At 37.2% G+C, this 72089-nt stretch overlaps 1 protein-coding gene and 1 non-coding gene across 2 annotated transcripts; both read right to left on the minus strand.

Moving 5' to 3' along the window:
• Positions 1–14281: 14281 nt before the first annotated feature.
• LOC141713475 (uncharacterized) lies at positions 14282–19870 on the minus strand. Its single transcript, XM_074516910.1, has 6 exons — positions 19677–19870; positions 19427–19588; positions 19031–19333; positions 18846–18923; positions 18482–18706; positions 14282–14610 (listed from the first exon to the last, which is right to left on the minus strand). Exons 1-5 carry the CDS (start codon positions 19815–19817, stop codon positions 18488–18490), a joined length of 903 nt encoding a protein of 300 aa, XP_074373011.1. The 5' UTR covers positions 19818–19870; the 3' UTR covers positions 14282–14610; positions 18482–18487.
• Positions 19871–33964: 14094 nt separating this feature from the next.
• LOC141716249 (small nucleolar RNA R71) lies at positions 33965–34071 on the minus strand. Its single transcript, XR_012572966.1, has one exon. It is a non-coding gene; the product is annotated as a small nucleolar RNA R71 (small nucleolar RNA).
• Between the last annotated feature and the right edge of the window lie 38018 nt (positions 34072–72089).

Below are 72089 nucleotides of genomic sequence, written 5' to 3' on the forward strand. Positions count from 1 at the left end.
TTCTCGAAAAGTTTCAAGCTTGATCCACGACCAGGATTTTGACCTGAATCCTGGTCTTTTTGATAGGTGCTTTTATGGCTTTTGTTCGAAAGAATTCGAACTGGATCCACGACTTCAACTTCGACCTCCATCCTGGTCTTTTTAACGCGCATTTTTCGGGCACCTACTCGAAAGAATTCGAACAGGATTCACGACCTCAAATTCGACCTCAATCTTGATATATGGTCTTTATTGGTCTTTTCCTAGTCCAACTTGGATTGGGCCTTTTATTGGGCTTATTTTTCCAAATCCTATTTGGACTTGGGCCTCGTTTGGGCCTTTTCTTTTTCCAAATCCTTTTTGGATTTGGGCCTCGTTTTGGCTTTCACTTTTCCAAATCCTTTTTGGATTTGGGCCTCGTTTTGGGCCTTCACTTTTCCAAATCTTTTTGGATTTGGGCCTCGTGTTGGGCCTTCACTTTTCTAAATCCTTTTTTGGATTTGGGCCTCGTTTTGGGCCTTTATTTCTCTAAGTCCTGTTTGGATTTGAGATGGGCCTTAAGAATTATTGAAGATACTCTGGAAGGTTCCAGAACCTAATAACTCCAAAGATATTCTGGAATATTCCAGAATTTGGGCTTTTCCTTTGGGCCTTCAGCTTAATGGGCTTTTTTGCCCTTTCATCTTCCCTTTTCTGCCTATATAAAGGAGTGACTAGGGTCACTCATTTCTCACTTTCTCAATTCTGAATTCTCTTTCTCTTTTCTTCTCTTAAAGATCTCAAAAAAAATTTTGAGCCCCAAAGCCTTCTTTTAGCAAGCCAGCCCCTTTTTGCAGCATTAATTCAGGTAAATACCTTTCCCTCTTCTTTTCTTTTGCTCGTTTTTGCATAGTTTGTGTTTAAAATTGTCTTCTTTTACACCATTTTTCAGATGGTTGATAAGAGAATGACCCGTTTGGCCAAGATGAACGTGGCTAAAAAGTATAATGAGTTCCCCATTCGATCAAGGTACACTTCCTTGATTGATATGATCAACACTCGAGGGGACGAGTACCCGTTTGACGCGCATCTGGACGCGCATGATCACATCAGTATCTTCCGGGATCCAAAGGAGCTGGATAAGTTGAGTACTTATTTCAAGATCAAGGAAACCTTTAAGCTGGTTCTTGCGGGTCCGGCCGACAGGGCCTGTCAATGGAAGAAAGACGCTCTATGCGTCTACAGGGACACTCTAAGGGCAGATATCAAACTCCCCTTTTATCCTTTTATCCCTATTTTGCTAGCTGATGTGGGCATCAGCCCTTGCCAACTCCCTCCAAACTCTTGGAGGCTAATTCTTTGTTACCTGTCGCAATGTGCCAAGCACAACATCCCTACCTCGGTTGCTGTGTTTAGAAAAATCTTTCAGTTCAAGAACAACCCCGACAAGAATCCGGGTTGGGTTTCTTTGAACCAACGCCCCACTGTTCCCCACATAGTGAATGGGAAGTCCATCCCCGACAATAACTTGGGGTGGAAGAAGGAGTTTCTGTACGTCCTTTGGGAGGGCGGCGATTGGGGCACCCTCTTTCGCTCATCATTTGGGCAAGCTGTGGATGGGAGCCCGAATGACATAGTTTTATCTAAGGAGGAGACCAGGGCCTTTAACCTCCTTACCCAAGATAATGGGGCATCCCACTCTTGGGATCTTATCAGGGAGACTATTCTTGTGGAATGTGGCCTTTCTCCCGTTCCTAAAAAATGTACATTTTCTTCCTTTCTCCAGTTGCCTAAGTTTTTTCTACTTTTCTATTTTCTCAATTCACTTATTTTATTCGTTGCAGTTGCTGAGAAGATCGAAGAGGCTACAAAGCCTAAAGACCTGGAAATGACAAGGATGAAACGCGCCGAGAAGGTCTTCAAGGACCCGCACCTTGGGGATCACGTCCCAGAGTTCATTCTCCAGGCGAAGGAAGGAGACGAGGAAGGCCCCAGCCAACCTTTACGTACAAAACAAAAACCAGGGGCTTTCTTCCAACCTGCCTGGGGAATCCGGGAAAGGATTCGATTGTTGGAAACACAGCGCTTGCCAAGGAATGGTCTATGCATTACATTTCTCCTGTAGATTATTATGATCTTGTCCTTCAACAGGTTTTGGAGGCTAATGAGCTTTTCGGAGCTTAGGCCTTGGCGATGGTACGTCTTTTTCTTTTCGTGTCCATGGTTTTCTGTGGAAATTTTCTCATTTCTTACTTTTTCTTTATCTCTTGTAGGCGAACGTCCACTTTCAAGGGGTGATTCACCAAGCCAAGGCTTGGAAAGTTGGTTTAGAGGACACAAACAAGAAGCTTGAGGAGGCTAACCAGCAGATAGAGGCTCTTAAAGCCCAACTTGCCTCCTCAACTTCCGATCTTGAAAGGGCCCAGGCTGAGATTGTTATTCTCAAGGCCCAGAAAGACAAGGCTTTTGACGGCTGGATGGATACTCAAGAATTCAAGGACTTAATGGTAGAGCAGGATGCCCTCATCCATCCAGTCAGTTATAAGGAAGGTTGGGATGCTGCTGTGGAGGCTATCCAGAACGAGTTTCCTGAGGTTCTTGAACAATCTCCCTTCCCTTGCCCTGTGCAAGTCCCAGCACTTGGAGGCGTTGCAGATAAGCTTGCTGATCTTATTAAGGAGGGCACTTCAGCATCCCCGATCAGAGCATCATCAGGAAGCCAGGGTCAAGGCCAAAAAAGGAGGGAGCCCGAATCCAGCTCTGAAGAGGATGAATCTTCTTCTGAGGAAGAGGTCGAGCCCCTTATTAAGAAGGCAAGGGTGGAGGAGCCTCTGAAACCAGCGTCCCCTAAACCATCTAAGTCATCTAAGGGTAGTTCTGAGGAGACCTCGGCGGAGACTTCTGAAGAGACTTCCGAGGGGCCAACTCAGGAGACGTCTGAGGAGACTACAGATAGCAGCTCCGAAGAATTCGAGCCTTCTAAGGCCTAACTCTTTATGTACTTTTCTTTTCTTCAGACGTTTTTGAATTTGTGTAATTGACTTTGATTATTTTCACTTGTATTGTCCAAATATTATCGTAGTTTTTCTGAGTTTTCAACCTCAAGTTTATAACTTGGTTTTATCCTTCACAATGTTCCAATCTAGTAGGCTAGATCAAGCTGAACACTTTTTATTATAACTCGGTATTCTTGATACCTTACACGAGATGGGTTCAACCCTGATAAAATCTAAACATATCTTCTATTACTAAATACATAAAAATCCTAAGCAAGCAAAGCTTCAAGGTGCTTTTAAACCTACTTATCATTCTGACAAGTGAGAATCGTGCTTTAACTATTTTACACATAGTAAACCTTCAGGTTTTGCGCATGCCAAGTTTTCGAAACTTCAAAACCATCCATAGTCTCAAGCTTGTAGGTTCCTCTACCCTGAACACTTTTGACCTTGTATGGCCATTCCCAATTCAGGGCAAGTTTCCCTTTCTGCCCTACACCAAAAGCTTCCACCTTCCATGGGACTAAGTCACCTTGTTTAAAAAACCTTTCCTTAACCCTTAGGTTATAATAGAATGAAGCCTTTTCTGATATTCCACTATCTTTGCATGTGCCTCATCTCATACTTCGTCAATTAGATCCAGGGCTAACCTTTGCCCTTCCTCATTTTCCTCAGTATTGAAGGCCTATATCCTGGGGGAGGAATGTGATATCTCTACAGGAACAACTGCTTCTTCCCCATATGCTAACATGAAGGGCGTTGCTCCAGTCGTGACTTTACAGGTAGTCCTATAGGCCCATAGTATTGGGAGTATCTCATCCACCCAATTATTCCTCGACTTCTCGATCCTCTACTTTAGTCCATCCAGGATTATCCGATTCACCACTTCCGCTTGCCCATTGGCTTGCGGATGAGCCACAGAGGTGAATCATAATTCAATTTCATTCTCCTCACAATACTTCTTGAATTCTTCATTATTGAACTGTATCCCATTGTCAGTAACTAGGATGCGGGGAATTCCATACCGGCACATGATATTTTCCCACAGGAATTGTGCAGCCTGCTTAGTTGTGATTTTGGCCAAGGGTTTTGCTTCAATCCACTTAGTAAAATAATCAATGGCTACAATCAAGAACTTCCTTTGAGTCGTGGCCATGGGGAAAGGCCCAAGTATATCCATTCCCCATATAGCAAAGGGGATAGGTGAGTTGATGGAGGTCAGTATCTCGGGGGGTTGTCTAACGACAGGTGCATGCTTCTGGCAGCGGTCACACTTCTTCACATATTTTTTGGCATCGGCCATCATTTCCGGCCAATAGAAGCCTAAACGGGTTATCTTATGAGCTAGCACTCTGCCCCCCAAGTGTTGCCCACATATGCCTTCATGTACTTCTTCAAGATCCAAGCGTGCCTCGTCGGGCCTGAGACACCTTAAGTAAGGAACCACAAAAGATCTTTTATACAAAATCCCATCTATCAAAGAGTATCTTAGTGCTCGAACAGCCAACTTCCGTGCTTCAGTAGCATCATTTGGAAACCATCCGGTTTGAATATGAGTCTAAATGGGATCTATCCATGACATCCCCAGACCTATAGAAGCTACAAGCTTAACATCAATGCTCCGTGTCTTCAGAACGCGAAAGTATACACTTCCTGAACTTTCCTCTATCTCAGATGAAGCAAACTTTGATAATGCATCTGCCTTAGCATTTTCCTCCCTTAGGATGTGCTCAACATGGCATTCATCGAATTGGATCATCACAGCCCTTACTAGGCGGACATACTTAGCCATCGTATCATCCCTTGCCTCAAACTCTCCCTTTACCTGGGATATGACCAGCTTCGAGTCTCCACAGACTTTTAAGTTCTTGACTCTAAGTGTCTCTGCTAAGCCAAGATCAGCTATCAGAGCTTCGTATTCTGCCTCATTATTTGTGGTCGGGAAGTCTAACTTCATGGCATACTCAATCAAGAACCCATCAGGGCTTTGTAAAACCAAACCTACTCCACTTGAATTTGTTTTTGATGCTCCATCAAAATAGAGCACCCAATATTCTTTCTCCTTATCATCCTGTTCTTTGTCCCCCTTATCAACTTCCTTGTCTTGAGGTATGGTATCTTCCTGCCCCCCGACTTTTTGGTTGGGTATGGTACATTCCACCACGAAGTCAGCTAATGACTGGGCTTTTATTGTTATGCGTGGTTTATACTTAATGTCGAATTCTCCCAGCTCTATTGCCCACTTGATCAACCTCCCGCTAGCCTTGGGACTGTGAATGATATTTCTCAGGGGTTGATTTGTTAGCACCTCAATTTTATGAGCTTGGAAGTAAGGACGCAACTTTCTCGAAGCCATTACCAAGGCTAAAGCAAACTTCTCAATAGTTGAATAATTCAACTAATCTCCATGCAGAATTTTACTGACATAGTATACAAGTTTCTGGATTTTCAGTTCCTCCTTAACCAATACAGCGCTCAAGGCACTCTCTGAGACGGCCAAATATAAGTATAAAACTTCATTCAAAGCCGCCTTGGCCAGCAAAAGGGCCTGAGCCATATATTTCTTTAACTCCTCGAATGCCTTCTAGCTTTCCTCACTCCATACAAAATCTTTAACCTTCTTTAAGGACTTGAAGAACGACAAGCACTTGTCCCCTGACTTGGAGATGAATCGTCCCAGCGCAGCAACCCTTCCTGTGAGCTTCTGAACAACTTTGATAGTTTTTGGTGGTTTCATGTCCAGGATTGCCTTTATTTTATCGGGATTGGCCTCGATCCCTCTCTTGGAGACCATTAATCCTAAAAACTTTCCAGACCCTACTCTGAAAGCACACTTCGTAGGATTTAACATCATCTTATGGTATCTCTGGACCTCAAAAGCTTCCCTCAAATGGGTTATATGGTCAGTCTTTACTAGATTCTTGACTAACATGTCATCAACATAGACTTCCATAGTCTTGCCAATAAGATCCTTAAAAATTTTATTTACCAACCTTTGATAGGTGGCTCCTGCATTCTTGAGACCAAATTACATAACAAGATAATAATAAACACCAAAGTCAGTGATGAATGATACCTTTGGAATGTCGTTCTTGTGCATCTTGATCTGATTGTATCCACTAAACCCATCCATAAAGCTCAACATCTCATGCCCAGCAGTGGCATTTATCAAAGTATCAATCCTTGATAATGGGAAACAGTCCTTAGAACAGGCATCATTCAGATCAGTGAAGTCCACACACATCCTCCATTTTCCATTGGCCTTCTTCACCATTACAGGGTTTGCTAACCATTCCGGAAATTGAATCTCCTCAATGAAACCAGCGTCTAAAAGCTTCTCTACTTCCTGTTTTATAGCTTCTTGCCTATCTGTGCAAAACTTCTTTTCTTTTGCTTCATTGTCTTCCGATTTGGATCCATATTCAGCTTGTGAGTAATCAGTTCCGGGCCTATTCCTGGCATATCAGCTGCTGACCATGCAAACACGTCACTATTTTCTTGCAAAAATTTCACCTCCAATGAAAGTCACCTTCTCAGGATCCTCGGGGGCTAAAGGAATCGAAACCAAGTCTTATGATGGCTTTCCTCTTTTCTCATCATTCTCTCGGATATCCAGATCTTCAATAGGAAGAACCTGCCCCCAACTCCATCTGCCCTCAAAGAGGCCACATAATAACTTCTAGCCATTTTTTGATCTCCTCTCTCTTCTCTGATCCCATCCCGGGTGGGAAACTTCATAACTGAATGGTAGGAAGAAGGGATTGCCTTGAAGGCGTGTATCCCTGTTCTTCCCATGATAGCATTGTAAGTCAAACTAGTCTTCACCACCACAAAGTCCAACATCTAAGTTGCTTGCCTTGGTTCATGTCCTATGGTTGTTGGCAACTTGATTATCCCTTCCACGGGGCACTCCACTGCCGTAAATCCATATATTGGCTTGTCAGTTGGGGTCAATTGGGAGTCATTATATCCCATCCTTAAAAAGGTGTCATGGAGCAAGATATCCACTGAAGCACCATTATCCACAAGGATCCTCCTCACCGGGCTGTTCCCTATTATCGGGGTTATGACCAGCGGGTCGTCATGGGGAAATTTCACACCCTCCAGATTAGAATCATCAAAAGACATTGTTAATCCTGTCCTGGCCCTCTTCAGGGCTTCCCCAACAATATGCATAACTTCTCGGGCATACGCTTTCCTGGAGTTCTTGGATAATCCAGCAGCAGTTGGTCCTCCAAAAATTGTGTTTATCACAGGCACTCGGGATCGCGGTCCTCCGAAGATTATATTTATCACCGGTCCCCTAGGTTGGGGATTTCGCCCCTGATCTTCTTGATCTCTTCTTCGATCGTCAAAGTTTTTTCTCACGTTGTTGCTCCTGTCTCCTCCATCTCCAGTGTACTTGTTCAATCTCCCTTTTCTAATAAGGAACTCAATTTCATCTTTCAGTTGCCTACACTCATCGGTGTCATGACCAACATCCTTGTGAAATCTACAATACTTGCTCTTATCTAGCTTGGCAGGATCGGCCTTCAAGGGCTTAGACCAACGAATATCTCGATCTTTCACGATAGAGTTTGGGGGCAAACGACTATATCATCTTTGAGCCATACCCGACAGGTTTTGAGAAAAGGCCTGACACTTAATAGCGTCATTAACGGTGTAACGCCTGGGAAATTTACGTCTGTATTATATCATATTATAATAAAATATGTGTACTAATGTGTTATTATGAGTAATTATCTGTCAAGCCCTAACTGTTACGTGTTACGTGCATTCCGTGTCATTTCTGTATTTTTAAGATATTTTTCATATATTTTACTTCGCATTCATCGCTTTCATTTCAAACGTTTTACGACCCAAACCATGATTTTAAAGCCAGTATTTCAAATAAAATAATGGGCCTTATTTTTCATCAAACGGCTTTTACCATCGCATTATTCTGAACATCTAGATATTTTATAAATATTCTCGTTTTGAGAAAAATGACTTTTCCGAGCTCCATTGGGTGTTAAAAACCCCACAAAAATCACATTTTTATTTTTATAAAATTATAGGAATTTTATTTATACCATTTCTTTGTATTTTTGCATTATTCACAATTTTTGGGAAATTTTGGCATATATATTGTATATATAAAATATTTATAAATTAAATTTTAATACCCAAAAATTATGAAAATTAGGGCCAAATATTTTTATTAAATATATAATTAGCCCCTTAATTTTATTTCGGAGTATTATTTTTCACACTATAAATAGCCTAATTATCAGTTAATTATAATTAATTAATTATTAAAAATTCTGCAAATTTCTGGAAATTCTCTGAAGAACAGTTCGGGTCGGAATTCGGGTCAGAAATCAATCGGTGATTTTGAACGTTTCTGAGCACCAAATCGATCGATGTGAGTATCCAAATCGATCCTCTCGAGTTGTTCTTTCGGTTTCTAGTATCAAAAACATGTTTTGATGTGTTAATTTTCAGTTTCGATTTCTAGGGTTTATACCCGATTTGGTACTTTTTGATTCTGAGGTTATTTGTTGAAATTGATGTTATGAATAGCTTTATTTGATGGTTTATGATCGATTCCTGCTAATTAATTGTACAGACGATTGCTTGAATTAATAGGACTAAATCTAGGGTTTATGTATTTCTTTGTTTAATCGTTTTTGATTTTAGAGATAACTGAGATATGTTAGAGTATGGGGGTTTGATTGTAGAAGTAATAAGCTTTATTTTGATATATTATTTGTAATTTTTCGTGTATGGAATCGTGATTTTGAGTTTTGGTCGGACTTTTGTTTGATTTGATCGGAAAATTAGTTGTAGGGGTTATTAGGATTAAATGTTGGTATGGTTGAATTGCTGGTGTGATTTTGAATGAAATAGAGGGTCGAATCGATCCAAACGATCCCGTTTTGGCTACGAATCGAGCTAACCGGATTCTCGCCGGTTTTTGTTCTGTTCCACCGGGAAAGATGACACAAGGGTGGATGGACGAGAAAGACGACAGGGATGTGCAGCTGGAGTTGTGACGAATTGATTAGCAGCAAAAACAGAATGAAAACGTGTTGTTTCGTGCAGGAATTAGCCTCGCCGGAATCGAGCTCCGGTGGCCGGAACCTCGCCGGTTTCTGGGTTGTGAAGAACACCGGCGGGTTGTTCTTGCCAACCCGGACCCGACCCGGTGGATCCTAATACTAACCCGGTTTTGATCTTAAAAAGCCCTAACTTGAATTTCAGTTTATGTTAAAATCAGAATTAGTTTTTATTAATTCTGAAAAGCAATTAAAAATTAATTTTAAATTCTGTAAAATATTATTAATAGTTTCTGAATTATTTTCTTAATTTATAAAATTCGAATTTAGTTATTTAATCAATTATTTAACTACTTATTTAATTATATACTTATTTGTTTATTATTTAATAGTTAAGTAAATAATTAATAATTACAGATTAAAATCTATCGAATATTACAAGAAAAGATTCGATAATTAGAGAATAAAACGAGTAACTCGTATTTATACGGGTAATTGAATAATAAGTTCGATTATTATTATTATTATTATTATTATTATTATTATTATTATTATTCGGACGATAGTTAATTAATCGTAGAATATTGTAATAATTATTCGTAACGAATAATTAAATACAGATAGTTAATTTAAATCGTATAATTGTAATAATAATCGTAATATTTCAATAATTATGCGAATAACTCGTAGAAATGCGAGAAGTTGATCAATGAATTGAATTCTGATTCGAATAATAACTTAATTGTTCGATAAATAACGTGTCAGTTAATGATATCGATTATTATTTGTAAATAATCGATCTAAACGAATAAATGAGAATAAGTTGTAAATATTTGTAATAAATTGTGATTAATCCTAATGATTAGGGATTAATTATTTTAGATTATTAAATAATCACTTATTAATTATTTATTAGTTATTAATTATTTATTAATTATTAAAAATGATTAATTATTTCGATAATTAATCAAATAACTTTCAATAAATTATAACTGATTCATTTTAACTCCAAAAATTATAGAAAAATTATTTTTGACTTTGATTTTCTTAAATAATTATTTAAAAATTATTTTAGGATTTAAAAATTTGTAATAATTATTTATAGTGAATAATAAAGTGAATTATCAGTGTTTAATTGATATTAATTAGACCGTTAGTCCGATTTGAGTGAAACGAAAGCCATTTGACTCAGAAAAATGAATTCTTTTCATTAAAAATAATACTAAAGCTTAATTTCTTCTAGAAATTAGTTGACTTTATTAATTGCTTGATTATCAGTCGAAGTGCGTGCCGAGACGAGTCCGAAAAATTCCGAAAAAATGGGAAATGCGGCAGATGGTGATCAGTGGAGCAATTAGCGAGTCGATTTTGATTCTAAAAATTATTTTAACTATAAAAATGATTATGTGCTTATGTGTATTATGTGGTTAATCGAGTTTTACTTGCTTATATATAATATACAAGTCAGTCATAAGCGTATGGGTAGATAATAGGACGAAATGAAGTCGATTCAAGATGCAATTGAAGTACAAAATGACTTAACCAGTCTATTTTGCTAACAGAAGCTAAGCCAGCAAGGCAGGTCGAGTAGGTGATAGACGAAAGTGATTTAATTGCAGTGAGTCGCGCAGAAGGCAAGTTTCTCCCCTATTCTATTTTTCATAATAGTAATATTCTCTTCAGATTCTTATTACATTTGCACTCTTTTAATTCTCTTGTTCATATTTCATTTCGATTCTTGATTTATTCTTTTCATTTGAATTCATTGTTCATATTCCAATTGTTACTCACAATTATAGATATATTCTGGTGATTAGAATATATCAAAGCATACCGATTGTTCCGGTTGCTATTCCAGAGACTGGATAATAATATTTTGGGGATTAAGTTTACTTAATCCTAAGAACCGGGACATAACCGGATCCTTGAAATGGGCCGTAGTGTCTGGGTGCCCGACGGGATCTATATAGTTAGATATAGATCTGCACTGTATCCTGGCTGATCAGCAGGGTATAGATGCAACCTTGAGTCCAGTTTAGTTCGTTTGTATTCGCCAGAAATGGCCTTCTTTCTATTCTTGCGGGGTTATATCTTTGCAGATATACCTGGGATACAGATTCATTTAAATTGCTTTAACACTGTTTATATTTTGCGGACTTGTTGAGCAATTTTTGGCTCACCTTTCTTTTGTTGTTATTCACCTTATTGTTTTCAGTTAAGAAGAAATATGAAATCCATCAGGACTCGAGTGGTAAAGAAGCGGGTCAAGCCTCGGGATCCTCTCATACCCAAGGTGTTGATCCCAATCCAGGAAGAAAGCTTTGAGTTGCCTGAGCAGGTGGAGTGTTACTAGATAGTGTGTGTGTGTGTGTTTTAATAAAAGCTGAACCTAGTTTAAAATGAATTAGACAATGGTTTGTAATAAAGAGAGTTTGTGAGATATTAATTTGGTTTGTAATAAAAGTAGTTGGTGGTTCTTGTTTTCATACTTCAACCTAAAAAGGTCCTGGTTAGTGTTAAAGGGGTTTAGTTTCATTTCTTTATTATTTGTTAATCAGATTATACATGTTTGGTGATTAGCTAGTAACCCCCAGACTTATACCCCGGGTCTGGAGGGCGTTACAAACGGGCTGTAGCAACAGTGCATTAGAGAATATCCTGACATGATTGGCGGGATCTCCAGTGCCATCATAAGCTTTAATAGTGGGCATCTTGAACTTCCTTGAGATATGGGCATTCATTATTTCTTCAGTGAATGATGGGGTAGGATCATCAGGATCTCCAAGGGGAAGAAGATTGTTTGGATCAGCCCTTGGGACAACAGTCCTTCTCTGTATTGGACCATCCAGGTCTATGATAGGGGGAGGATTCCTCCCCCTTGGAGGTATTGGGGGTCTGGTGTTCTGGTGCGCCTCCAAGTCGCGCTTCAGCCTTTGAATCTCAGCCTCATGAGCCCTGATCCTTTCCTGCACTTCTTGGGAATTCGTCCCTTGGGTGCTCCTAGGACGTTGGCGACCATCAGCCATCGGCTCTTTGCCAGCACGACTTCTTCTTGGGGCCACTTCATCATCTGAAGATTCGGAGTCTCTCTTAGTGTAAGGACCAGAAAATTACTGATCCTCAGGGATAGGAGCCAAACCTTGTATATAGGGGGGCGATCGCCCTCGTGCTTCACTCCGCCCAGCATGTCCGCTTCCTCCAACCTTGGGGTAAAGGGGCATCCCATATGGGGGTTAGTAGTCACAACAGTTGAATACTCATACCCAATGGGTCGAGAATTCACAGGTGCATGTAGTTGTTGAACTTGGGGATTCGTACCTTAAGTAGCCGAGGGAATCGTCCCTTGTGGCTGAGGTTCAGTTGCCCCTATCTAGGCTTCTCCTTGGGTGGTTGTATAAGTTGAATGAGGAGGTACCTCCACGGTTGACGAAATCACTTGGGTTGTCCCCGCTGGTGTTCTTCCTTCAAGGGCTCTAATTGTTCTCCGTGTTCTCGCCATGGTTGTTGTTGTGCTTTCCCACAGACGGCGTCAAATGTTATGGATTAAAAACTAAGGTATATAAATGATGTGTTTATTACTAAGGAACATGAGTTTCGTGGTTCGATTTGACTGCTCTTGTGCTTCGTGACTCGATCTGCCTTAACAAGATGCCTACGTACCTTGCTGATTACCAAGGATCAAGTCAAAAAACGTAGTTCTGATTTGTGGGGTGAGGCCACTTATATAGATGTGGGGAGTCCTTGAATTGGACTTGGTGTAGGAGACTTGGTAGTCAAGTCTCAGAATTAGAATGGACTTTGGAGTCCTAAGTGGTAGGAAACTGATTCCTTATCCTTCTAGGTCCCTTGGAGGCTAATCTACAAGGATTTATGTCCTTATTGGGACTCTTCTTAATAGCTGATTTTTCCCTTATTAATTAATTACGAAATTAATTAATATTCAGGGTTTTGGGCCTTCTTTGTTCTATCAGGCCTGATCTGGTCCATCAGGCCTGATCAATGTGTTGACATTTTTGGTCTGAATGTCATACATCTTTTTTTATTGGGTCTTGTAGCCCAAATCATGTGTAATTAATGCAATATTTAATTATATAATCAGGATTTATTTATTCCCTATCATTTTTAAATTAAACTAAAATTTAGAATTTCAAATTATAAAAATAATATTAATGTCAATTATTTTATTACTCGGTATAATTTTTAAAATTTTAAAATATAGATATATTTAGAAACTTTATGATTATATATATAAACATATAGTTTGCTTAATAAATATATTTTAAGTATTTATCATTATGATTAATTTAGAGTATTACTAATAGAAAGTAGCTATAATTTTTTTCATGTAAAAGGTGCATTAAAATAAATTTTTTAATTAATTTGAAATTTTAGTTATCAATATTAACATCTTAATTTCAATTTTATAACCGCAAGGGATGCATGTTGTAGTTGATATTGAAAGTTTAGGATTGCAAATTATAAAGTACGTATACTGTTTTGATTTTAAATGAAAGGTGGGGATTGCAAAGTACAATTAACTCTTTAATAATTTGTTATTATTGTTTTATAATGTATAATATGAAGGGAAATTATCCAAATATCAAATTTTAAAACTTATTTTCAAAAATACTATCATCTTCAAAAAAAAAATTTAAACAAACAAGTTTTTAAGTTTAATTTTCAAAAATATCGTTGCAATCTCTGCTATTATGCGACTTAATTACGTGTATCATAAATACACTTAGCAATCTTATGCAACTTAATTTCACATTTTTAAAAGGTCAATTTTAAGATTACATTAATTACATTTCAAGTTTGCAACTGAATCAATTTTAAAATCTAACTTTGATAAAAATAAAATAAAAGTTATGTAACAAGTTCCTTATAATTTTTGAAAATGAAGTGTAAAGAATTGTAATTTTTGAAAATAAGTTTAAAAACAATTGTATTTTCGAAATATTTTTTTAAAAGAAATCATGTATTTCAAAAAAAAACTAATGAATAAAACTTGTCAATTGACTATCAGCCGAAAAAAATTACCAAGCCTGGCCCGAATTGATTTCTTCCTAATCAGTACAAGCTTTTCTAAACACTTTTGAAGCAGCTTTTTGTTTATTGAACTCCAACAGCAATACCGAACTGACCATAAATTATCAAGTACACTGCAACTAACTTTTTTAAAAATATTGATAACCGTGTTGTACAAATAACTTTTTTAAAAATATTAATAACCGTGTTGTATAACTAACTTCAGTGGCCAACGAAAATCTTATAAAGCAACTTGACAAATAAAAGACACATTCGGAGTGTCAAAAAAAAAGATTAAAAATATTTTAGCAGAAGATTAAAAATGAGTGCATTTAGATGCATACCAAAAACACCATCTGATACAAAGTAACCTAAACACAGGACACAGTATAAAGCTTCCAGCTTAAATTTGTTAACACCATCCAAACCAAACTTTAAACAGGACTCGGCCTGTCGAACAGTTCGTTAAGCTTCTAAACAAGAGAAACCGAGAATTACAAAAGAAGCATTCTACATGTCATATTCCTCCAATAGGTCCAGTGGCTTCACTTCCAACACATCCATATTAGGCTTCACAAAAAAATCCATATCTGGAAGAAAATAAACAGATACATTGGACATGCGTAGCAAGAGAGATAAAACCAACTTGGAAATCATTAAAATAGACAAGCATATAGATAACGTCTGTATGTGCTATACAGGCAAACGAAGAAAATACGTAACCAGTTTTGCATTGACTAGTAATATAGGGCATGCCAAGTCCATGAATTACACAACTTAACAAGGAAGCAATAAGAAAAAGACCAGCTAATCGGAAAATTCTGAGTTTGCAAATGCAAGATGTGCAGGCAACACTCAAAGTAATTTTAAAAAAACTTAGTGTACCGCTTAATCCTCTACTTCCACCTGTAAGGCCTCCCCGTCCCCTCCTCAACATCGACCTAGAGGTGAAAGGCTATTAAAACTTAAAGTTGCTGAATTTCATGGAGAAAATGTTTCAAGAGAGCCTATTAGACAACACCTAGATGGTAAAGCAAATATTGCCCTGTTTTGATTGATGAAGACAATTCAGTTGGCAAAGTTTACAAATTTTTGTGTGATAACATTTCAAAAAGAAATGGTAGAGGAGGATATTGAAACATACTGATTTTCTAGGCATTGACAACATATTGAAAACTGCTACCACATCAAAAAATCTTATGTTGCACGAGTTGTCTCTGAAGATCTATCTTGCTTCTGGAGTTGGGATTTGATATTTTTAAGTGCTATGACAAATCATCTCTTTGTACGTTGATTCTAAAATATTCTAAAACTCATGGCCGAATTTTTTTTCAAAGGCGGGGAGAATGATGTGAAACTGTGCTGTGCGGGGATACAGTGATTCGGCAAATTCAAATGGGGATTCTGGTGCGGGGGATACGGCAATTTAAAATATATATATATAAATCATATTATATATGTAATTAATTAAAAAATTCATTACCATCAATTTTCACTATTAGATCTGTTAATTTTTTAAAAACATTATATTTTATTCTTACAGATAAGAATTGACCATTTAAAATTGAAAAAATAAAGTTAAAATTCAAATCCAAAATATAAAGTCAAAGTACAGGTTCACACTCCACACATATACAAAAAGACATCGTTTAGATCTATTGGACAGTTGAACACCTCTATCAATAACAGACATAGACATGCAATACATACATACATGCACCTATCATATATATGCACAGATATATCGATTACCAAACAAGTTGCCTAACAACAAATCGATTGAATAATAACCAATCTTCCATGTATGTCTCTCTCTCTCATGTAAGTCTATGTACGTCTATGTAAGTACGTCTATGTAAGTCGTGGTTTGAATCAGAGTTGGATTTCATTGTTTTACCATGACCGAAAAATGAGCAAAGTTACCCCCCCCCCCGCCCCGCACCCCCTCTCCATCACTACCCCGAATCCCGGGCATGTAATACGCGTATACGCCGGGTGGCGCCCCCGGGCGTATGACGCCACACCCCGGCGCACCGCCGCACCCGGTGCGCAGTGCAGTACGTAAGTGCTGCACCCCTGCTTGATGTGAAATGAAGAATAAAAATATTAGTAGTTTGTATATATTTTATATTGATCAGTCAGATACATATATATATACACACACAGATATATATATATATATATAAATATATATATACACACATATATACAAACATATATATACACATATATAAATATATTCTAGATCATAAATATACAGGATTCTGGAACATGGTTGAGAATAAGAAAAGATTTGTTTTCTTCCAATTATTTATGGTAGTAAATGTATCTAGTTTTCTAGGAAATTACAAGGGTTCCAAGTAATAGTTATCTTTATAAACTCTCGCATTCTTATATGTTCTTATTATATTATGAAATAGAATTGAAGTATTTGAATTAATACAAAGATTTTTGTGTTTTTGCTGATTCTCTGTGGATTATCCCCCTGTTTTAACCATTTCCTTTACCCCTATTTGTATGTTCTAACCAATTTGTTAGTATAAAATTATCTTTATATTTGTTGGGTACATGTGTAATTTTTTCTAGCTAAAAATATTGGTTTCACCAATCTTCACAACCCAGTATATGTACATACTATGTGGGAAGACAAATTACATAAATATATGAATTGCACTATCTAGAAGATTATTAGGTTTACGCAACACCGCAACACCTCTTGGGTGTAGTGGTATCTCCCTCCCTACATTTACAACATGTCAGGATTCGAGCCTTGTCAAAGACAAGGCAGGGTGTGAGTGTGTTCAACTAGCACAAAAAAGGATTATTATGTTTAAGTAAATTATATAACATAAAATAATATAATAGCTGTGAGTCAACTGAAGTGTGTATTACTTGTTAATATATCTAGGGGGAATGATAAAGTATCCAGAGATTTTTTTTTATAGTCTGACTAGCACAAAAATGGATTATTATGTTTAATTAAATTGTATAAAATAAATTAATTGCTATGTGAGTCAACTGAAGTGTGTGTTGCTTGTTAATATAGCTAGAGGGAATGATCAAGTATCCAGATTTTTTTATAGTCTAGTACTATGCATGGATGAGCAAAAAGGACAAACGAGCCTCTAATTCTCTGACATCAAATAACTGAACTTGGTGCCAGAAATGTAGTTATTTGTCCCCAAAGAATTCGAATAGTTTAACAATCAAGGTCTATTTCGACTTTCCAATTGAGCAGATAACTAGTAAGAATGCAAATCTTACTAAGGACTTGGACTCTTGCGAGTCAAGTATCCAATTTACATTGATATGTGCCACTTCAATATTATTAGATAGTCATTTCCCTGTAAATCAAATCATTTAACCTCTATCAAATAACTCTATGGCACTCCAAACTTTGAAGTTCTTTACAACCTAGGAAGCAAGGATACAGGTGTGGGATCATAGTACAGAGATTATGGGCGCGGGAGTTTACCACAATATTTAAAAATAATAAAATTGTAAATATTATATTAACATCAAAGTAAACTATCAAGAAAAACCGTTACAACCAAAAAAATTGTAGCATTCAGCCCTGCAATCTGCATTACATTGACATATTAACAGCATACATCTACAATGAATCATATCCCAGAATCAATTACCATCAATAAAACACATAGAATTTCATATAAGGGTATATGTTATACATATAAAAGATATATAAGCCTTTGATTTGATCTCCCAAGGTTTTTTAGTTCAATGACCAGATTCATTTTACCAAATTGAGTGATGAAACTTTCTTTTAACCCTTTATAAGTGTGAGAAACTTGGATATAGTAAAATTCTAACAGAAAGTCAATAAAATGTATAGTTATAAATAAATAAATTTTTATCAGTATCTTATACTATCATGATAAAGCAATATAAGGACCTCTATTAAATACTCATAGGTGCTCAGTCTGCGAAGAGGTAATAATTTTATTATTAGTAGAAAAACTTTAATTGATTCTGTAAAATTTGACTATTGTTCTCTTCATCATAACAAACTTTTTACTTGTACCGAGTATTAAGAAGAGCGGTTACGAATCAACTTAAAGTCTAATCCACATTTTTCTATATTTCAATTGTTTTCCATGGTTTCAATCTTTAAAATTATAACTAAAACAAAAGGAAAAATCATCCTTAAGTTAGCCACAAACACAATAACATTGTTATGTATAAAAGGGTGGGGCAGCAAGACATTTTTTTTAACCAAAGGTTAACCGAAACCAACAAATATTTAGATCTCACATGGACCCCCAGATCCTTGATCCATAACATATTCTAATTTATTCATCGACAGAAAAATAAATGAGAGGTATTTAACATATACAGATGTAAAATCTCCAAGTCTATAGAAAACTCAAGTTACAAAAACATGAACTAAAAGAAAACCGTGATACATTGAAAAATTAGAGATGGATTGCGGGATGGAATTACCTGTTATCACCTCCGCTTCTGAAACTTTTTAAACTTTATATTTGTAGTTGGGAAGAGGGAAGGCAGGCATATTTCAGCCATGAAAGTTTCAACATTCTTCATCTTAGTCTTAGCACGCAAGGGGGCTTGAAAAGTGATACGGTAAGTTGGAACCTCCGCAACAGGTTTCATTAGCTCAACAACTTTGAGCGAGTCAATGTCATGCTTTGCAACAGATAATGACAACTGTGTGTGTAGTTTAAAATGATAGTCAGATAATAATAATTGATGGGTTGGTTTTTTTCTTTTTCTTTTTTTTGAGGGGGGGGGGGGGGGGGAGCATAACTACAAAGTGAATAATTTAAATGAAGAATTAGAGACAGACCTTGCTGAGGTTATAGTCGTGAAGAGCATACTGGGAGAGGTAAAGGGCTAAACTGTATCGAGATTCCAATTCAGAATCCTACAATGATCAGACATTAAATATATGTATATATATATATATATCATATATACACACACGCGCGTACAATAAAGAAGCGCTGGCTAAGAGAAATAGAGTAAACATACAATGGTGTATGTTTCGATGACCTGAGAGAGGCGCTGCTGAACAATTTCACAGGGCTGACCTTGTTGAGAGTTATTAGAATTGTTTTGATGAGCATCAGAGGGTTTAATCCTAACAAACATAATCTCAAACCCTGGAATAGGGTGACTACTAACAAATTGAACAACTATATGTGTTTGAAAGGTAACAGCAATCCTTCTCCTTGTCCTTGTAGAGAGAAAGGCTTGAAAAGTGATATAGTGATTCTCATTCTTAACACCAGAATTCGTTGCCATGACGACTTTGACATTGCCAAAATATGTATCCTGTATGTACGCAAGTATAGTGTAAATTCGTAAAAGGAGAGTACTATCATGTAAATAGAACGGACGATAATAATGTCGATTAAGAGGACAAACCTCCCTAATGTTAAAAAAGCAAATAGCCAACTTGGAAAGATAAAGTAAGAAGTCATCTTCAAGGTTGTTTTCATCTGTGTCGGATGAATCGTAAATTTTGCGTACCATCAGAGTATAGCTATAAACAGGATCGAGATTTGGATAGTATCCAACCTCAAAACACTGAAATTACATGTAAATGATTAAAAATAAATATATAATATACAAAACACACAAACTAGTACAGATAAAAATTGAGAAATTGACATACTTCACTTTTTTTAACATCTTCGAAGTAACGAGCCAGATCTTTTCTGGATGCTGCTTCTTTATTTACAGATTCTGCGTTCTTTAATTTCTGCTTCTTGCGAGAGATGTCATCTGCTGGATTGTAATTGCGATTCGTTTTCATCGTCGAACCCTAATTGTTCTAATCGTTTTTTTCTTCTTTCGTTTTTTGATTGTATAAATAATAAATTAAAGAAATCGGGTCGAAAGCGGCCCAGGACCTCTATACGGTACTGGACTCTTGACTTTTCTTTCCTTTTTCTTTGTCAAATGGGAAATCCAATTGATAATTAGTTTTATATAAATATATAAATATGATTTGTAATCTTACAAATTAGTATCTTCTTGTAAATTCTCGGCACAAGCGAGGATCGAATCCCTGAAATGACAAAATATAAATTCTTAAAAAGTTGAGTTATCCAACTGATAGAGAGTGAAATAAATCCTGATTGCGTAATTAATATCGCATTAATTATACCCCTGATTGCGTAATTAATATCGCATTAATTATACCCGGATTTGGCTGACAATAAAAGTCCATTTTAAAGGAGCCCAAAATCCTGAATATTAATTAATTTCGTAATTAATTAATATGGGTAAAAGACAGTTGATAAGTGTTAGGTAATGAATTACACACAGAGGGGGGTGAATGTGTTTTTGGTGTTTTGTGCTTTTCTTGAAGTATTTATGGTTTGAACAAAGTAAATGTAAATCTTGTAGTGATATGTGTTAATACTGAAATTTAAACAAATAATAACAGTGAACACAGATCTCTCAAAACTCACTTAATTTTATATTAAAATTAAGAATATTTTGCTACAAAAATTTTAGGCTCTTTGTTGATAAAGAGTTTAGCTTCTTCTTGAGAGGAATACAAGATCTTCTTTTCTAAATTGTTACTACTAACAAAGGACCAGTGTTAACTTTATATCTCAGTTAACTACTGGTTTATACAGTGTATAATAAGACATGTTATTCACTCTAGTAAGCTGTCACTAATCATTTCCATTTGGGGAAAAGTATATCTTTCATTTCTGGCTTAGGATATCTTTGCACATTGTGTTAACTTTGATCTTCTTTTGTCAATTAATCTTCATCATTGATCTTACACATCCTTCAAGCAACTTTTTGTAGACTTGTCAATCCAGCTGGTTGGATTGTTTGTTGATTGTTAATCTTGGATATTGAACTGGTCTGCAATTTGTACTTTGAGATTTTACCTCGAGATCTCCAGTTAGGCATATAGAGATCTTGACATCTCGATAAGTATATTGACATATCGAGATCTCTAATTCTCCATAGTAGATTTGACTTGTAGAGGTCTCTGAGTTCTCTATAAGAGAATTTAGCTTGTCGAGATCTCTCCACTTCATGTCTTCACTTTGGCTTGTTGACATCTCTGAGTTCTCTAGTGACTAATTGACTTGTCGACAACTCAGAGTTCTTTAGTGATAATTGGCTTGTCGATAACTCAGAGTTCTCTAGTGATATTTGACTTGTCGATAACTCTGAGTTCTCTAGTGAAGAAATGACTTGTCGATATCTCCAATCTTCATATCTTCAATTGGCTTGTCGATATTTCTGAGTTCTCTAGTAGCTTTCCTGACTTCTCGATAAGTCATTTGGAGTTCTCGAATGACTTCTCTATAACACTAAATATGTGATTTGTAGAGATCTTGACTTAGAATATTTTTATCAAAACAGATTTATTCAACTCCAAGCTTCTTCATAATTCTTCTGAGGCATGATTTTCTTGATCTTCTTCCAGATAGAATTCTTAGGCTTGATACTCTTTAAACAAAAAGACTCAAGTCTGCTCTTTGACATTTTTACAAACTTTAAATGTTATAATACAAAATACAAACTAAGATTACAATACAACTTACTTAGGGTTGTCAATTTGACATAGTCTTGTTAAAGTACAGACATGTCTTGCACAACAATCTCCCCCAATTTGTGAGAAGATAGCTTAACACAAATTCATGCTTGTTAACAAGACTAACCCCAAGTTATGATGGAGAATAAAGTAATTACATAAAAATTGACACAAGTACAACTTTTATACATTAGAAAATTTACAAAGTTTAAGTAGTTACAAGCATCAGGTAAAGACTATTTTTTATTTTATTTATTCTCTAAGGAGATCCTTTAAGTGAACAAGAATTTTAAGTTCTTCTACAATAGGTGTCCCACTTAGAGCTTCTACAAGTTTGATTCTGTTTGCTTTTGGATAACCACTATTTAGTAAATCAATTCTAAATTTAGAGAATTGGCCAGCTTTGACATTTAGAAACTTCCCATCCTTAGATATTCTGCTCATTCCTTTTGCTTTCAGTTCTTCTGACCTTTTTATGAACATTTCAATTTCCTTGTCATACTTTCTCTTTCTTTCCTCATACTCAGCTTCATTTCTTTTTCTTCTTCCTCTCTTACAATCAGCCACTCAGCCAAAATTGATCTTTATGCTCTTGTAGCAGTATCTGTATCCTTTAGCAAGCTTATCACTCTCTTGATTTCTGTGGGAGAGAGAGAATTCATTAAGGTGCAGCCAAGGAAGGTGAAGGACCCATCTTCATAGTAAATTCTAACTTCCCTTAGAGATACAACTTAGACTCTAACTATTCCCTCAGCAAGTTGTTGAAAATAATCTTCATCTGAGATGCACCAATTCAAAGGTTGAAAGTCATTTTGCTTGAAACAATTCCAGATGGCCCTTTCAGTGACTTCGACTTTTTCTGTAGGCTTGGCTTTCTTAGGTTTCCTCCCAATAGACTTGTAATTGATTTTTAGTGAAGGCTTGGCTAAAGGTAAGTTTGTGATTTTCTTTAGAGATGTTTGATTTGAGGTGATTGGTGTTTTTAGGAATTTGTTTGTTGTTTGTTTGTATAGAAATTTTGGCTTAGAGGTTAGAGGTGGTTTGATAATTTGAGGTTTTTGGCATGGAAGATTGAGCTAGAGGTTGAGCTAGAGTTTTTTGGATTTTTAGGGTTTGTTGTGGTTCTGAGCCATCATGTTTCTTCTTGCTTTTTCTCTCACTTGCTCTCTTCTTTTCATCATTCTTCTTTTCATCCTCCTTCTTCTCTCACCCTTCTTCCAGCTGCCTTAGTGGATTGACTTAGATTTGAGCCATAAGGTTTTTGATCATCTTTCTTCTGCTCATCATCATCCAAATTATCCTTGTTGATTTGAGTTTTGGGCAAGTTGGCTTCAGCATCACTTAGATATCTCCCCAACTGCTTAATCATATCTACATCTTCAAAATTCTTATTCTTCTTTGCTTTTAAACCAGTTTCCAGAATCATGATGAGCTTCTTGTTGGCCATTGTTAGTCCCTAATAATACAACAAGAATTACAGAAGGGGGGTTAGAATGTAATTCTTGGAACTTTTTAAGATTTATAAAATTGTTCTATCTCAATATATAAATAAGTGTTTTGATTTGCAGAATGTGGAATAAGGAATTAAGTAAATCAAACACAAAGTAATAAAAACACAAGTCTTTAAAACTTTCTGGTGAATTTGAAAGTATCCACCAGATATATATATATGGGAGCTGTTCCCCAGCCATCGTTGGATAGGATACAGCTGCCGCAATGTTTCATTGCGGTAGTACTCACCTGCGCAATGAAACATTGCGGAAGCCCGCAATGAAACATTGCGGATGGTTTATCCCAACCAAGTTGGTTGGGGATAATTTGCCTATATATATATATATATCAATTCACAGCTACTTTACAAGTGAACAAACAAACTACAGAGAAATTCTTAACAGTTACAGCTTTTTCTATTTCTCTTCTAAAAGTGTTTGCTTAGTTATTTGTTCTACTAGCTACACTTGATTTATATATCACCAAGTTTACATGTGAATAAGACAAGATAATAAAATAAAATATATCTAGTCTAACTCCATGCTGCTTCACTACTCTTTTCCAGCATCTTTGAATATCTTTTCAATTGCATGGAAATGGTAATGCTTCTTGTTCTTGAATTCCTGCTAAACAGGCTGCAACATTCCTTTTGCAAACACCCGACGCATGTGACTGTGTTGTCACTGTCAATAGGATATTTGAATTGATCATCCGTCGGGTACATGCTTGTCATCCGTCGGGTAGCTTTGTTGATCATCCGTCGGGTAGCTTTGTTGATCATCCGTCGGGTAGCTATTTGACATTTGACTCCATTTCACTTATGCAGAATTACAAGACATCTTATATTTACAATTAATCAACCTATTCTGCATATCTAATAGTAGTCAACATGACTCATATGCTACTACAGAATCTACACAAATTTGTTTGCCGAAATGTGCTACAAGACTTATTATTACATAAGCTACTCACTCGATGGATGTTAAATCATCATCCGTCGGGACTATATTGAATCATCAGTCGGGACTATATTTGTTCATCCGTCGAGTGCTACATAAATCACTAAGTTAAATCTACTAAGGTGTTTTGTTACTCTAATCATCAAGTTCACAAAATATTCCCAACAATCTCCCCCAATTTCTGCCTACTAGAATTGTAGCCATAAATTAAGAGAAACTTGATGATAACAAAACACCCTAAAAATACAGATTTAAAAGGTAGTAGATAAAACTGAAAAGTGCTGCATTATTTACTAAAAATTGGACAAGACAAAGTGTACAAAGATTTGCTCACAATCATTTTCAAGGTGCTACTCTAGTCTGAGAAGATCATTCTATTTCCTTGATGGTCTGGATTTCTTTCCAAGCTTCTTGTTGTTCTCTTCTATCTGATTTTGGAGCTGTCTTTGGAATTCAAGTTCATCAGCTTCTGAGAGATCAAGCATTTCTTGCATTTCCAGAAGAGTCTCATTGCTAGAGATGCTCAACTGGTCCTCTAGTCTGAAGAATCTCCTTACTCCCTTTTCATCCATGAACTACATCAGCCAATAGGGCCGTAGATGCACTCTACTTCCTGTGTAAGGGATAGTTAAGGTTCTTGGGAGTGCATCTTTAGCTCTAATACTCCTCAGTTCTTCAATCTTCTTTAAAACAAGTCTTTTGGCAATCACATTGAATCCAAAGTTCTTCTTGAAGGATGAATAGACCTTTATCAGTACATATTGGCTTTCTTGAAGAACCCTGTGAAGTGGCCATGTGATCTCTTTTCCTTGTTTGTACTTGAACACTAGCCTTTCAGGAAGATGTCTGTAAGCATCAATCCCCCTTACTTCTTCCAGTTCATCCAGATAGAGATTTAGATTAGAAAATTCCTTGATATCACAGATATACAAGAGATCTCCCTTGTTGACTTTGGGTGGAACTTTGGCTAGTGTTTTAGATCTGAGAGTTGAGGGTTTCACTTTCTTGATTGCTCTGGACTTTGTTTTCTTTGGCTTCATGAATTGAGGTAGATTGAGTTCAGGAATTGGTAGACTATCCCAGTCTATTGGCTCATCCTTTAGAATGATAGGTTCACCATGAAAATTCTTGGATGGATCTATCTTGAATTCTTCATGTGCCATAGAGGGCATGGATGTTTGAGCTGTAGTAGAGGTAGACTTTTTGGGAAAGTAGTCTTCCATCTCGTCATCACTGAAATCCAATTTCTTCTTTATTATTTGCTTGTACCTTGGTTTCTTTGTCTGTTGAGGTGCATCTTGCACTTTATTATCTTTAGATTCAGCATTTTTAGATGGTTGTGCAGAAATCTCTTTTGTAGTTTTCACAACTTGTAGCTTGGCCAAGATAGCAGCTTGCTCCTTCTTTTGTTTGAGCTTTTTAACATCTAGAGCAGCTTGCTTCTTTTCTTGCTTTAATCTTCCTTTTTCTTCCCTTTTTGCTTCAACAAACTGAGGGTGTCCAGCCACCACACAGATTTCTTTACCATTTCTGAAAACATTGGAAATTCTTCTTTTTAATGTTGAATCAGCTGGATTTTTATAAAATGCTATTGACCTGGCCAACAGTTTCTTCTCATTAGGCTTAGGTGTCTCATACACTGTATCCGAAGGGTTCTTTTCTAAAAACTTTGAGTAGTTCACTTTTGGCTTCATGATGAGATTTGCCTTTAGAGATTTGATGCAGGATGTTTGGCCTTTTTCCAGATTATTCATACTCATTTCATTCACAGAAATATTCTTTACTTGAGAGTGATGAATGACTGTTTTGTCTGGCTTCTGAATTGGACCAAATTTCTTTTGAATATTTTCATCAATTTTCTTCCAGTCTATTGGACTCAATTGCTTCTTCTCAGCTTCTTTCAAGTTGGATGTTGCTTCATTGATTAGATCAATGCTATCTTTAATAGGTGGCTTTGTGAAAGCAATTGTTGGAACAATTGCTTTATTTACTTGAATATTGAGCACTTTTTGCTCCCCCCCACTCCTTGAACTCTCTTGGCTGACTGAGACAACATAACTTTCTTTCTCCCCCTTTTTGTTATCAGCAAGTTGAGTAGAAGAGGGGGTTTGTGCAGCCACTAGCTTCTGTAGCAAGTCTGTTTGTTGTGCTTGATGTAGATGAATTGCTGTTAGAGAAGCTTCCATAGCAATCATCCTTTTATCCAGGGAATCCACCTTTGTAGCAAGATCAGAGTTTTTCCTTAGCTGTCTTTTGATGTCCATCATTGTTGTGTCTGGAAGTCTAGCTTCCAATTTGTCAGAATTGTCCAACCTGAGTTGATCAACCTCATTTTTGATTGAAGTGACATTTTGACTTTGTTGATAGCCATGGATTTATTGTAATTGCAGAGAAGCAAGATGTGCTTGCAGGAGCTTCTTGGTGCTAGCATTATTGGATGATTGAAGAGCAGACTGTGTCTGACTGATGAGTTGGATGAGGGTGGTCTTGAAATGATGTTCATCGCATTTCTTGGAGAAGGCCCATGATGGCATGCCTGATCTGGAACTAGGGCCTATTTCTCCCCCAATGTCCAATGGCTCTTCTTCACTATCTCCATCCTCACCACCAAAGAAATCTTCCGAACCACCAGTCTCATAGTCAATATCACCAGCTGTAGAGGGCATAGTTGTAATTGCATCCTTTGCTCTTTGCATAGACTGTGTGGTGTGCACCAAATTCAGCATCCTTTCTGCATTGTCATTGCCCTGTCCAGCTAGAAGTTGATATGCTGGAATAGGATGAGTAATGTGTCAGCATCCAAGGAGGTAGAATCTATAACAGCTTGACTTTGCTGAGATAGTCCCTCCCTGTCTGCATCCTGGATATTCGTTAACTCACTTGCAATGACCCCACCCTTATTTTTCATGTACCTGTAATTCTCTCATGTTCTCTCTTTTCTTGTATCAAGGTCACACCTTGGCTCCCCACCCTCACACCCTCACCTTCACCATTTAAGGTGGGACTCCTCTCACTCTCTTTTGCCAGTCCCAAAGAAATGGACTGCATAAATTCACTCTTTTTCTCTCCTTTTTCCTAGGAGTAACCCAGACTCTCACTCATATCACTACCTTCCCTCAATCCTAATAGTGATTGTACAATTATTAAGTCATCTGCACTTGTGACTATTGTTGAGCTTTGAAGTTGTCCAGAGACTCCCGACGAATGAGAAATATCCATCGGGGTAGTAATTTGACTATCCGACGGATGACTGCTGTTAGGTACATCCGTCGGGATACAATCACCACTCGACGGATGAACAATATCCATCGAGTGAGTAGAAATGAATGAGTTTAGAGTGGAGACTATTGTAGACTCTGTGCAGATTGAAGAAAACTTTGGCACAGATGTCTCAATAGTTTCAGAAAGAAATGGCAAGTGAGCCAACAAATCATCTAGAAGATGATGCTCACTTGCATGGATTTTTTGCTTCTCCAACAGAGTTAAAGATGAAGAATTTGGTTGAGATGTATGAATCATATCTACATCCAATGAGTGTGTGGGAGAATTTGGTGTTCGAGGTGTTTCATTTTGTACAGATTTTGGCTGTGACTCCACATTTGTTGGAGCCACATCAATTTGACTTTGAAATGGTGCAGTGACTGGGTCTTTTTGCTCCAGTTCGCACTGAGTGTGTGCCCTGTGCATCCCCAAGGGTTTTAGATTTCTTCTTTCTAGTGTAAGTTTGTGGTGAACTTGTGTCCCTACCCCTTTTGTTCTGTGCTCTTGGCTGGGAGTTTGTTTCAATAGTTACATCCTTTTGGGAGGATGAAACTAGAATTGAGCTTTTATCCTTGTTAACAACCACATTTTGTTAGGAAATTGGGGTGTGGCTTGGTTTGCGTACACTCTTCTCACCTTCCTTATTCTTAGGGCTTCTTTGATTTTCACCCCGTCCCTCACCTTTCTTACCCACCTTCACACTCCTCTCTTTTTATTTAGTAGATTTTACAACTGGCATCTTTTGAGAGACACCAGAGGGGGCTTTCTTTGTTTTTGTTTTTGAAACTTTTGTTTTGGTAGCTTGGGTAGGCATCTATCTGGTCAATAACACTCTGGTCAATAACACAGATGCAATTACTACACTAGAAGGCAAAAAAATGTGTGAGGTTGGAAGAGTGAAGACATTAGAAATTACCTCACTTACCTGAGGTCCCTCCATTATTGGAAAATAGAAGAGGGGCACCTTTTTGTGGTGGTTTGCTCTATTAAGATCTGCAATAATTCTTCTTTCTTGAACCCAACAATTCAGCTTGTTGATTGGGTTCTCAATCACAATATCCTCAGAGAGGTGGTTAGCAAGCATCATGAAAAATCTAGCATAATATACACTCTTACCCTCTTATTAAGATCCCCTAACTTATACCTTAACTCAAACAACACTAAATCACTGAAATTGAAATACTTATCATTAACTAGCATATAGAGCATATTAAGCATAGAGATGTTAATAGAATCAAAGTTACTAATCTTACCAGAAAACACTTTAGTTACCACATCACACAGATAACTCCATTCTTTCCTAAGACCCAACCTTCTAATTTCACTTAATTTAGAGGTAGTGAGTGCATAGCCCATGGAATTCAGCATGTTAACTATGTCAGTATCTGTGTGTGGAGTGGTAACATTATTATCAGGAATCCTAAAGCATGCTTTAACAATATCACTATTAACACAAAACTGCTTACCTTTAAGAGTGAAAGTGATGGTTTTGTCAGTTGAGTTTAGGGCTGTCAAACGGATAATTCGGATACGGATATGTCTATATCCGTATCCGCAATCATCGGATTCGAATACGGATAATATCCGCTTTATTTCGGATACGGATAATATCCATTTTTTCTTGGATACGAATGCGGATATTTCATATTAATATCGGATTTTTTGAATTTTTTTTGTTTCCCCTACCGTTTTGACGATGATTTTTCTACGATTAAATACAAATAATATATTTATATATGTATAAAGTATGTGTAAAATTTTATAAAATTTGTATAAACGTATTATTTAATATATTTACACATACTATAAACTAAAAAATAAATTTTAAATTATATATAAATATATATTTATATAATTTAAATATTATATATGTATTTACTTTCGGATTCGAATATCCCGAATTCGGATACGGATAATATTTGCTTTTTTCGAATACGGATAATATCCGCTTTTTCTCGGATACGAATACGGATTTTTCGGACGAATATCGGATTTTTCGAATTTTTTTGACAGCCCTAGTTGAGTTGTATATTGCTGTTGTCCACATCTCCTTTACAACCTCACAGAAGATAGTGGGAGATTCCAGCATAGCATAGTTGAGTTTACAACCATTCACAAAATCCATCATTTTGTGGTAATTCCCAGACTGTTGAATCTCCTTGTTCACTAGAGCTGTGAAGTTGTTCTTCTCATAGATGAATCCAGTTTGAGACATGAATTTGACGACTGCTGCCATTGTTAGAGATTGAAATTTGCAGAGAGAGAGAGATAGAGTGATTGCTTTTGAGGAAGAAAGAAGTTAGAGCAGATGAATTGAGAGAGATAAAAGTAAAGAAATGAAAATGAATTTTGCTTTTATACTCTCTTAAAAAATAAACTGACAAAAGTAATAAAGAACCAATCAAAATAGACCAAAATAGCCGTTTAAATTAAAATAAACTGTCAAAATTCTATCAATCATCCGTCGAAATATATACTTACAGACTATAAGTAACTCGATGGATGATGCCTTAGAAAATTAACAGCTAGGATTTGGACAACTCGACGGATGAGGATAAATCTATTTATCCGTCGGGTTATTAAAATATTCCAGAAAGGTAATTGAATTTTAGATATTCTATTCCGATGGATGATCAGACTCGATGGATAATGATCATCCGGTGGGATGTAAATTTTGACTTAGCCAAAATTTCATTCAAAGCAGAAAAATCAATTAAATTTCTGGCTGCATTACAACTTGCAAAAATATCTGAAATAATTCAAGAATAATTAAGCATACCTAACTCACTTACCAACCCTGAAAAGGTGGATTCATCCAGTGGCTTGGTAAATATATCTGCAAGCTGCTTTTCACTTGGAACAAAATAAAGTTCCACAGTACCATTCATTACATGTTCCCTAATGAAATGGTACTTGATGTCTATGTGCTTTGTCCTTCAATGCTGTACTGGATTTTCAGTAATGGCAATTGCACTTGTGTTATCACAGAAAATAGGAATTCTTTCCACTTACAAATCATAGTCTAGCAATTGGTTTTTCATCCACAAAATCTGTGCACAGCAACTGCTAGCAGCAATATATTCACCTTCTAGTGTAGAAGTATAAACTGAATTTTGCTTTTTACTGAACCAGGACACTAGCTTATTTCCTAGAAATTGACAGGTTCTTGTTGTACTTTTTCTATCAATTCTACAACATGCATAATCTGCATCCGAATAACCAGTTAGATCAAAACTAGATTCTCTAGGGTACCAAATGCCAAGTTTTGGTATACCTTTGAGATATCTGAAAATTCTCTTAATAGCAATTAAGTGAGATTCTCTAGGATCAGCTTGAAATCTAGCACAGAGACATATAACAAACATTATATCTGGCCTACTAGCTGTTAAGTATAGAAGTGAGCCAACCATGCCTCTATAACTTGAAATATCCACAGACTTTTCAGTAGTGTTTAATTCAAGTTTAGTTGCACTGGTCATGGGAGTTTTTGCAGATGTGCAATCCATTAGTTCAAACTTTTTTAAAAGATCATAAATAAATTTAGTTTGACTAATGAATATTCCATCACTAACTTGCTTAACTTGTAAACCAAGAAAGTAAGTTAGTTCTCCCATCATGCTCATTTCATACTTACTTTGCATCAATTTGTCAAACTTTTTACAAAGTTTTTCATCTGTAGACCCAAATATAATATCATCTATATAAATATGAACAAGTATGCTAGAGCTATTAACATTTCTAAAGAATAAAGTTTTGTCTATAGTACCTCTAGTGAAGTGATTTTTTAAAAGAAACTTTGACAATGTGTCATACCAGGCTCTAGGTGTTTGCTTCAATCCATAGAGTGCTTTCAAAAGATAATATACTTGATCAGGTAGATTTCGATCTTCAAAACCAGAGGCTGACTGACATAGACTTCATCTTCCAGATCCCCATTTAGAAAGGCACTTTTGACATCCATTTGATAGACTTTGAAACTGGCATGAGCTGCACAGGCTAGGAAAATTCTGATGGCTTATAGTCTTGCAACAGGAGCAAAGGTCTCATCAAAATCAATTCCTTCTTGTTGACAGTAGCCTTTGGCAACCAATCTAGCTTTGTTTCTTATAACTATGCCATTTTCATCCCTCTTGTTTCTAAATACCCATTTGGTTTCAATTGAATTCTTTCCTTTAGGCTTGGGTACCAGCTTCCATACATTGTTCCTTTCAAATTGGTTTAGCTCTTCCTGCATAGCTAAAATCTAATCAGGATCCAACAGAACTTCTTCTACCTTCTTTGGTTCTTCCTTTGATAGAAAGCTGTTATACAGACATTCTTCTTGAGTTGTTTTCCTTGTTTGAACTCTAGAAGATGCATCACCAATAATTAGCTCATAGGGGTGATCTCTTGTCCATTTTCTCTGTTGAGGTAGATTTGCTCTAGATGAAGAGGCCTCATTGTTGTCTTGATGTGTGACTGAGTTTTGATTATGAGAAACTCCCCCTGAGTTTGTGAATCTATGATTTGAGAAAGGGGAACTTTCCGTGAGTGATCTATATTGACTTTCAGCTTCTCTTAATGACCCGACGGATGATGCACTTTGAGTTCCAACGGATGAGGCTGATTGTCTCCCGATGGATGATGCAGATTGTCTCCCGACGGATGAAGCATTTTTAACTCGACAGATGTTAAATTATGAGCTTCATCAGTAGTAGATTTTTCTGTATTATCCTTAGTTGTAGTTTCTTGATCACTTTCATCATCATTATCATCTGTTAAGTGGTGTTTAGACACTTTTTTATGCTCTAATAAGCTTTGAATTGGTGTATTTGTACTCAAGTTATTTGTGTTTTAATGCTCTAATGTAGCGCGCGGCCGCGCCATGTAGCAGAGAGCCGGCGCGCCCGCGCTGTTGAAGCGCGCGGCCGCGCCGTGTCGGGAGATAAAAATCCTGATTCTATTCTAATTTGATTTTCTGGACTCCTGGGATGTATGGACTGCTATATAAGCTTATATTAGGTCATTTTTAAGAAGAAGAAGTCAGAGACGAACCTGAGCGCAAGGAGAAGAAGGCAAGAGACCTCTTTGCACAATTCAACAAAGGCGAAGACGGTCTAGTTTATTCTTGTGAATCTTTGTTTAAGTTGTAATTTGGATGCTTGTTTGTTGTTTTGTTGAACCTATACTCTTGTTCGTACTAGGTTTTATTTATTCGTATAAAGACTACGTTTGCTATATCATGTTTTCATTGGAACCCACATTGATGATGAGTTTGATCGTGGGCTAATCGTTATCGTGGGGTTCTAGCGGATTTATTTATGGATTTATTTAGTTAAATTATTTGTATGCCTTAGTATGTGGTGATTGTTTGATATCCTAGTATTGGTTGTGCTTATTCGTCTTATGAGAGTCGCGAACTTATAAGATAGCGTGTTAATTCTTAATGAAGCGAAAGTGAATTTAAGGATTTAGAACTTGCCATGCTAGCATAGGTTCATGTCATTGTTATGCATGATTCGTAGGTAATTTTAACCATCTTACTTGCCCTATGTAATCAGGATAGATAACTTGTGCTTAAACCATTATGTTGTCAAATTCTATAGACATGTAGCGTCTCAATATAATTGGCACCTATTCAGCTTCTATCTCTTTTATGGATGTCTGGTAGAATGGTACTCGCGCAACGAAAGTTGGCGTTTATCAGTTTCGTGTTATCTGATTAGTGTCATCACCATTGCATGCTAAGGTTAAGAATAATAAGGCTATTGAATGGAGTATTTAATGAAGTTAGAATCCCATATTTGTCATATATATCAATTCAATCAATCTTATTCTCGTAGTTATAATTGCTAGTATAATTCTTAGTTATAATCAACCTCAACTTGTTATCATCTTAGCATTGGATAATAGCCATACATTGTTGCTTATGTGCATAAATTAAATAGTTAACCAATACAGTCTCTGTGGGAATGAACTAGAAAAGATTCTATACTGATTGCGAACTCGTATACTTGCGTGTAATATTAGTGCATGTTTAGCGACTAACAAGTTTTTGGCGCCACTGCCGGGGACTGCAGTGTTAATTTTTTTGTTTATGTGCTTTCCATCAGTGGTCGTTAAAGTTCATTGACTCAGACATTGTTACTTATTTGTTTCCTTGTCTTATTTTAGGAACTCTAGCGAGGGTGTATGCATACGCGTTCGCGTACTTGTAAGAGAACTCTGGATATAGCCGAGGAAGAACTTGTGGTAGTTGGTAGAGAAGTTTTTGAGGAAGAAGGAGAGAAAGTTGAAGAACCAGCATTAGTTGAGATGGGTGATCAACCAGAAAATCCGAAGGATTTGATGGACTATTATCAGCCTAAGATTAATGACATACAGTCAAGCATCATCAGACCAGCTATCAGGGCTAACACGTTTGAGATCAAGTCGAGCATAATTCAAATGATACAGAATTCAGTTCAGTTTGGGGGTAATCCTACTGAAGACCCAAACATGCACATCAGGGATTTCATCGAGATCTGTGACACTTTCAAGTTCAATGATGTGTCTGAAGATGCCATTAAGCTGCGATTGTTCCCATTCTCTTTGAGGGACAAAGCGAAGTGTTGGTTATATTCTTTACCAGTAGGGTCTATCACCACTTGGGAGGATCTTGCGCAAAAGTTTCTCACTAAATTCTTCCCTATGGAGAAGACTGCTGCAATCAGGAATGCTCTTACTCAGTTTGCTCAGCAAACTGGAGAATCTCTGTGTGAGGCTTGGGATCGATATAATGAGATGCTAAGGAAGTGCCCACACCATGGCATGCCTGATTGGATGATCATAAACAATTTCTATAATGGATTGGGTGCTACTTCTAGACCCATGCTTGATGTAGCATCAGGAGGAGCCTTGTGGGCTAAAAGCTACGATGAAGCTTATCAACTCATTGAACTGATGGCTGCTAATGAATACCAGAATCCTATACAGAGACTTACTCAGGGCAAGGTAGCACAAATTCTGGAGTTGAATGCAGCAACTGCTATCGCTGCCCAACTTAAGGCTTTGACTATGAAGGTGGACACATTGGCTAACCAAGGAGTTAATCAGATCACTAGCATTTATGAGCTATGTGATGGTGCTCATGAGACTGATCAATGTGCAATTTTTAATGAATCAGCTCAATATGTGAGCAACTTCCAGCGATCGCAGCAATCAGCGCCAGCCACCTATCATCCCAACAACCGCAATCATCCTAATTTTAGTTGGAGCAATGCTCAGAATGCGGTTCAACAGCCTTATCAGCTATATACAGCTAAACAATACAACCCCCTGGTTTTCAACAACCGCAGTATGTGCCAAAGTAACAACTTCAGCTGCAACCAGCTAATGAAAAATCCGAATTAGAGGAGTTGAAGCTTATGTACAAAAGTCAAGATGTTTCTATCAAGACCTTGGAAAATCAAATAGGGCAAATTGCCAATGCCTTGATAAATCGTCAGCCTGGTACTCTACCAAGTGACACTGAAGTGCCAGGAAAGAAGGAAGCTAAGGAGCAGGTAAAGGCAATCACTTTGAGGTTTGGGAAGGTTGCAAACTCCGAACAAACTAAAGAGTTGGTCGATGAAGCTGAAGCTGAGAAAGAAGTAGAGTAGCAGGATAAAGAAGTGGAACCAAGGAAGACTACTGTCGAGCGCACTCTGCCAGATGGTAATACAGGGGAGAAACAGATCTATCCTCCACCGCCTTTTCCCAAGCGGCTATAGAAGAAAAAGTCAGACAAGCAATTTGAAAAGTTTCTGGAGGTGTTCAAGAAACTTCATATCAACATACCTTTCGCTGAGGCTCTTGAGCAGATGCCTAGTTATGCAAAATTTATGAAAGGTATTCTATCTCGGAAGGTGAAGCTAGATGATTTAGAGACAGTTGCTCCCATGGAGGAATGCAGTGTTGTACTGCTACAGAAGTTACCTCCAAAGCTTAAAGATCCAGGAAGCTTCATCATTCCATGTACTATTGGAAAAGTGTCTTTTGACAAATGCTTATGTGATTGGGAGCTAGCATCAATTTGATGCCTTTGTCAATTTTCAAAAAGTTGAATTTACCTGATCCAAAGCCTACATACATGACCTTGCAGTTGACCGATCGTTCTATTACATACCCGTGAGGTATTGTGGAGGATGTCTTTGTCAAGGTGGATAAACTCTTATTCCCTGCTGATTTCGTCATTCTTGATTTCGAGGAGGATAAGAAGATTCCCATAATTTTGGGGAGACCTTTCTTGGCAACTTATCGAACCTTGATTGATGTGTAAAAGGGTGAACTCAAAATGCGAGTGATGGATCAGGATGTAACATTCAATGTTTTCAATGCAATGAAATTTCCTATTGACAATGAGGAGTGCTTTAAAGCGAAGTTGGTCGATTCGGTGGTCACATCGAAACTTGATCAATTGCTAAGGTCTGATGCCTTAGGAAAAGCCTTATTGGGGAATTCAGAAAGTGAAGATGATGAAGGTGAAGAGCAATTGCAATATTTAAATGCTTCTCCCTGGAAAAGGAAGATTGATATGCCTTTTGAATCTCTTGGAAATGAGGAATTGGATAAAGCTCCTAAACGCCTCAATCCATCTATTGAGGAAGCTCCTACTCTTGGGCTTAAGCCTTTACCTGAGCATTTGAGGTATGCATTTTTAGGTGATGCATCTACTCTGGCTGTTATTATTGCATCTGACCTTTCAGGTAGTGAGGAAGACAAGCTTTTGAGAATTTTGAGAGATTTTAAATCGGCAATCGGATGGACTATAGCAGATATTAAGGGAATCAGCCCTTCTTACTGTATGTATAAAATTCTGCTAGAGGAAGGTAGCAAGCCTATAGTCGAGCAGCAAAGAAGACTTAATCCTATCATGAAGGAGGTAGTGAAGAAGGAAATTCTGAAGTGGCTAGATGCAGGGATTATCTACCCTATTTCTGACAGTTCTTGGGTAAGCCCGGTTCAATGTGTGCCAAAGAAAGGTGGAATTACTGTGGTGGCAAATGAGAAGAATGACATTATCCCTACAAGAATAGTCGCGGGGTGGAGAGTTTGTATGGACTATCGGAAGCTGAACAAAGCCACGAGGAGGAACCATTTTCCATTGCCTTTCATTGATCAGATGCCTGACAGGTTGGCTGGTCATGAGTATTACTGTCTTCTGGATGGCTATTCGGGTTATAATCAGATTTGTATCGCTCCAGAAGATCAGGAGAAGACTACCTTCACTTGTCCATTTAGTACTTTCGCCTTCAGACGAGTTTTTTTTGTCTGTGTGGTGCACCAGCCACATTTCAAAGTTGTATGATGGCCATCTTTTCTAACATGATTGGCCAGAATGTGGAAGTGTTCATGGACGACTTCTCAGTCTTTGGCGATTCTTTTGATGAATGCTTGCAAAATTTGGGACACGTTCTCAAGAGGTGTGTTGAGACCAATCTGGTTCTCAATTGGGAGAAATGTCATTTTATGGTGCGTCAAGGCATTATTCTCGGGCACAAGGTTTCTAATAAGGGTCTAGAGGTGGACAAGGCTAAGTTGGGGGGTCATTGAGAATCTTCCTCCACCTATTTCTGTCAAGGGGGTCCGCAGTTTTCTTGGTCATGCAGGTTTCTATAAGGGTTTCATCAAGGATTTCTCAAAAATTTCAAAACCTTTGTGTAGTCTGCTAGAGAAACATGTTCCTTTCAAATTTGATGACGAGTGCCTTGCAGCTTTTGAGACTTTGAAGAAGATTCTAAACACGACACCTGTCATAACTACACCTGATTGGAATAAGCCTTTTTGAGATGATGTGTGATGCAAGTGACTATGCAGTTGGAGCAGTTCTTGGGCAGAGAAAGAACAATATATTTCATGTAGTCTACTATGCTAGTAAGACTTTAAACGGTGCTCAACTGAATTACACTACTACGGAGAAAGAAGTTTTGGCTATCTTCTACGATTTTGAGAAATTTCGATCTTATCTACTTGGGACTAAGGTGACAGTTTTCACTGATCATGCTGTCATTCGATATCTCATCTCAAAGAAGGACTCGAAGCCTAGATTGATTCTATGGGTTCTTTTGCTCCAAGAATTTGAACTAGAGATCAAGAACAGAAAAGGAACTGAAAATCAAGTTGTTGATCATCTCTCACCTTTAGAGAATCCTAATACCACTTCGTTGGACGAGACATTAATAAATGAGTCTTTTCCCGATGAGCAGCTGTTTGGAGTGCAAGAAGAAGAACCATGGTTTGCAGACATTGTGAACTATCTGGTGAGTAATATCATGCCTCCCGACTTATCTTCTGCTCAAAGGAAGAAGTTTCTTTATGATGTGAAATGGTACATGTGGGATGAGACGTTTCTTTTTCGCCAAAGAGCTGACCAAATCATCAGGTAAAGTATTCCTTACAGCGAAACGGGGGGGGGATCTTGCGAGATTGCCACTCAACGGCTTATGGAGGACATTATGATGGAGAAAAGACAGCAGCTCATGTTCTTCAAGCAGGTTTCTTTTGGCCAACAATGTTTAAAGATGCTCATCAATTTGTTTTGAAATGTGATCATTGTCAACGAGTGGGTAATATGTCTAAGAAGGATGAGATGCCTCTTAATGTGCTTCTCGAGGTTGAGGTCTTCGATGTTTGGGGAATTGACTTCATGGGGCCATTTATCTCGTCTTGTAACAATCAGTATATCTTGTTGGCAATTGATTATGTGTCAAAGTGGGTTGAAGTTAAGGCGTTGCCAACAAACGATGCGCAAGTGGTGTTTAATTTTCTTCACAAGCAAATCTTCACAAGTAGACCTGTCAAATCATTCGTGTATAATCGTGTCGTGTACTTTCGTGTTTCGTGTACCTGGGGAGTAAACACAAACACGACACGAATTGAAGTCGTGTACCTATTTTGCTAACACAAATATGACACGATTTCAAAATGGGTAGACACGACACGACCTGTAGTACATGAAAATTTTCATGTACTTTCCATGTACACGACACGAAATGGTACCCGAAAAAAATGAAAAAATGAAATGTAAACGAAATAAACACGAACTTGTACACGACAACACGAATTCAGTACACAAAATTTTGAAGTTTTACAACTCATGTTCAAATTTTGGTTAAACATATATAATAATAAATTCACGTGAATTCCATATATAAAATTAAAAATATATGTTCCAAAAATAAATTTTAAAGTATTTTAATATATATTATTTATTTATTTATTTATTTATTTATGTCGTGTACCTCGTGTCGTGTCGTGTACCCGAGGGGTAAACATAGAAACGACACGACATATTTGTCGTATACTTTCTTGTTCATGTGCTTTCGTGTCGTGTACCTAAAATTCAAAACCAAACACGAAATTTTCGTATCATTTCGTGTCCTGTAAAAAATTGTCGGGTCTATTCACAAGGTTTGGAACTCCAAGAGTCATAATCAGTGATGAGGGATCGCATTTTTGCAATCGCAAGTTCACTGCTATGATGAAGAGGTATAATGTGAATCATCGCATTACTACTGCTTATCATCCTCAGACGAATGGTCAAGCTGAGGTATCTAACAGAAAGATCAAGTGCATTTTGGAGAAAGTAGTATGTCCATTAAGGAAGGATTAGTCTTTAAAGCTGGATAAAGCTGTTTGGGCGTATAGAACAGCATACAAGACCCCATTGGGAATGTCGCTGTATCATCTGGTGTATGGTAAAGGGTGTCATTTGCATTTGGAGCTCGAACATAAAGCATATTTGGCTTTGAAGAAATTGAATCTGGACTTGGATGCAGCTGGGAAAAAGAAAATGCTTCAATTGAATGAATTTGATGAGTTTCGGCTTCAAGCGTATGAGAACAACAAGATGTACAAGGAGAAAGTCAAGAGGTGGCACGATATGGGTCTAGTCATCAAGAAATTTGTGCCTGGGCAACAAGTTCTTTTGTTCAACTCTCGTCTCCATATTTTTCCTGGAAAGTTGAAGTCAAGATGGTTAGGGCCCTTCATAATCAAAACTGTGTTTCCACATGGAGCGGTGGAAATTTTTGAGAATGATCCGGGCCAAGGATTCAAGGTGAATGGTCAAAGGTTGAAGCATTACTATGGTGACACGACAAACCGCAAGGTGGTTAGTGCCGTTTTATTGTCCATTTGATCTCGAGATACTACGTCGAGCTAACGACGTAAAAGAAGCGCTTCTTGGGAGGCAACCCAAGTTTGTTGTATATTAGTAAGTAAAGGAAGCAAGAAGAAAGAAGAAAATCATAAAAAAAATAAGAAAATGGAAAAAATCAGGTCTGACTACAGAAGCCTGACGCGCCCGCGCTGTCCTAGCGCGTGGCCACGCCGTTTATACAGAGACCCAGCGCGCCCGCGCTGTTCCAGTGCGACCGTGCCGGTTCGGCAGAAGTAGCGCGCGCCGGCGCCGTGTCCCGACATGGAAAAAAATAATTAAGGCAGTTTTGGGGGGGGGAAACGGGAATTTGGTCCCAAAATCAATTCATAACAGATTTTTACTCCCCCACATCTCATAATTCCCTCTCCTAATCAATTCCATTATTCACATGATCCCCACAATCAATTCCCACTTCTATAATTCACACCTCTCCACCTATAAATACATGCACTTACATATAATTTCTCCACCACATCATAACTTCTCAAACACAAATTATTTATAAACACTTAAGCTTTTATTCTCTCTAGTAAAGTTCAATGGCTCCCAAAAGACAAAGAACTCAAGTTGATAGCAGCACCACCGATTCTTCAACTGGTAGTGGTGTGAGGCCGAGGTTTTCTACTCCCGAGGCTGAGGAGGAGTATTCAAGGCTTCTCGCGATGCCTATTGCTAAGGAGAGAGGGTTCTTGCCATCTGGAACCGATGGTAGTCTGTTGGAGATGATTTTGGAGATGGGTTGGGTTCCGTTTTGTGAGGCGCCAGCCGTTATGCCTATGAGTGTGGTTCGCGAGTTTTATGCGAATGCCAAGGCTGATAAGAATGGCTTCACTGTGGTGCGAGGGTGTACGGTGGAGTATAGTGCATAGGCCATTAGGACCGTGATTGAGCAGCCTGCAAGGAAGGTGGGGCAAGATACTTGGAATGACAAGACTCCAGAGGACTTTGATCTGGATCTTATTGTTGCTACTCTGTGCCGTCCCGACACTCACTAGAAGATCAAGAGGGGCACAGTCGCCGAGTATTCGACGTTTCCGGCGTCCGGCATGAACAGGTTTGCCCGTGCATGTAATACTTTTATATGTGCTAATATCATGTCATCTTCACATGTGCATGAGGTTACGGTGGAGCGTGCACGTCTGTTATGGGGCATTCTGCAGGGAGATTATATAGATTTGGGGATGGTGATTCACTAGGGGATTCTGAAGTTTCTGAGGGGGAGCACTACGGGGTCTATTCCGTATGCGTCAGTGGTGATGAAGCTCTGTGTGGCAGTTAGTGTGCATTGGCCCGAACATGAGCAGTTGCAGATTCCAAGCGCTCCGATCGATAGCACGACTTTGGCTACGATGCAGGAATGGGATGGAGGCAAGCCCGATCTGAAGGGGCTTGGATATTCTTTTAACCACTTGCCTAGTGGGAGACCAGCTGCTGGTCAAGTGAGCAGGACTGCATGAAGATCTCAGCTAGGAGATGAAGGAGGACCATCACAGCAGCAACAGGAGGAAGAAGGAGCAGCCATGGAAGCTGGCTTGAGCTCGACGCAGTATAGGTGTCTTGCTAGGAGGATGGATGTGATGCACGACATTCATAGTCATTTTGCACAGGAACTCACCCAGGCACTTGGGACCGCATTTAGGGCCACCAGAGTTGACATTTAGTGGCCAGAATTTGGTGAGGGCTCTGTGTATCCGCCTCTAGACACACCTGACACTCCACCCCTCGAGGGTGAGGACTCTGATTCGGAGTAGGTACGCCTGATTCCTTACTATTACCTTCACTGAGGACAATGAATATTTTAAGTTTGGGGGTATTAGTTGAAGGAATAGTTTTGTGTGAGTCTCATATAGTTTTGCATGTTCATATAGTTTAGTTCATATAGTTGCATATTTTGCCATGTAATTTTTTTTAATTTTTTGGTAGTTTTTATGTTAGTTTGTTCATGTAGTTTCATGCATTTGCATTATAACATGATCCTATAGATAATTTTTACGATTGACTTGTGATATTGATGCTAGTGTAGTGATGTCGTATTTAGTGATGTTGAGTCGTATTGAATTGATGTGCATGCTAGAGACACCTGTATTTCACTAAGTCTTATAGGTTGCTAGAGTGCTAGATCATGATCATGATTTATTTGTTTGTCGAGGTTTAATCGCTTGTTTATAATTAGAATTTAGGATATTCTCTTAATAATAAAAGACATGGATATTTAAAAATTGGAGAATTTGGATTTCATTGCTAGTTGTGTGGTTAGGTGTCAAATTGCTAGTAGCCGGCTCATATTTATATGAGTAGTCTAGGGTTGAATGAAATGGAGCGAAACGCACTCATTCAGAAATTGAAAAAAAGAGAAAAAAAAAAGAAAATAAAAAAAAGAGAATAAGTGTTATGTATAATTGATCACGAGTGGGCTCTTTAGTACTCGAGTTATTAAATTCTTAGGGGACTTTGTGCCTAGTGATCTAAGGCTTTTATAGTCTGGGATCCGCTAACCTAACGCTCATTACATGGGTACTATTGTATAAGTCTTTTGTGGACCTCACTCATTGCGCGGTCAAATAAGCATATATATGTTGTTTTTTTGTGAATAAAAGCATGAATCCGTATAAAGTCCAATATAAGAATTGAAGTGTTATAAGTTATTTTGAGGCTAGCTTTTTATTCTATTTATAACCTTGTGATTGCCTTGATGAGTAGTGAGTCATGATTATTGATCTAGTTGCGATAGTATATCTGTAAGCATCTTCACACAAGCACGTCTCTAGTTTGTAAGTTGATTTATATGATTTGATTGATCTTCGTGCGAATATCTGCATTTGTTAATATGTTGCTTGTTGGTTGGTTGAGTTATTCTATTGGGATCGTTGCATTCACATTAGTTGCATTCATGCATTTTTATTTCTTATTCTTTGAGTCTGTTTATGCTTGAGGACAAGCATCGATTCAAGTTTGGGGGTGTGTTAAGTGGCATTTATGACACTTATTTATGCTCTAATAAGCTTTGAATTGGTGTATTTGTACTCAAGTTATTTATGTTTTAATGTGTTTTCAAGTGTTTTTGCATTTCAGGCTTTACTTCGTGAATTAGGTGAATTAACATGGTTTTAATGCTAATATGGTGTTTAGGATGTGTGCAAGTGAGAGCTTGAAGAATTAGCTCTAAGCTGCAAAGAATAAAGGAGGAGAAAATAATAATTTCTGGCAGAAGGCCGGCGCGCCCGCGCTGATGTAGCGCGCGGCCGCGCCATGAAGCAGAGAGCCGGCGCGCCCGCGCGCGCCATGTCGGGAGATAGAAATCCTGATTCTATTCTAATTCGATTTGCCGGACTCCTGGGATGTATGGACTGCTATATAAGCTTATATTAGGTCGTTTTTAAGAAGAAGAAGTAAGAGACGGACCTGAGCGCAAGGAGAAGAAGGCAAGAGACCTCTTGGCACAATTCAACAAAGGCGAAGACGATCTAGTTTATTCTTGTGAATCTTTGTTTAAGTTGTAATTTAGATGCTTGTTTCTTGTTTTGTTGAACCTATACTCTTGTTTGTACTGGGTTTTATTTATTCGTATAAAGACTACGTTTGCTATATCATGTTTTCATTGGAACCCACGTTGATGATGAGTCCGATCATGGGCTAATCGTTATCGTGGGGTTCTAGCGGATTTATTTATGGATTTCTTTAGTTAAATTTTTTGTATGCCTTAGTATGTAGTGATTGTTTGATATTCTAGTATTGGTTGTGCTTATTCATCTTATGAGAGTCGCGAACTTATAAGATAGCGTGTTTATTCTTAATAAAGCGAACGTGAATTTAAGGATTTAGAACTTGCCATGCTAGCATATGTTTATGTCATTTTTATGCATGATTCATAGATAATTTTAACCATCTTACTTGCCCTATGTAATCAGGATAAATAGCTTGTGCTTAAACCGTTATGTTGTCAAATTCTATAGACATATAAGGTCTCAATATAATTGGCGCCTATTCAACTTCTATCTCTTTTGTGGATGTCTGGTAGAATGGTACTCATCCAACGAAAGTTGGCGTTTATCAGTTTCGTGTTATCTGATTAGTGTCATCACCATTGCATGCTAAGGTTAAGAATAATAAGGCTATTGAATGAAGTTAGAATCCCATGTTTGTCATATATATCAATTCAGTCAATCTTATTCTCGTAGTTATAATTGCTAGTATAATTCTTAGTTATAATCAACCTCAACTTGTTATCGTCTTAGCATTGGATAATAACCATACATTGTTACTTAGGTGCATAAATTAAATAGTTAACCAATACAGTCTATGTGGGAATGAATTAGAAAAGATTCTATACTACTTGCGAACTCGTATACTTGCGTGTAATATTAATGCGTGTTTAGCCACTAACATCATTACTAACCATCTCCACATTATCAAATTTGAGGCTCTCATGGAAATCTTCATCTTACAGTGTCACACCCCCAACTTAACAATACATAATATAAAACTATTACAATAGATAAAGAAAGTAGATACAACCGAATCCAAGATCTTACAGTTTAGGGTTTGAAACAGCCCAACACTATTAACTATTACAACTGGTTTTAATATCGAGTCATCACACAAAACTATCTCTTATTCTACCTGAGCTCGAACATATGCATCGGCATCACAAGTCTTACGTGCTGTCTGCTTGAATCTAACCATAGCTGCTAGCTGTAATATCAGGGTGAAAGCAAGTAGTGAGCCAAATGCTCAGCAAGTGCTAAACAATACGATACAAAATATAAATCGAGATATATATAAAAGAATGACAATGTGAAGATAGAGCTAATAGTAACAAGAGATGAACTTTTGGGTGATGGCATCATTTGTTTGTATCAAAACATTTTCAAAATCATTTCTTAATCAAAAACCATTTTATAATGCTACGGATTACAGCCGGTGATCAGCCGCGAAGTAATCCCGAACCTCGCTGGGTTCTAAAACATTAATGAGATCCCTAGGCAACTTTTAAGCCTACACTTTAAGTGTGAAAAGGACTCGCGTCTCAGTCCAGATCCACTATTTAAAGAAAACATTTGTCCCCCTTTGGGACTGAAAATCAAAATTTTTAATCATTTCAAAAACTGATGCCGATTGATAATTAATTTCTTAAATAGTAAACATCTTTATCAAGGGTTATAGATCCACTTTGAAACACTGGGAAAATATCCACTAGGGCCATGATCCACTAGACTTTACTCTATCAGGGTAATTGGAAGGTTTCGATTTACAAGGACTTTGATAAGGAGATTTAGTGAGGCTATCGGATAATATTAAAGAACAAAGCCTTATTAGGCTTAAGGTAATGGTTCCAGATAAGGTATAGGTATTAAAATATCAAGAAGATAAGCATTACTGGTTCCAGGTATGATATAGGTGTTAAAATACAAAGAAGGTGATCATCAGCTCAAGGTATATCAGGGTATCAAGCTTTAGGGTAGGGATAGGGTTATCAAACAATCATGAACGACTTTAAAGAATAACTGGCTTTTAGGTATCAAGATAAAGTTTCTATCGAGGTTCTTACAAGAGTTGAATCAAAGCATCAGGGTGCATTATAAAGATTTCTCAGGAATTAATAGTATGTTAATCAAAAGGATCAATAAAGTGTTATAACAAATCTCTATTTTATCATGGCATCACAATTACTTTGGTATACTAGCATGGTATGACTTTTGATCTACTTGCAATAAGTACTTGAGGGATTCATGGCATTTCTATATAATACGAAGATAGATTTGAGAATCACTTGGTTCAAGTATAACAAGATAAATCAGAATACCTGCATCATATGAATATGAACTAGTTATCCCACATTTGTGGTGTAAACGAAAAAGCAGGTTGAATCACTTGCCTTGAGAAAGGCTGGAATGGACTGACAGGTAGGAGCAACTGGAAGCTTTACTCGACCTTTATGGCAAGTTTACCCTCGTCTCGAGATCCTACACAATTAATAATAACCTCATTATAATATATTCTCACCAACTCAACCTATTTACAACCCGAAATTAAACACAAATGGCACTTAGGCCTATATGCACGCAATTTATAATCACCTTATAAACATAATAGTACACATAGCCACATATAATCACATACCATATTTAAGTACCAAATAATATCACACACACCATATTGCAACACTAGACTTGGATGATCTCGCTCCACATCTTAAGTCACTTGATCGCTAAACTAGACAAAATCTCCAAATTTTGGCCTCCTAACTCAAAAAGACTTTACTAAACCATCCAAATCCTATTGACCCTCTACTGGATTTATTCTATCTTTCAACTATAGTGGTCAACCTAGGCCTCACTCATAATTGCTTTAAAACTAAGTGGAAAGTGAAGGTGCTCATTATGGTAAATTTCAGAATGACATCTAAGGTTTCTTGGGTACATTTGACACTCTTACACTACAATTTTACCTCCAAAACTTCTACACTAGACTCTTCTGATCATAAGGCAACTCCCAAACTTGATGTAGCTCAAGGGCCTAGCTTGGGCCTCCCTAGGCCTAAGCTTAAAGTCCAAGGTTCCCCTGTTTTTCTGGGCAGAAAAGGTCCTGACTTGAACTAACTTGTGACACATTATTCTAACTCAAATCCTATGAACTATGGCTGGAAAAACTCCTGTGACACTCCCTCTAACTAAGGCCCAATAGGGCCTAATGAGGGCCTACCTATGACATGGTCAAAACTTCCCATTTCTAAGTTGCAACAAAACTGTCCCCTGCTGGACAGATTTTGTGTTTCCACTCATGCACCTAACCAAACGTCTTACAAACCTCCAAAAAAAGCCTAAAAACTATTATATACTACTAGTGCTAGATTCTGGTGGCTTGGGCCTCAAAGTGCATAACAAATGCCCAATCAAAACTTTCCCACAAACTAGTGCAAAATTCTGGAAAATTGCAAACACACCAAACCCTTTCCACCTTAACTCCAACTTATTAACCAAACATCCAACCTTTACCAAAGCAAACCTTGTGCATCAACATCCTAAAATAGTGCCTCAACAGGAGTGGAGATCATCCATTCCCTAGAACACTTACATGCAAATAAAAATACAACATGCAACTCATGGAAAATACTTAACAAAGTTTTGGCTAAACATGGAGTTTAAATTCTTGTAAATTTGACTTGAACCTATTACCCAACCTTAATAATCATGAAATGTATCTTCTCTTAACTATTATTAAGCAATATATCATGGAAACAATCTATTTCAAGCACAAATAATTCGAATTTATAGACTTTTAAACATGAAAACATGATTTCAAGTAGAGTAGCGTACACCACATGGTTGATCATCATATTAACATCTTAAAACTAGCATGCATGGCTAAACATGATTATATAGTGAAATTTCAGTAGCATTCAAAGGTTTTTAAAGCATGGTTTCTCCATAAAACACTTTGTTAAAACCTATATGAAATGCATCTCATATAGAGCTCTTGAATTCACAAGAATCAAGAGTTTCTCTTTGGAGATCACACAAAAGCTACACATGCAACCATGAAACTTCATCTCCTAATCACAAAAGTCTTGGGAATTATATAAAATAAATGAAGGTAGGGGAATTACACTAGGGAAGATGAAAATGGAATGAAAAAAATAGAAGGGAGTGGGGAGGGGGGTTCTCGGCCGAGAGCAAGGAGGAGAGGGAGTGGAGGGAGGTGAGATGAGGGTGGAGTGTGGAGTGAATGAAATGATTCTCATATTTTGTGCTTGGTTTTATGCTTTTGATTGACTAAAAGAAATGAGTGGAAATGAGAATGTACAAGAATAACCTTTAGCTAAAGTTAGGCCATTTTGCATGCAAGGTTAATGTGGTAATTTGGCTAACAAAAGGTGAGTTAGTGGGGTTGGAATTGTCTCTTTTACCCTTTAATAGAATGGAAGAGTGATTTACATGCAAGGGTTTCCATGTAATTTGCTAATTATTAACAAATAAATTTTCAAAGATTCATTTTTATAAAATAAAATACAAGTTCAAAAATTACAAAATTTATACCATAAAATAACTTGGATTTTTAGAAATTTTATGAGATCACTATTGAAATTTGAGAATGAAATAACTTTTAAAAGAAAATTTTCCAAGGTTTAGAATATTCCTTATAAATAAAAAATAAGGGAAATAAATAAACTCTCTCTTTGAAAAATTATATTCTACATAAAGCAAATTTATAATGCAGAAATTTTCATTCACACAAACGTACAATCATTAAGTATATTTATATTCAGCTCTAATATTATACAAAGTTCACAAATAATATTACACAAAATGCCGATCGTAACATCCTCTCCCCCTTAAAGGATTCTGTCTCCAGAATCTAAGAGAACAGATGAGGATACCGAGAACGCATATCAGACTCTAACTCTCAGGTTGATTCTTCGACCTTGGGGTTCCTCCAAAGTACTTTCACTAACTTTACCGACTTATTCCTAAGACTCTTTACTTGCCAGTCGAGTAATTTGACAGGTTGCTCCACAAATGACAGGTCTGCCTGAATTTCTACAGGTTCATATTCTATCACATGGTTGGCATCAGGATTGTACTTCTTAAGCAATGACACATGGAACACATTCTGCACATGCTGATACTGAGGTGGTAAGGCTAACTCGTAAGCCACCTTCCCCACTTGACTCAAAATTTCAAAAGGACCTATATATCTAGGTGTTAACTTCCCTTTCTTTCTAAATCTAGACAACCCTTTCCTTGGTGACACCTTCAGCAAAACGGCTTCGCCTTCTTGGAATCTAACATCCTTACGCGCTGGATCCACATACTTCCTCTGTTTATCTTGAGAAGCAAGCAACCTTTTCTGAATTAATTTGACTGTCTCATGCAACTGTTGTACCAATTTTGAGCCTAGAATCTTTCCTTCTCCTACTTCATCCCAACTTGTTAGTGATCTACATTTCCGTCCATATAAAGCTTCGTATGGTGGCATGCCAATACTGGAGTGATAGCTGTTATTATAAGAGAATTCTACTAATGGCAAGTGGTCTTCCCAACTTCCTGCAAAATCGATTGTACAACTGCGCAACATGTCTTTGATTGTTTGAATTGTCCTTTCGCTCTGACCATCAGTCTGCGGGTGATACGCCGTACTCATGTTCAACTTCATGCCAAGACTCTCTTGAAATTGCTTCCAGAATCTCAAGTTAAATCGGGGATCTCTGTCTGAAACTATCGATACGGGTACTCCATGTCTTAGTACGATTTCACACACATACAGATGAACCAATCTGTCCAATGATGACTTCTCATTAATTGGAAGGAAATGCGCCGACTTCGTAAGGCGATCAACTATAACCCATATAGCGTCATGTCCGGATTTCGTTCGCAGTAGTCCCACTATAAAGTCCATAGCAATATTTTCCCATTTCCATTTTGGAATCTTTAGAGGCTGAATTAATCCGCTTGATCATTGATGTTCTGCCTTCACTTTCTGAAAAGTATAACACTTCGCAACCAGTTCTGCCACTTCTCGCTTCATATTTGGCCACCAAAAGTTCTGCTTCAAGTCTCGATACATTTTGGTGCTTCCCGGATGGATTGAAAATCTTGAATTGTGGGCTTCTTGCAAAATCTCATTCTTCAATTCAGGTACATGAGGAATCCAAATTCTTGAGGAAAACCTTAGTATACCTTGCTCATCCTTTTGAGTACCAATCTCTTCTCCGGTTAGCTGATTTTTCTCTTTCTTCATTACTTCCTGACATTTCCTTATCTTTTCCAATAATGTTGGCTGAAAAGTCATTGCACAACAAACTTCTTCAACTATTCCACAATCACAAAGTTACAATTCAAATCTCTTAATCTCTTCAGACAATTCTTTTGGTGTTGCTATCATATTCAATCTTTCCTTCCTACTCAAAGCATCAGCTACAATGTTTGCCTTTCCCGGATGATAGTTTATCGAGCAATCATAGTCCTTAATCAATTCCAGCCATCTCCTTTGCATCATATTGAGCTCCTTCTGAGTGAAAATATACTTTAAACTCTTGTGATCCGTGTAGATCTCACACTTTTCCCCGTAGAGGTAATGTCTCCAAATCTTAAGTGCGAATAATATGGCGGCTAGTTCCAAGTCATGCGTATGGTACTTCAATTCATGCGGTTTTAACTGTCTTGACGCATACGCGATCACCTTATTGTGTTGCATTAGCACACATCCCAATCCTTTATGTGAAGCATCACTGAAAATTACAAAGTTTCCTTGGTCGTCTGGTAGTACTAACACCGGAGCTGTTACCAACCTCTGCTTCAACTCTTGAAAGCTATCCTCACATTCTGCATTCCATTCGAACTTCTGATTCTTCCTGGTTCACTTAGTCAATGGCGTGGCGACTTTCGAAAAATCCTTAACAAATCTTCTATAATACCCTGCCAATCCTAGAAAACTTCGCACTTCCGTAGGTCTCTTTGGCCTCTCCCAACTCATAATCGCCTCAATCTTTGCCGGATCTACTTTAACTCCTTCATCTCCAACGACGTGTCCCAAAAATTGAACTTCCTTTAACCAAAACTCACATTTAGAAAACTTGGCATACAACTTCTCTTGTCGGAGTTTCTCCAATGCTATTAATAGATGCTGCTTATTTTCTTCTTCCGACTTTGAGTAAATAAGGATGTCATCAATGAACACCACTACGAACTTGTCCAAATACTTTTTAAATACCCGATTCATCAGATCCATAAATGCTGTCAGGGCATTAGTCAATCCGAAAGGCATTACTAAGAATTCATAATGTCCGTATCTTGTCCTGAATGCTGTCTTTAAAATATCTTCTTCTTTGATCATTAATTGATGGTATTCTGATCTCAAGTCAATCTTTGAAAAGCACTTTTCTCCTTTCAGCTGATCAAATAGGTCATCTATTCTTGGTAGCGGGTAACGGTTCTTAATCGTCACATTATTCAACTCCCGATAATCTATGCATAACCGCATACTTCCATCTTTCTTCTTTACAAACAGAACAGGTGCTCCCCATGGCGACGTACTTGGCCGTATCACTCCCTTGTCCAATAATTCTTGTAGCTGACTCACCAACTCTTTCATTTCTGCTGGTGCCATCCTATATGGGACCTTCGAAACTGATTCTGTGCCCGGAGCAAGGTTGATCTCGAACTCGATTTGTCGATCTGGCGGTAAGCCTGGTAGTTCATCTGGAAACCCATCTGGGAATTCGTTGACTACGGGAATATCTTCTATGACGGGGTTGTCCTTTTCTGAATCCACTACATAAGCTAGGAATGACTCACAACCTTTTCTAAGTAACTTCTTAGCCTGAACGATTGTAAGAAACAGTTGCTCTTGCCTCTGTCCCTTAAATACTACTTTCTCTCCACTCTTCATCTTTAAATACAACTTCTTGGACTTACAATTAATCTGGGAGTTATTTCTCCCTAACCAATCCATACCTAAAATTATATCGAACTCTCCCAACTTGAAGAGTATCAAGTCGGTTGAAAATTTATACCCCGAAATATCAATCTCACACTTCAGACATAGTTGACTCATATGAATCTTCTCTTGGTTCGCAATTACCACATTTACTACCTCGTTCATAACCATTTTATCACATTGAAGTTTTTCAACAAAAGTTTCTGATATGAAAGATCTCGTCGCTCCCGAATCAATCAATACTTTAGCTTCGACATTATTTAGTAAAAGTGTACCTGCTATCACCTCAGAATTCTGAACAGCGTCCTTCATTTTTAAATTGAATGTCCTCGCTGATGCTTGCGGAGTTGTTGTAGGTGGTGGGGGTAAGGCCAATACCTCAGCTGGCGCGCTTGCACTGGTACTTGCCACGTTCATCAGAGCTTTGACTGGTCCAGTTGACTTGCACTCCCTAGCTATGTGTCCAGTCTTTCCACACTTGTAGCATGTAACTCCCGGCTTCGGCGTCTTACACTCGTTTGCCAAATGTCCCTTCTGGTTGCACCTATAGCATGTCATGCTCAGCTTATTACACACTCCGGGGTGCCTTCTTCCACAATGCTTGCATTCTGGTCTCTGAAATTTGTTTTCTCCAACTTGTCCTTGGCTTGCCTGGTTATTCCCCTTTGATTCTTGTCTTTTGCTCAAATTTTCCTTCTTTTGAAAATTTCTGCCTTTATGGAATCCAATCCTCTTTACATTCCGATCTTGTGAGTTTCCGACTTCAGACTTTTCTCCATAGAATGGAACCTTCCTCTTCTTGTTATCCCTTTCCTTTCTTGACTGTATCCCATTACTCTCAATCAGAACAACTTTCTATACTACTCCTGCATAAGTATCAAGCTCAAACATAGCCACTCTATCTCTAATCCAAGACTCTAATCCTTGCTGGAATTTCTTTGCTTTTTCCTCCTCACTGCTGGTATACTTTGTCACAAACCTTGACAGCTCCGTAAACTTCTTCTCATACTCCAATACAGTCATATTCCCTTGCTTCAGTTCAAGAAATTTAAGCTCCATCTGATTCTGCATGTACTTAGGGTAATACTTCTCCAGAAATAACTTCTTAAATCTATCCCAAGAAACTTGCTGATTTGCTTCCATAGCTTTTACTGATTCCCACCAATAGATGACTTCGCCCTTCAGAAAGTAAGTTGCATATGGTGTCTTCTGATCGTCCTCTAACTATACCAATTCAGAAGCTCTTTCCATTTCCTTAATCCATGTGTTAACTATTATTGGATCAGTGGTATCATGAAATGCAGGTGGATTCACATTCTGAAAAGCCTTGAAAGTAACAACTTGTCGAGGTGGTACTGGTGGATCAGGTGGTTGGTGTGGTTCACGGTTATCTTGGTTTTCAAATTGTTGTTGAAGAGTTAGTTGTTGTTGAGTTATAGCGTTTGTTTGCTGTTGTAAGGTTTCTAGTAATTGAAGAATATTTGGATTTGTGGTGGATGTGGTTGTTGGGTTCTTCTTTTTGGGTGGCATGATCCTGAAATAAAAGTTACATCAAAACACGTATGAACAATAAGATAATTCGAAGGTAGGGTGTCACATGGCATTCTGTTCACATATGAGGTCGAGTTTCAATTTAAACAAATAGGGTGATGCATATAAAGGCGTAAGATAACAGTTGAAAGCAAATGGAACGATAGTGCATAATAATTGAAATTTAAAGGTCACAATATATCAAGATTAGAATAAAGTCTGATTCTAGGAATAACATGCTTATTTAAAGGAAACAACTGGGAATTCTACAAAGTCCGATAATACAATATGAAAGGTAGATAATGGAAAGAACTAAGGCTCCACTCCATCAGAATGAGGTTTGGTAGTCTTCTCCTCTTGAAGCGTCTTCACAATACTCTGGAGCTCATCCGCCACCATCTGGATGATATACTGGCTGGTACGGTCTCGGTGTGATGGCATCTCCTCAAGCTTAGTGTTGACGTACTGAACCAAAGTCTCAAGTCTCGCAATCATCTGCTCCTTAGGCTTCCCTTCATAGTTTCGACTGTCCTGATATACGTTCTTCAATCGGTCTATCAGTCGGTCGTACTTTCCATGAAGCATGTCAAACTCGCGTCTCAACTCAGCATACACGGAGAAAGCAATAATGTCGTCCGACCTAGAGGATGACGAGGAGTGCGCCCTTTTCTGACAAACCATACATAGATATATAAGAGGAGTATTAATAATAAATTTACTTAACCTACTCTCTCATATATTATCTATAACCTATACATATATCCTATAACCTATTTGGGCTGTCCAGGGACTCTAAACCGTAGCTCTGATACCAAAACCTATCACACCCCCAACTTAACAATACATAATATAAAACTATTACAATAGATAAAGAAAGTAGATACAACCGAATCCAAGATCTTACAGTTTAGGGTTTGGAACAGCCCAACACAATTAACTATTACAACTGGTTTTAATATCGAGTCCTCACACAAAGCTATCTCTTATTCTACCTGAGCTCGAACATACGCATCGGCATCACAAGTCTTACGTGCTGTCTGTTTGAATCTAACCATAACTGCTAGCTATAATTTCAGGGTGAAAGCAAGTAGTGAGCCAAATGTTCAACAAGTGCTAAACAATACGATACAAAACATAAATCAAGATATATATAAAAGAATGACAATGTGAAGATAGAGCTAATAGTAACAAGAGATGAACTTTTGGGTGATGGCATCATTTGTTTGTATCAAAACATTTCCAAAATCATTTCTTAATCAAAAACCATTTTATGACGCTACGAATTACAGCCGGCGATCAGCCGCGAAGTAATCCCGAACCTCGCTGGGTTCTGAAACATTAATGGGATCCCTAGGCAACTTTTAAGCCTACAATTTAAGTGTGGAAAGGACTCGCGTCTCAGTCCAGATCCATTATTTAAAGAAAACATTTGTCCCCCTTTGGGACTGAAAATCCAAATTTTTAATCATTTCAAAAACTGATGCTGATTGACAATTAATTTCTTAAAAAGTAAACATCTTTATCAAGGGTTATAGATCCACTTTGAAACACTGGGAATATATCCACTAGGGCCATGATCCACTAGAACTTACTCTATCAGGGTAATTGGAAGGTTTCTATTTACAAGGACTTTGACAAGGAGATTTAGTGAGGCTATCAGATAATATGAAAGAACAAAGCCTTATTAGGCTTAAGGTAATGGTTCCAGATAAGGTATAGGTATTAAAATATCAAGAAGATAAGCATTACTGGTTCCAAGTATGATATAGGTGTTAAAATACAAAGAAGGTGATCATCAGCTCAAGGTATATCAAGGTATCAAGCTTTAGGGTAGGGATAGGGTTATAAAACAATGAACGACTTAAAGAATAACTGGCTTTTAGGTATCAAGATAAAGTTTCTATCGAGGTTCTTACAAGAGTTGAATCAAAGCATCAGGGTGCAATATCAAGATTTCTCAGGAATCAATAGTATGTTAATCAAAAGGATCAATAAAGTGTTATAACAAATCTCTATTTTATCATGGCATCACAATTACTTTGGTATACTAGCATGGTATGACTTTTGATCTACTTGCAATAAGTACTTGAGGGATTCAAGACATTTCTATATAATACGAAGATAGATTTGAGAATCACTTGGTTCAAGTATAACAAGATAAATCAGAATACTTGCATCATATGAATAAGAACTAGTTATCCCACATTTGTGGTGTAAACGAAAAAGCAGGTTGAATCACTTGCCTTGAGAAAGGCTGGACTGGACTGACATGTAGGAGCAACTAGAAGCTTTACTTGACCTTTATGGCAAGTTTACCCTCATCTCGAGATCCTACACAATTAATAATAACCTCATTATAATATATTCTCACCAACTCAACCTATTTACAACCCGAAATTAAACACAAATGGCACTTAGGCCTATATGCACGCAATTTATAATCACCTTATAAACATAATAGTACACATAACCACATATACTCACATACCATATTTAAGTACCAAATAATATCACACACACCATATTACAACACTAGGCTTTGATGATCTCGCTCCACATCTTAAGTCACTTGATCGCTAAACTAGACAAAATCTCCAAATTTTGGCCTCCTAACTCGATGTGACTTTACTAAACCATCCAAATCCTATTGACCTTCACTTGGTCCTTTCACTCTACTGGATTTATGCTATCTTGCAACTATAGTGGTCAACCTAGACCTCACTCATAAGTGCTCTAAAACTATGTGGTAAGTGAAGGTGCTCATTATGGTAAATTTCAGAATGACATCTAAGGTTTCTTGGGTGCATTTGACACTCTTACACTACAATTTTACCTCCAAAACTTCTACACTAGACTCTTCTGATCATAAGTCAACTCCCAAACTTGATGTGGCTCAAGGGCCTAGCTTGGGCCTCCCTAGGCCTAAGCTTAAAGTCCATGGTTCCCCTGTTTTTCCAGGCGGAAAAGGTCCTGATTTGAACTAACTTTTGACACATTATTCTAACTCAATTCCTATGAACTATGGCTGGAAAAACTCCTCTGACACTCCCTCTAACTAAGGCCCAACAGGGCCTAATGAGGGCTTACCTATGACATGGTCAAAACTTCCCATTTCTAAGTTGTAACAAAACTGTCCCCTGCTGGACAGATTTTGTGTTTCCACTCATGCACCTAACCAAACGTCTTACAAACCTCCAACAAACACCTAAAACCTATTATATACTCCTAGTGCTAGATTCTGGTGGCTTGGGTCTCAAGGTGCACAACAAATGCCCAATCAAAACTTTCCCACAAACTAGTGCAAAATTCTGGAAAAATGCAAACACTAACCAAAGCCTTTCCACCTTAACTCCCACTTATTAACCAAGCATCCAACCTTTACCAAAGCAAACCTAGTGCATAAACATCCTAAAATAGTGCCTCAACAGGAGTGGAGATCATCCATGCCCTAGAACACTTACATGCAAATAAAAATACAACATGCAACTCATGGAAAACACTTAACAAAGTTTTGGCTAAACATGGAGTTTAAATTCTTGTAAATTCGACTTGAACCTATTACCCAACCTTAATAATCATGAAATGTATCTTCTCTTAACTATTATTAAGCAATATATCATGGAAACAATCTATTTCAAGCACAAATAATTCGAATTTATAGACTTTTAAACATGAAAACATGATTTCAAGAAGAGTAGCATACACCACATGGTTGATCATCATATTAACATCTTAAAACTAGCATGAATGGCTAAACATGATTATATAGTGAAATTTCAGTAGCATGCAAAGGTTTTTAAAGCATGGTTTCTCCATAAAACACTTTGTTAAAACATATATGAAATGTATCTCATGGAGAGCTCTTGAATTCACAAGAATCAAGAGTTTCTCTTTGGAGATCACACAAAAGCTACACATGCAACCATGAAACTTCATCTCCTAATCAAAAAAAGTCTTGGGAATTATATAAAATAAATGAAGGTAGGGGAATTACACTAGGGAAGATGAGAATGGAATGAAAAAAAATAGAAGGGAGTGGGGAGGGGGGTTCTCGGCCGAGAGCAAGGAGGAGAGGGATGGGAGGGAGGTGAGATGAGGGTGGAGTGTGGAGTGAATGAAATGATTCTCATATTTTGTGCTTGGTTTTATGCTTTTGACTGACTAAAAGAAATGAGTGGAAATGAGAATGTACAAGAATAACCTCTAGCTAAAGTTAGGCCATTTTGCATGCAAGGTTAATGTGGTAATTTGGCTAACAAAAGGTGAGTTAGTAGGGTTGGAAATGTCTCCTTTGTCCTTTAATAGAATGGAAGAGTGATTTGCATGCAAGGGTTTCCATGTAATTTGCTAATTATTAACAAATAAATTTTCAAAGATTTATTTTTATAAAATAAAATACAAGTTCAAAAATTATAAAATTTATACCATAAAATAACTTGGATTTTTAGAAATTTTATGAGATCACTATTGAAATTTGGGAATGAAATAACTTTTAAAAGAAAATTTTCCAAGGTTTAGAATATTCCTTATAAATTAAAAATAAGGGAAATAAATAAACTCTTGCTTGGAAAAATCATATTCTACATAAAGCAAATGTATAATGCAGAAATTTTCATTCACACAAACGTACAATCATTAAGTATATTTATATTCGACTCTAATATTATATAAAGTTCATAAATAATATTACACAAAATGCTGGTCGTAACATGCAGTCCTTCAATCTTTTGTCATCAAACACAACATGTATTGATTCCACAACAATGTTGGTTCTTAGATTGTAGACTCTATATGCTTTTCCCACATCATATCCAACAAAAATTCCTTCATCTGCTTTAGCATCAAACTTCCCATGTTGATCAGTTTAATTCTTCAGGATATAACATTTGCAGCCAAAGACATGAAGAAAATTTAGAGTTGGTTTCCTGTTCTTGAATAATTGGTAGGGAGTCATGCACTTTGCTTGATTCACCAAAGAGATATTTTGAGTGTAGCAGGCAGTGTTCACAGCTTCAGCCCAAAACTATGTTGGTAACTTTAATTCTTCAAGCATTGTCCTTGCAGCTTCAATAAGGGATCTGTTCTTTCTTTCCACTACCCCATTTTGTTGTAGAGTTCTTGCTGCAGAAAACTCATGCATAATCCCAATTTCTTCACAAAATGGTCTCATTACAGAATTCTTGAACTCAGTTTCATTGTCACTCCTCATTCTTCTAACCTTGAAATCAAGATGATTGTTGACTTGACTTATGTGATTGATGATGATTTCACTAGCTTCATCTTTAGACTTTAGAAAATATGTCCAAGAGAACTTTGAGAAATCATCCACAATTATCAGGCAAAATCTTTTCCTTGAAATGGACAACACATTGACTGGTCCAAACAAATCCATGTGTAGCAATTGCAAAGGTTCTTCAATTATTGAATCAAGCTTATTTCTGAATGATGCTTTGATTTGCTTTCCCTTTTGGCAAGCATCACACAGTCCATCTTTTGTAAACTCTACTTGAGGGATACCCTAACTAGTTCTTTCTTGACAAGCTCATTCATGGTCTTGAAGTTTAGATGTGACAGCTTCTTGTGCCATAGCCAACTTTCATCTTGACTTGCTTTACTGAGAAGGCAAGTGACAGATTCTGCATTTGATGAGTTGAAGTCAGCTAGATACACATTCCCTTTTCTCACTCTAGTGAGAACCACTTTGTTGTTCTTTTTGTTTGTCACAACACATGATACCGAATTGAATGTTACTGAGTTGCCCTTATCACAAATCTGGCTGATGCTCAACAAATTATGCTTGAGACCATTCACTAGAGCAACTTCTTCAATAATGACATTATCTTTTGAAATCAAGCCATATCCCACAGTAAAACCTTTGTTGTCATCTCCAAAAGTAATACTTGGGCCAACTCTTTCCTTGAACTCGATGAGCAGGGTAGAATCTCCAGTCATGTGCCTTGAGCAACCACTATCCAGATACCACAGATTCTTTCTATTTCCCTGCACACATAAAAATCAAATTAAGTTGATTTTGGTACCCAAGTTTCCTTGGGTCCTGCCTTGTTAGCTTTCTTCTTTGGTTTCTTAGGCTTAATCTCATTTGACTTTGGAATCTCTGATTCATCCTTAGTCATTTGGGATGGGCATTTGAAATCAGTCATTTGAGCAGAATTATTATGCACAATTTGATTAACAGGAAAAGGCATGTTATTTGCAAACATATTATTCCAGTAGGGCATGCTAAATGGCATTTGAGGCATCCTAAATGCAGCATAATAAGAATTAGGTGCAAATGGTATAGCAACAAATTGTGCATTCATATTCTGAGCATACATAACATTCATAGGCATGGCAGACATGGCATTCATGTTGAGAAAAGTAGGAGGTACAACATGGAAGTAGGCATGGCAATTTTGCAGTTAACAGACAAATGATTAACACTATCACACTTAACACAGATTTTTATTGGTGCATATTTATCAGGTGTGTAGTTGTTATGTTTGTTAATTCCTACTTCCCATTTCTATTGTTCTTCTTTTTAGCATCTGTTTTAACCTCAATCTTTTCTAATTTGTCAGTCAATTACTTGATGGACAAATGACGAACATTGACTTTCTTTTCCTTCTTGACTTGACTTGATTCTCCTGGAACAAAATTCTTGGTGACAGATCCATATTTCTCATTCAACTTGGCTAGCTTGGCTTTGCTCATTGGTTTACTCACAGCCGACGGGTATGGCTCTCATTCACTCGATGGATAATCATTTTGATTATCCGACGGATGATCTTCATCATCCGTCGAGTCCACATCCGTAGACAGTCCTTCAACCAAGTTGGATTCCATCTTCTCCTTGCTTTTCTTCCAGGCTGCATCACAAAAGGACTCAATTCCTTGAACTTTGGTGATTTGAGCATGGACATCTCTGGATGATTTCCATGCCTTGATCACTTCTTGTTCACGATCAAGCTGCTTCTTCAAAATTTCTTCTTTCTTCAAGGACTCAGTTAATTTCTCCTTAGCAATCTTACACTCAATTCTTAATTTCTCAAATTCAATGAACTGAGACTCTAGCATATTGTTCCTCTCACTTAAAAATAAATTGTTTTCTTTAATTTTAGCATTTTCTTTGGTGAGGGACTTAAGAGTAACACGCAAGTGATATAATTCTGTGGACATATCATTAATTGCATCATTACACTCATCTTTAGTTAAATATGCTAGGTTAGTGGTGATTACCTAATTAATTGAAGAACTTGTTTCTGTCTTATCAGACTTGGCCATTAGAGCTAGGTTGACATAGCTTGTTTCTTCATCTTCATCCAGTCCATTAGCTGCCCAGTCATTTTCTTGTGTTATGAAAGCCCTTTTCTTTTGCTTGAGCAACTCAAAGTACTTCTGTTTATAATCAACAGGATCAAACCTTTTATTGGAATCTGACTTTCTGCATTCATTTGCAAAATGACTAGCTAAGCCACATTTGAAACACTTGAATTTTGATTTATCCACCATGTTTCTATTTGGCTTAGCAGCTCCAAAGTTCTTTTTGAACTTGAGCTTGGCAAACCTTCTGGATAAGAAAGCTAAGTGCTCATCAATATCATCCATGTCATCTTGACTCAATTGATCTTCATTTTCAGCTACCAACCCTTTGCCCTTGCTTTCACAGACCTTTGATGTAGACTCAACAGTTTCTACCTTCACTTCTTTCTCTTTCTCCAACTCAGCAACTAGTGCAATGGACCCTCCTTTCTTCCTTCCTTTCTCTATTCTTTCATCTTGCTCTATTTCAAGCTCATATATCTTCAGAATGCCATACAGTCTCTCTAGGGTAAATTCCTTATATTCTTGTGAATTTCTCAAAGAGACTGTCATTGGTTTCCATTCCTTTGGAAGAGATCTAAGAAACTTGAGGTTAGAGTCTTTAGTTTGATAGATTCTTCCATGCAGCTTCAGAGCATTTAGTAGCTTTTGAAATCTACTAAAGATATCAGTGAGAGACTCACTTTCTTCACAGTGGAAATGCTCATATTGCTGAATCAGTAACTGCATCTTATTTTCTCTTACTTGTTCAGTACCATCACAGATTATTTGAATTGTCCCAAACCTCCTTGGCTGTTTTGAAGTTAATGATGTTATCAAACATATCACCATCAACTCCATTGAATAAAATATTCATGGCCTTCTTGTCTTTCCTGACTTGTTCAATATTAGGATCTGACCATTCATGCCTTGATTTGGGAACAGATGGCTCATTTCCAGTTGTAGCTCTCATTGGTACATGAGGACCTCTCTCTATACAATCCACATAGGCCTCATCTTGAGAAAGAAGATGAAGATGCATTTTCACCTTCCAGTGGTGATAATTGTCTTTTTCTAGAAAAGGAATTTTGACTCCAACATCCTTCTTGTTCATCTTGCTGTTTGTTTTGATCTTTACACTCTTTGTACTTAAGAGTTTGCTCTGATACCAATTGTTAGTCCCTAACAATACAACAAGAATTATAGAAGGGGGGTTGAATGTAATTCTAGGAACTTTTTAAGATTTATAAAATTGTTCTATCTCAATATATAAATAAGTGTTTTGATTTGCAGAGTGCGGAATAAGAAATTAAGTAAATCAAACACAAAGTAATAAAAACACAAGTCTTTAAAACTTTCTGGTGGATTTGAAAGTATCCACCAGATATATATATATATATATATATATATCAATTTGAGAACTCTGTGAAGCTCAAATTGGCTCACAGCTGCTTTACAAGTGAACAAACAAACTACAGAGAAATTCTTAACAGTTACAACTTTTTTTATTTCTCTTCTAAAAGTGTTTGCTTAGTTATTTGTTCTACTAACTACACTTTGTTTATATATCACCAAGTTTACATGTGAATAAGACAAGATAATAAAATAAAACATATCTAGTCTAACTCCATGCTGCTTCACTACTCTATTCCAACATCTTTGAATATCTTTTCAATTGCATGGAAATGGTAATGCTTCTTGTTCTTGAATTCCTGCTAAACAGGCTGCCACATTCCTTTTGCAAACACCCGACGCATGTGACTGTGTTGTCACTATCAAAAGGATATTTGAATTGATCATTCATCAGGTACATGCTTGTCATCCGCCGGGTAGCTTTGTTGATCATCCGTCGGGTAGCTTTGTTGATCATCCGTCGGGTAGCTATTTGACACTTGACTCCATTTCACTTATGCAGAATTACAAGACATCTTATATTTATAATTAATCAACCTATTCTGCATATCTAATAGTAGTCAACATGACTCATATGCTTCTACAGAATCTACACAAAGTTGTTTGCAGAAATGTGCTACAAGACTTATTATTACATAAGCTACTCACTCGATGGATGTTAAAATATCATCCGTCGGGAGTATATTTGATCATCCGTCGAGTGCTACATAAATCACTAAGTTAAATCTACTAATGTGTTTTGTTAATCTAATCATCAAGTCCACAACATATTCCCAACAGCCATGACACATTGTTTAGGAATTTGGAAGTGTTTGAAGTGTTTGGTGGTAGGACAGATATATGCCACTCCCTTGCTTGGATGTAGGTATGCTTCAGGAAAAGCAGCCAATTGAGCATTTTTCAGTTCAGCTAGCAACGTAGTGTCTTCATGAGTCACTAATCTGACTTTGTTTATCAGAATATCCAACTCAGATGCCCTCCTTGAGATAAGATAATTGAGGGACACCTGCATACACCTATCTATCCCAGAGTCATTTGTATTGACCACTATCCTCTTTTCCTGAAAATTGTCTTTAGTCACCATGATCACCCTTAAGAAATTTATTGTCTTGTCCAGGGCCTTTTGTAGGTGAAGTGGTTATTATTGAGAGAAGCCTTTAGAGCCTTGAGCAATTCATCAAATTTCCTGCTCAGACTTGGTCCTTCAGCAGCCCTAATAAGCCTTTCCATATCAATATCAACTTCTTGACTTAATCTCTTTTCAGCACCCTGGACATTTTGATTAGATGATCTTGATCTTGCTAGTCTAGCCTCTATTTCCCCCTAGTCTTGTTAGAAGGCATGAGGAGGGGAGTAGGAATTTCAGACCTCACAACTTCAGGAAGTGCAGGAAATGAAATATTAAGTTTACCCATGATGGCTCCAAAAGCAACTGAATTTTGCATTTGGAGGTGTTTGTAGGAGTCCACCAAGGTTTGAATGTCAGCCTGCTGACTCTTCACTATAGTGGTAAGAGCTTGTACCTGAGCTGTGAGATTGTCATTAGAGGTTTGTATAGTGGAGACTTGTCTTTGAATCTCTTGAAGGTCTTGTGAAGAGGAGCTTGTAGTAGAGAGAACAATAGATGGTCCAAATGTAGCTTGCACATGTTTCTGAATTTCATCCATGACCAAAGGTGAAGGAGTGTATCTTGTAGTGTGCATTTGATCCAACTTCCGCCTTGTGTCATTGGAGTTAGTGATGTGATCTTGAACTACCTTGTGCAAGGCTACAAAGAAGTCTTTCAGCTGAGAGACAATCTTATCAATCCCGCTGAGACCATGCCTTGACATTTGTTCTGAGAAGGTTTTGTATTGGTTTTTGATCTCAGTTTGAGAGGGGATAATTTGATCCATCTTTTCCCTCTCCATCTTCATAATCTTGTCTTGATGTCCATTCAATGTGATTTGAAGTGCTTTTCCAAATTTGTGGAAAGCCTTGATTTGAGCTTTATAGACATCATTGATGGTATCATACACCTCTTGTGGAGTTAGGGATCTGGCATTGCTTCCCAGAATTGTGATGTATTCCTCCCTGAACTTAGCTAACACAACATCCATTTCAATTATGAACTCTTTGTCCAACCAAGCATCACAGTTAGCATCCTAACCAGCTTCATCAACAATTTCTGCTTAATTTTCTTCAACATCAGCCTGGTAGGTGAGCATAATTTCTTGGTAGTCCTAATTTGACATATTGGATGTGAGTAGCTGTTGTGAGATTTGTGCAAGGCATCCAAGTTGATCAACTCTGATATCTTGAAATGTTGAAGGTTGATTTTCAGTATCCTGGATCCACTGGGAGATGACGTGTGATTGAGATGTGGAGGGTTGTGAATCAGAACCATCTGTGACTGAAGTCACAGTTTTACTCACAGATTGCTCTGTGGTTTTGACAAGTTATTGTTCCTCACATAAAGTGGGAACCTCCAATTGAATTGGAGGGGTTTTGACTGGGTTACTGTCATGGGCACCAGTCTCAAACCCTTGTGCTTCTTTCAAAGCACTATCACTTGAATGTGATAGACTTGCCTCTCCCATAGCAGGATCATTGACAATTTTACTCCCAACTTCAATTGTCAAGGAAATCTCAACCAGGGTTTTGAGGGGAGTTGTCACTACATGAGGAACCTCCAATTGAATTGGAGAGGATTTAGATAGCTCCCCCTTAGGAGTACTACCCTCAAACCTAACAGCTTGTAAAGGCTGATTTGCACATGAAGGTGCTTTTATAACATCCATGGGGTCTTCAGTAATAATTGATGAATCCCCCATGGTTTTGATGGTGTCATCAAGGTCTACCCCAGCTAGTAGCCTCTCACCATCTGAATATAGTTTCTGGGTGGTGAGCAAGGTTGCTTGAACCAAGTCACTTGATTTAGCTTGCACTTGGGAATTGGATTCAAGTGTTGTAGGTAGAGAAAAAATTTGTGAGATTAGAAGTTGTTCAATAGTGAGTGTTGGCAGCTCCCCCTGAATGGATGAGGGAGCTTTAAAATATGTGCCCTCACTTTGTGTGCAATCCTTATTTTTTCTACCATACACTTGAATTTGATCAAGTGCATGTTGTGCATACTCTATACAGGATGCATTTGGGTGAATGCTTTTCAATAGACACACCCTGCTGAGAGGATGTATCTAGAGTCTGTTTAATTCCCATTTTTACAACTGCATCCTTTTGAGAGGATACAGAGGTATTTTGAGTGGTCAGCTCAGATTTCTTACTATTCTTTGTTCTCTTGACCAAGGGTGACTCAGTTTCTGTTTGATCCTCACCACTCTCATTCATAACTGTCAGGGTCACCTCATTTCTCTTCCTTTTACTCACCTCATCCTTTTGAGAAGATAAGGTGGTTGGTTTCCTAGTTGCTGGTTGATTTGAAGAAATGATTTTAGCTGGGGAAGGTCCTTGTGGGTGTTCCTGTGTTTGTACTTCCACAGGTTCAGGGACCATAGCTGTGCTAGGATATGCATTAGATCTCATGTCTGGCATTGGGTAAGGGTAAGTCCTAAATCGCTCCATCATATATATGGAGTGATTTTCAGACTCACATTTACCTTGTTCATTGTAGTAAGTGAATCAAATATAATATTGGACACTTGCTTACAGTTGCCAATTTTAGTGCTATCTATACTATTTAACAAGTGTATGTTTGTTACTTTATGATTTAAAGTAGACATAATGAATCTAGGAAAGAATATTTCCTTACCTCTAGCAGATAAGGGCATTGTCAGCCTGGTTGTAAGTTCTTCCAGGATCAATAGACCAAAATCAAGTGTCTGTTGTGGGCTATTGAGTACACTAGCTTCTATACCACACTTGAAATATTGTCATACCCTGTCTTCCTGCATATGAAGGCCCTCACCATAGAATCAAACACAAAGGACCATTCCTTCCTTAAGTTGGTCATGTTCAAGCTTGACAAGCTGATTCTTCCACCATAGTTGACGAAGTCCATAAACTTAGTTAGTTCATCAGGAGTTGGCACCTCCACTAAATTTGCAGTTGGCAGCCCCAAAGCCCTATTCACATCTTGCTCATTGAACTCTATTTGTTGGCCTCCAATTGTGCAAGTTACCACCATAGAGAGAGAGTTGTCATTCATATCAACCTTTACTACTGCTGTTGTCCAAAACTCATGCAGAACATCCATATACAAAACTGGGTTAGCAGTCAAAGCTCCGGCAAGGTAAGATTCAGATAAAAATTTCTTAAACCCCTTGAAACTATCAGGAGCTTGGTTAGCATCAGTAAAATCTAGGTAATTTGTTCCTTTCTCTGGAATAGTAGCTCTAACAATATTGAGTGCCATTGTTGATTAGTGAGATTGAATGGGTAAGAAAAATTAGTGAGAAAGGAGTAAAAACGAGAGAGAAATCGGTTTTGGATTGACAAGTTAGGTCACTTGAGTTCTAGAAATTTTAAGTATGTATATGTATCGAGAAGTCTGGGTATTTATAGTAAAAGCTAATGAATTGTCGAGAAGTCAAAAATAGACGTTTGACATATACTTATCGAGAAGTCATTTTGAAATGAGAGACATCTCGGTAAGTCATTTTATTTATTTTTGTAGAGAATAAATAAAAAAATTGACTTATTGAGATGTTAAATAAATACCCAGTTTGTCCAGAGTGGACTAAATTGTTTCTAATTTTTATTTGAATAAATTCAAAATAAAATCAGATTAAATCTGCCAAGAGTATTTTACCAAAATAATTTATTAGATTAAATTATTTCAGTTTTGAGTTATTGATAAGTCTAAAAATAATACTTGTAGACAACTCTGTAAGTTAACACTTGTAGAGAACTCTACAATGACTTATCGATAAGTCATAATAAAGCTTATCGAGAAGTCACTCGAGAAGTCAGTAAATTGACTTATCGAGAACTCATTCGAGAAGTCTTAAAATGACTTGTCGATAAGTCAATTTAGACTTATCGAGAACTCAGTTCTCTATATACACTTGATTATTTTGATTATGTCTTGTGTTTATTTTACATATTAAAGATGTAAATTAACATTTGACAGTTTTCTTAGAATTTGAAAAATTCCAAGCTGAATTTTTATTTTTGAAGAATAAATATGCAGAGATTTCTGAAATATTTATAATTCATATTTCAGTTAATTTCTAATAAAATCAAATTAATTTTGATTTACTGGAAATTAATCTGCTGCAACATTTTAGCTGAGTTCTTGCCTTAGGATGAAGAATTTAGCATTCCAATTTCACCTATAAGTCTAGTGAAAGTAGCTTCATCCAAAGGTTTAGTAAAAATGTCAGCTAATTGTTTTCCTGTTGGAACAAAAATGAGCTCAATAGTACCATTTGCAACATGTTCTCTAATAAAATGGTACCTTACATCAATGTGCTTTGTCCTAGAGTGATTAATAGGATTAGCCACAATAGATATAGCACTAGTATTGTCACACATAATTGGAATTTGTGTGTAACACTAGGCCATAGTCCATTAGCTGATTTCTAATCCAAAGCACTTGAGCACAACAACTTCCAGCAGCTATGTATTCTGCTTCAACTGTGGATGTTGACACGTATTATTGTTTTTTGCTATGCCAGGATACAAGTCTTTGTCAAAGAAACTAACAGCTCCCATTTGTACTCTTTTTGTCCACCCTGCATCCAGCAAAATCTGCATCTGTGTATCCAACAGCTTCAAAACCAGTCCCCTTAGGATACCATAACCCCAAGTTTGGAGTCCCTTTTAAATATCTGAAAATTCTCTTAACAGCCATCAAATGTGATTCTTTTGGATTGGCTTTAAATCTTGCATAAAGACATGTTACAAACATGATATCTGATCTACTTGCAGTCAAGTAAAACAATTGTGGCGCCCCAAAACCTGGGGTCAGGAGTCTCGGAAGCCATGCCATCTAAACTCATAAAACTCACACTACAATAAATAAATACTCACACTTCACGACCCCACACTTATCACACACACACTTACAGGTTATTGTCTTGGAAACGAACCATCATTACTAGAGTAATTTTATTACAACCTAAATATAATTAGTCTTACCGGGGAGTGACCTTTAGGTAAGGCTAGTCCGCCGGCCAAATATACGCTTCTTATTTCTTACCTTACATAAACCATACTTATAAATAAGCCGACCTATAAACAACTGAAAACTAATCCAGCTTATTCTGACTACCTGAGGTACAACACCAAACAATCTACGGAATAGCTGGCCATTTCCTACCCGTTTCCTGGCTGTGGTTCTCATGGCAGGCATCTTGATTCATTGTTGTGTTGTGTCAATTTAAAAAAACAAGTGTGACCTATAATGCTCAGCATAATAATGTACAGTATGGAAATGACTATATGATAACATCATATATTATATATACGTTTTATTCGAATATAGTTTTCTTTGGTGTCACACACCTTCTTACGAAAACAATTCTTTAAGGGGTTTTTAATAACCTGCAAATACCTTAATAGTAATCCCAACACCTAGGCTTGAGTTACGGTATTGCATTTTCAATTCCAATTGGAAGAGTTTGGACATTCACCGGAGCCACCACATACGATGATCAGTCGTACTACGGAAATAGTAACCTTTTCTACTAGTAGAAGGACGAATACCGTCATCCCTCGGGTATCACCCTTGCCGCATTCGGGCTACGTGTCCCATTTTCGGGTATACACATACTTCACAAGTTCCTGAGTACACTGAGTACCTTCGCCTGCGGTACCTTTGGTAGCCCATCTAGCATACATAGTACCAGAGTCTACCCCTCCATTGTCCTTTAAGAGAATTCTATCAATCTCGAGAACTCGAACCACATCGAAGTTCCCCAAGCGTTTTGCTTGTTGATAGAAATAGCTTATCTCTTTAAGATATAAATGTATATATATGTATATACGTACTCCCGAGAATTTCGGAGGAAGTACTAAGGATGTGAGTTGACCGTTGTTAACAGATAATTAATGAGGGGGAAAAAGTTTTTTCTCGAAACTATATTCAATATATTAATAAGTCGGGATAATATTCACCGACGATCTGAAATTATTCGAATGATATTCTGAAATTAGAAAGTATATTTTAAATCAGGATCTATGATTTTTAAATCAATAATAAATCCTTTTAAGAATAATAATTAATTAAATAATAATTGATAATAATCAAACCTCGAATGAGTTTACTCTTTAAAAGATTTATTTAAAATAATATTCCTCAACTAGTTTGTGTCTACATAATTAATAATCTATAATGATTAATCGGGTTTGAAATAAATAAACGTTGGAGTATACTACTCCCATAATAAAGTAATAAGTATATAATATTTGTTATTCGAACAATAAAATATAGTTGAGGGAATATGATCGTTGGGAAATCGTTTTAATAAAAGTTCAAGGTGTTTTAATGTTTCATAAGTGGACGATGAGTCCCTTTTTAAAACGTACTACTATGGACTTATAACCATCCCATAATATCTCCGGAATGATTCCCGGGTTTTGTCTTAAATCCCGACCGATCCTCGGTCTTATATAATACGTCACGCTTAAAGTGAAATAAATATTTCACGATATATACTTATCGTACAACATCGCTACATTATGCAAAAATTCAACAACTATGTATCATGGAAAACATGGTATTTAAGCGATGATTGTAAAACAATATTTTCACAACATAACAGTAAAAATGGAGTTGGGTTTGTAAACTTGCCTGGGTATCTCGAGGTGGAGGATGCTCTAGGTTCCGCTTGGAAATATATAACCATAAACATATTTCATTTCGTTAGGTTCCGTTCTAATTTACGGTAACTCGCACTCATGCGCTACTCATTACACACCCTCTCAACTCATACTACCCTTAACATTTCTTTTAAGTCATATTCACATTATGATCACTTCATTTTCCTAAGTATCTTGAGTTCATTCTCATTATCGTCGTCGGCTCCGCTTAAGGATTCTCTCGGTTTCTATTCGCGCGGTCTCGGCTCCGACATTCTTATAAAATTGAGAAATCATTATTTTCACTTGAAATTTTTATGGCGGTTAGGAAACTCAATATGTTACTCTCTGAAAAATTTCATGATTTATGAACACTTTTTAGTCTATCCTTTATATTTTCAAAGTTCGTAATTTGTAGCAGTTTTTGTCGCGTAAATCACTTTTACTAAAACGACCATAACTTTTGATCCGTAAATCGGAATCAAGCGATTTAAGCGCCTAAACGATCCTCATAACATTGTCTATCCTAAAAAAAGGTTACTTTTTCAAGAATCTACAGTTTACAACTTCGGGACTTTCTGCAGAAACTTAAGGTTACGATTTGTTGGTTTTAACGAAGTTACGTTTACGATCGGGGTTTCATTTACGCCTTAACTATCAACACAACCACCAACAATCATACTATCATCATCAAATTCACAAACTCCTCTCAATAACATCATGTTCGTGAGGCAACAACAACCAACTTTAATCTACTTAACTTAAACACCAAGATTTCATCAATACTACTTAGTAACTAGATTTACTACCACATACTAATATGGATCTTAAAAATGAACCTTAATAAAGTTGGGCCAAGTATTTTTACCTTTCTTGAAAGCTTGAGATGTGTTCTTGAGGATGGTGGAGGCTTGGAAGTGCTTGGTATGATTTTTAGAACCTAAAACCACCATTGAAATCAAGAAACCAAAGAGAGGTTACTATTCACACTATTCACTAGTGAGTTTCTTGAATTTATTCCACCCATTAAACCTTGATAAAAAGAGATGAAAGATTTTTCTTACCTTAGTTTAGTTGCTAGGAGGCTTGGGAATTAATTGGGTGATTTTACAAGAGCTTGAACTTGGAGTTTTGAATTCCAATTCTCCCTTTTTTCTTCAAATTGCCGAATGGGAGATAAATGGGGATGGGGGGGGGGGGTATTTATACTACTTGGTTGCTTCTCTTGGATGCTTGGATAGGTTGCTTCTTGGAAGGTGACTTGATATCTTTGCAACTTGATTTTATTCTTCCTAGGATAGCATTCTAGGTTTATTCCTTGTTGCCAAATCCATGGACATATCTTTGTAGCTTGCTAGCTTACAAGCTAAACTACAGGGTTAGCTTCCTTAGCTCACTATTTGCTAGCTAGCTTGGTCATCCTATGGTTAGCTCACTATTTGATGAAGTAACCATGGTTACTTCCTTTCCATGGTTTAGTTAGTGCGTTACGTTTATTTAATCGTTTACGCGTTTGCTCGGTTATTTAAACGTTCTCCGTAATACTTACTCGTAAAATGGTTCGCGATGTAATTCCTTTCGTATTTATTCCTTATATTTTTATTTATCCTACTTGAATATAAATCCGTAGGATTTTAATCTCGTAATTATATTGTGATTCTCGTAATCCTCGATAAGTCGTAAATACGGTCGTTTTTCAAAGTTCGTCTTCTTCGAAAACTAATAGCGTTTACATACACTCATTTGGTATGTATAGTCGTAGTATCACTTCCGAAACTCATTTTCTCATGCACTACATAGTGTGGGCTCAAAAGTTTTTCCCGTCTATCGGGTTATTATTCATTAAACGTTTTACAAGGTCTCAAAAATTCGAGTTATTACAGCAATGATCCAATCATTCCTCTATAGCTTGAGATGTCTACACTTTTGCCTTTTCTATCTTCATCCAACTTTCTTGCTGTAGACATAGGTGTAGAAGCAGGTGAACAATCAATCATAACAAACTTATTTAATAAATCCTTGACATACTTAGTTTGGCTGATGAAGATTCCATCATTTCTTTGACTAACTTGAAGTCCAAGAAAGTAACTTAATTTCTCCATCATGCTCATTTCATATTCACTCTGCATAATCTTAGAAAATCTTTGACAAAGATTTTCATTTGTAAAACCAAAGATAATGTTATCCGCATAGATCTGAACTAGGAACATGTCATCACCATGGTTTTTTTAGAAGAGAGTCGTGTCTATTGTGACGCCCTCCAAACCAGGGTTAGAAGTTTGGGGTCCAAAACACACACACACACACACACCATATTTAAACCTGTTTATTAATATATAATAATATATATGAAATGACCATACTTACCATAATCCATGGATCGACGCAGTTTAAAGTATGCCCACAAGCCACAACCTTATTTATATTACAAACGTTCCAAATCCCAGTTTATTTATCTTACAACGGAAGTGTAAACTTTATTACAAACTATCAACACAGACTAAGCAAAACATCATCTGCTAGGTTTTCCCATCTTAAACTGGATACCTAGCTCGCACACTTTGTTAGGAAATGAATAACACACGGGGGGGGGGGGGGTGGTGAATACGTTGGACTGTTTTTAAGCTTTTCTTGAAACTTTTATGGTTGAACAAAGTAAATTAAATCTTGTAGTAAAAGTATGTTCATGCAGAAATTAAGCTTGCAAGAATAAAGAACACAGATCTTCAAAACTCACTTAATTTTATATTAAAATTAAGAATGTTTTCCAACAAAATTTCTAGGCTCTTTGATGATAAAGAGCTTAGCTTCTTCTTGAGAGAGTTACAAGATTTTCTTAAAAAAATTGTTACAATTGACTAAAGGACCAGTGTTAACTTTATAATTTAGTTAACTGCTGGTTTACACAATGTACAATAAGACATGATATTAACTTTATTAAACTGTCACTTGTCATTTCCATTTTAGGAAAAGTGTATCTTCTATTTCTGGCTTAGCATATCTTAACATCCCGTGTTTACTTTGATCCTCCTTTGTCAGTTAATCTTCACCATTGATCTTGCAGATTCTTCAAGCTACTTTTTGTAGACTTGTCAATCCAGCTGTTTGGATTATTTGTTGATTGTTAATCTTCGATATTGAACTGATCTGCAATTTTGTACTTTGAGATTTTACCTCGAGATCTCCAGTTTGGTCTATAGAGAACTTGACATCTCGATAAGTATATTGGCT

Source organism: Apium graveolens, chromosome 3 (assembly GCF_009905375.1).
Source record: "Apium graveolens cultivar Ventura chromosome 3, ASM990537v1, whole genome shotgun sequence".
Classification (NCBI taxonomy): domain Eukaryota; kingdom Viridiplantae; phylum Streptophyta; class Magnoliopsida; order Apiales; family Apiaceae; genus Apium; species Apium graveolens.

Bases quoted from the DNA above. Each gene is read 5' to 3' on its own strand.
- LOC141713475 (XM_074516910.1), bottom strand. From the start codon at position 19,817: ATGAAAACGAATCGCAATTACAATCCAGCAGATGACATCTCTCGCAAG. The intron at 19,589-19,676 runs GTATGTCAATTT...ATGTAATTTCAG, and splicing joins AAGATGTTAAAAAAAGTGAA to TGTTTTGAGGTTGGATACTA. The intron at 18,707-18,845 runs GTCTGTCTCTAA...CTACACACACAG, and splicing joins ACGACTATAACCTCAGCAAG to TTGTCATTATCTGTTGCAAA.